This window comes from Acinonyx jubatus, chromosome B2, assembly GCF_027475565.1.
Source record: "Acinonyx jubatus isolate Ajub_Pintada_27869175 chromosome B2, VMU_Ajub_asm_v1.0, whole genome shotgun sequence".
Taxonomy (NCBI): Eukaryota; Metazoa; Chordata; class Mammalia; order Carnivora; family Felidae; genus Acinonyx; species Acinonyx jubatus.
Genome location: NC_069385.1, coordinates 16,559,174 through 16,631,262, shown reverse-complemented (window position 1 = coordinate 16,631,262; position 72,089 = coordinate 16,559,174). Strand labels below are relative to the sequence as shown.

Genomic DNA, 72,089 nt, shown 5'->3' with positions numbered 1-72,089 from the left:
AAGTTTGACAACAAATCTGTTGGAACCAACTCTGATGTGTCTGCTGTCCCGACAGCCTGACGTTCCTAACTCAAATCAAACTCTTGCACATTAAGGTATTTAAAAAAAAAAAAAAAAAAGGACCAAAGTGTTGGGGTATTTTTGTTAGCATCTTCTTGACCGGAACTCAAGAGCCCTGGGGCCTGCCATCGCCTTATTCCACAGACAGGAAGTCCTGATAATATCTTCCCTTTGTAAATATGTCTGCCAATTAGGAGCACTTTCTTTACGTACCTCGCTTGAGCTTCACCATCATCTATGAGACAGGAAGAAAGAACAGGTTTTTTGTTTGCTTGTTTGTTTTAATTTTTTTTAACGTTTATTCATTTTTTGAGAGACAGAGAGTGAGTGGGGGAGGGGCAGAGAGAGCGGCAGACACAGAATCCAAAGCAGGCTCCGGGCTCTGAGCTGTCAGCACAGAGCCCGATGCGGGGCTCGAACCCGCGGACCGTGAGATCATGACCCAAGCCGAAGTCCAGCGCTCAACCGGCTGAGCCACAGGCGTCCCGAAAGAACAGGTTTTATTGCCCTCATTTTATGGAGAAGAAAATAAGGATTGAAGAGGTTGAGTGACCTTCCTAGAATCGAACAGCGTAAGTGGCTGAGCAAGAATTTAATCTCGGGTTATCTGACTCTGGGACTGAGTTCTCCAGGAGAACTTTCAGGAGACCTAGTTAAGGTTTTAGGTTTACAGACTACGGGTGGTACAACCCTTGTAAGCCGCTCATCAACTTGAAAGTGAGGGGCTGGGGTGACCCGGGATCTCCAAGGTTCCGTGACTCTGTGGTGGTGGGAGGTGGTTCATCCACTTTTCTCTCCCACTGATCCCCGGTAAGTAATTGTCAGGCATGGAAATTAGGAATACAGGGTAATATTTTCCAGTGAGATTTCATTTTTTCCCTCTGTAAGTACAGATTTGCTGAAAAATCACCGGGGAATCAGCAAAATCCCTCAGTACCCCAAACCTCCTTAGGTAATTTGTGCTGCCTAAATCCGAAGTTAAGCTCTGAGCTGCCTGATTACACCAGGGCAGGAATCTCGCATATGTCTTGCGGAGCAACAGTGAAATTTACCTACAATTCTTCCTTAGGACAACAACCATTTCAGGGTATGAGCATCACGTGGGTGCTACAGTCTGAATTCTGAATTCTGGATGCTGTGGTTACTTTGGACTTCATGTCACCCCCTCTGAAGTCACCTCTACATTTCCTTCAGTTCCCTTCCTGCCAGTGTTGTTTCTGACCCTAAAAAACGAAACCTTTCTGGGGGCTTAGCAATTCAACTTCTTGAATAGTCCTGATATCTATGGTAACCAACCCCCTCCCCCCCACCTCCAGAAGGGAGAAACAAACAAAGAACTAAGTTCACGTTATAAGCTCCATCTCGAATCCCTGTGAGGAAAAGGATTTGTTTGGGTGAGGCAGCCACCACCAGCAGCTCCGGGGAGCCCTGGTCCTGCCTGTCTCCCGGGGCAGCTCTGCTTTTAGCATCTTGTTTTTACCGCACTGCAGTGGTAATTGATGTAAACGCTCTATTAAACAGATGGACGACCCAGCAGGAAGCATCTTAGGTAAAAGACAGCTCGATTCTATCGGGTTGTTGAAACGCTTTACCCTCTGATTTAATTTCATTCTACTGGGATCCGATGCATGAGGATGACTCCTGGTTCTCACTCTATTGTCATCCATGTGTGTATACTCTCTAGAAAAAAAAGACCTCTTTTCTGCCCTTCCCCCCACCCAGATTAACGGTGTGAAGTGAAGACACAAACACCATCCTTCGAGGGGGCTTCTCTTGTGACTTCTCTGCTGCCGACAGGCAAATGGGGTGGGTGGGCAGCCTCCCTGGTAGGTGACAAGAGAGAAGGGAAGAAATCATTACTGCTTGGTGAACCTTGAAATGGTGTGGAAGCTTGATCTGAGGCTGTGAATCCACACCTCTGAGTTTTCCAGGGTTCTCTCTGAAATACGATCTGAGTGTTGAACTTTTTTCCTTCTGTTTGGGCACTTGGATGTAGAATCATAGAAGTTGTATACCAAATAAAGTATGCAGACTGAAAAGAAGATGGAGATTGAGATTAGAACATTTTTTAAGAATAGTTTTTTTTAAGGGCATGAATAATAAAGGGGACAATCCAACAAAAAGATGTTAACAAGTATAAATATTTATGTACCCAACATAGAAGCACCCACACACATAAAACAGTTAATAACAAACATAAAGGAACTAATCAATAATAATAAAATAATAGTAGGGGACTTTAACACCCCACTTACATCAGTGGACAGATGATCTAAACAGAAAGTGAACAAGGAAACAATGGTTTTGAATGACACAGTAGACCAGATGGATTTAACAGATATATTCAGAACATTCCATTCTTTTCACGCGCATGTGGAACATTCTCCAGAATAGATCGCATATGAGACCACAAAACAAGTCTCAACAAATTCTGAAAGATTGAAGTCATATCATGCATCTTTTCAGAGCACATTGCTTTGAAACGAGAAGTCAACCATAAGAAAAAAATCTGGAAAGACCACAAATACATGGAGGTTTAAAAACATGCTACTAAACAATGAATGAGTCATCTAAGAAATGTAAAAGTACATGGAAACAAATGAAAATGAAAACACAACCGTTCAAAACCTTTGACATGCAGCACAAGTGGTCACCAGAGGGAAGTATATAGCTAGACAGGCTTACCTCAAGAAGCAAGAAAAATATCATATAAACAACCTAACCTTATACCTTATACCTAAAGGAGCTGGAAAAAGAACAACAAACAAAGCTTAAAGCCAACAGAAGAAAGGAAATAATAAAGATTAGAGCAGAGATAAATTATATAGAAATTAAAAAGTGATAGAACAGATCAATGAAACCAGGAACAGGTTCTTTGAAAAAATTAACAAAATTGATAAAACTCTAGCCAGACTTATCAAGAAAAAAGAGGAGGGGCTCAAATAAAATCACAAACGAGAGAGAAGAAATAACAACCAACACCACAGAAATACAATTATAAGAGAATATTATCAATACCTATATGCCAACAAATTGGACAACCTAGAAGAAAATGGATAAACTCCTAGTTTACATATAAACTACCAAAACTGAAACAGGAAGAAATAGAAAAGTTGAACAGACTTATAACCAGCAAAGAAATTGAATCAGTGATAAAAACCAAATCAAAACAAAACAAAACAAAACAAAACAAAACAAAACTCTAACAAACAAAGGTCCAGGACCAGATGGCTTCACAGGTGAATTCTATCAGACATTTAAAGAAGAGTTAACACCTATTTTTCTCAAACTATTCCAAAAAATAGTAAAGGGAAGAACACTCCCAAATTCCTTCCATGAGGCCAGCACTACCCTGATACCAAAACCAGATAAAGACCCCACTAAAAAAGAGAACTACAGGCCAATATCTTTGATGAACATAAATGCAAAAATCCTCAAGAAAATACTAGCACATCAAATCCAACAATACATTAAAAAAAATCATTCACCACAATCGAATGGGATTTATTCCTGGGTTGCGAGGGGGGGGTTCTATATTCACAAATCAATCAACATAAAAATCACATCGATAAGAGAAAAAATAAGACCCATATGATCATTTCATAGATGCAGAAAAAGCATTTGACAAAGTACATCATCCATTCATGGTAAAAACCTTCAACAAGTAGGTTTAGAGGGTTCATATCTCAACATAATAAAGGCCATATATGAAAAACCCATTGTAATATCCTCCTTAATGGGGAAAAACTGAGAGCTTTTCCTGTAAGGTCAGGAACAAGACAAGGATGTCCACTCTCACCGCTTGTATTCAACACAGTTCTGGAAGTCCTAGCCACAGCAATCAGACAACAAAAGGAAACAAAAAGCATTCAAATGGGTAAGGAAGATGGGGCGCCTGGGTGGCTCAGTCGGTTGAGCGTCCGACTTCGGCTCGGGTCATGATCTCGCGGGCTGTGGGTTCGAGCCCCGCATTGGGCTCTGTGCTGACCGCTCAGAGCCTGGAGCCTGTTTCAGATTCTGTGTCTCCCTCTTTCTCTGACCTTCCCCTGTTCATGCTCTCTCTCTCTCTGTCTCAAAAATAAATAAATGTTAAGAAATAAAATTAAAAAAAAAAAACCAAAAAAACCCACAAATGGGTAAGGAAGAAATAAAACTTTCACTATTTGCAGATGACATGATCCTATATATAGGAAACCTGAAAAACTCCACCAAAAAAAACTGCTAGAACTGTTAAACAAACTTAGTAACGTCACAGGATACAAAATATAATGTCCAGAAATATGTTGCATTTCTATATACCAATAATGAAGCAGCAGAAAGAGAAATTAAGAATAACAATCTCATTTACAATTGCACCAAAACCAGAAAAGATAACTAGGAAGAAACCTAACCAAAAAAGGTGAAAGACCTGTACTCTGAAACTACAAAACATTGATGAAAGAAATTGAAGATGACACAAAGAAGTGGCAAAACATTCCATGCTCACAGATTGGAAGAACAAACATTGTTAAAATGTCTGTATTACTCCGATCAGTCTACACATTCAATGCGATCCCTATCAAAACACCAACAGCATTTTTCACAGAGCTACAACAAGCAATCTTAAATTTGTATGGGGCCACAAAAGACCCTGAATAGCCAAAGCAATCTTGAAAAAGAAAAGCAAAGCTGGAGGCATCAGAATTCCAGACTTCAAGTTATATTACAAATTTGTAGTGATTAAGACAATATGGGGGCGCCTGGGTGGCTCAGTCGGTGAAGCGTCCGACTTCAGCTCAGGTCATGATCTCGTGGTTCACGAGTTCGAGCCCCGCGTCGGGCTCTGTGCTGACAGCTTGGAGCCTGGAGCCTGCTTCCGATTCTGTGTCTCCCTCTCTCTCTGACGCTCCCCCCATTCATGCTCTGTCTCTGTCTCAAAAATAAATAAACGTTAAAAAAAAATTTAAAAAATAATAAAAATAAATAAATAAATAAATAAATAAAACCCTATGTTAAAAAAAAAAAAAAGACAATATGGTATTGGCACAAAAATAGACACAAATCAATGGAACAGAACAGAAAACCCAGAGTTGAACCCACAACTATATGGTCAATCAGTCTTTGACAAAACAGAAAAGAATATCCAATGGGAAAAAAAAGGAGAGTCTCTTCAACAAATGGTGCTGGAAAAACTGGACAGAAACATGCAGAAGAATGAAACTGGGCCACTTTCTTACACCATACACAAAAATAAACTCAAAATGGATTAAAGACCTAATGATGAGACCTGAAACCATAAAAATCCGAGGAGAGAACACAAGCCGTAACCTCTTGTACATTGGCGATAGCAACTTCTTTCTTTCCTCAGATATGTCTCCTGAGGCAAGGGAAACAAAAGTAAAAATGAACTATAGTAACTACAGTAAAATAAAAAGCTTCTGCCCAGCGAAGGAAACAATCAACAAACCTAAAAGGCAACCTATGGATTGGGAGAAGATGTTCTCAAAAGACATATCTGATAAAGGGTCAGTATCCAAAATATACAAAGAACTTATAAAACTCAACACCCAAAAAACAAACAATCCGATTTAAAAATGGGCAGAAGACATGAACAGACATTTCTCCAGAGAAGACATACAGATGGCCAACGGCCCCCTGAAAAGATGCTCAACATCACTGATCGGGAGGGAAATGCAAATTAAAACCACAATGAGATATCACCTCACACCTGTCAGAATGGCTAAAATAAAGAACACAAGAAACTGTAAGTGTTGACAGGAATGTGGAGAAAAAGGAATCCTGGCGCACCATTGGTGGGATTGCAGACTGGTGCAGCCACCGTGGAAAACAGAAAGGAGTTTCTTCAAAAATTTAAAAATAGAGCCACCCATGATCTAGCAATCACACTACAAGGAATTTACCCAAAGAATAAGAAAACACTAATTCAAAGGGATATATGCACCCCTGTGTTTATGGCAACGTTATTTACAATTTAATTAAATTACTTAATTTAAATTACATTAAATTTAATGTAATGATCCTATATATAGGTAATTTAAAAAGATCCTCCTGCACCAGCGGAGACCTCAGCAGACTGCAGCTCCAGGCAAACATCTTAAAAGCATCTTCATGAGAGACCCTTCCCAGGACATAAGCACACAGCTAAGCCACTCCTAAATTCCAGCTCCAAAGAAAGTGTGTGAGATAACACATGTTTATTATTGCTTTAAACCGCTACAAAAAGAGAATGGTCTCTTATAAGTAACATGATAGGTCAGTGTGTCTCAAGCCATGGACTTCATAGGCCCTCAGTACGCGCTATGTAAATTGTGACTCTTGGGATGTATATTCCTTCCAAAAGGCATTGGTTGCTTCGCATGTAAGATGATGCCTAGTGTCTTAGTTTCCTAGGGCTGCCTTAGCAAAGTGCCGTCACTAATAACAACAGAATTGTGTTGTCTCACTGGAGGCTACCAGTCGGAGTCTAGGTGTTGGCAGGGCCATATTCCTTCAGAAGCTCGTAGGGAAGAGTCCTTCCTTGCCTCTTCTAGCTCCTGGTGCTTCCCAGCAATCCGTGGCCTTCCTTGGCCCGAAGACACATCGTTCAAGTCTCTGCCTCTGTCATCACATGGTTGTCTTCCTGTGTTTCTGTGTCTCTGTGTCTCTCCTCCTCTTCCGAGGACACCAGCCATATTGGATTTGAGGCCCATTCTACCCCAGATGATTTCGTCTTAATTTGCCGAATTACATCTGTAATGACCCTACTTAAAAATCAGGTCAGGTGCTGAGGTACTGGGATTAGGACTTCAGCATAGCTTTCTGGGGGATACAATTTAACCTAAAACAAGAGAGGATACAGGACCCAAGTTTCCCCCAGTGTATGTGTCCAGAGTACTTTTCATGGAAGAGAATGACCTGTGGAATGTATTTGTGAAACGTGCCCTTAGGCATCTGGAGTGCCCACTGATGGAGTTCTCCAGTTTTCCTTGAATGTTGCTGCCAACATCGCTTGCAGCCTCCGACACCCCTGTTCTTCCATTTCAGTTTCCTGGACAACCTTGGAAAACTGGCCACCATGAGAGGAGCTGCCCCTGCATTTTGAGTGAACCTGCTCAGTGGGTCTGGACTGAAACTGGGACCCTAAGTGCAGTTCTGCCATCTTGTGGTTGGGTCGGCCTTCCCCCAGCAGACTTTTTTCTTTCTTTTTAATTCCAAATAAAATACAGCATTTTGCTTACGCCGGGATTGATAACTACCTCAAAGCACAACCTACCGGAGGCAGCCGCTCACTCCAGCTGCTCTCCACCTTCTTGAGCAACCTCATCTTCTTCTGGCCTTCACTCTGGTCTTCATACCTCGAGGCCATGTGCTGTTTTCCCTGCTACTTCTTACAGGTGTCTCTGATCCCACTGACTACTCCAGGACATCACACTCCTTTGGTCCTTTGTCAACTCCTCTTCCTTCTGAAGTCATCTTTTCTGGTCTTGATTAACTGACACAGCCTGTAGGTATCAATCAATTAATCAATACACTGGAACAAACCTATTTTTAACCCCATTAAGTGTCATCAAATGGTATTTGCTCTTACTGAATGCTACTCACTCAATTTTCTGTTCTATCTTATTCTATTCAAATCTAGCCTAGGCCATGTCCTTTAAAAATGTTGTTCACAACCATTGAATTGATTGCCTTGCCCATTAATGGGCTGCAACTTGTATTTCGAGAAGCAGTGACCTGGATTAAAGCAGAAATCTCTTGAATAGCCTCCTTGCTTCTATTCTTACTTCTCTGCAATCTATTTTCCACCAAGCAGCAAGAATAATCTTTTAAAAACCTAAATTAGATCAGGTCTCTGGAGCACTTAAAACCCTCCCCGGTCTTTTCATTCAGCCAGAATGAAATCCACACTCCTTGTCAGGCCTGTAAGCTTCCACGTGGAAAGGCCCTTTCCAGCTCTGTGTTCCCCAGCTCACCTTGGATGGCTCCACTCCAGGGTCAGTGCCTTCTTTCTGCTTTGGAAACACCTGCTAATCCTGACCTTTGACTTCGCCAATGTTCTTTGTCTCAACCCAAAGTCAGAGACCTTCCCTGGTTCCCCTACCCCTATCCTATCCCAGCTTATCAATTTTCCCTATTTTATGTTCCTCTGAGTACTTATTTTCTTTGGAAACTATTGATTGGTTTGCTTGCTTGTTTGCATTCCAGATCTCCCACTAGGATGTAAGCTCTGTGGGAGGGGTGGGGGGGGATGTCATAGACTCTGAGGTGGAGATGTCCCTGCAGGCCTTTACTGGGGACTTCTTGGGATCAAGGTTGTGAAGGGGGAAGGGAGAGACATGACTGGGCAGAGGGAGGTATTGGGCGATGATACCATCTCAACAGGTGCCCTACAGGGAATCAAGATGGGATGACTATTTAGAATTATCCAGATTTGGACCGGAGGCCCAGGTCATTGGATCTCTACACAGCCAACAGTTGGATGTGGTCTGTGTGACATCGTGCAAGAGTCACCAGGGCTGACAGCTGGACTGAGTGCGGGCAGCACCCCTAGGACTCTCAAAGAAAAACCCATCATATCATGCCATCGGTTGTCCGTGACCACAGCCCCAGCATGGATGGCGGTACCCAGTACTGGTGCTCAATAGCTGTCTCTATTGACCTCTCCTCCCCCACTTCAGCTCCCTACTCAGATTCCCATTATCATCCTCAAGGTCATTTTTCTCTGATAACTTGGTTCTCTCCTAGATGTCAACATGTCCCCTTGAATGTGATCTTATTCACATACTGCTCACCAACTTTTGAAATCCAGAACAGACGCTCCTGCCACCTTCTTTGGGTCACATTCTAGGATTCCTTGCCCAGAACCCACGGCCATTCACAACAGTAAGGAGAGACCCTGGACAACCCAGTCCGTCCTTCCTTCCTTTCTTCCTTTCTTTCTTTCTTTCTTTCTTTCTTTCTTTCTTTCTTTCTTTCTTTCTTCTTTCTTTTTAAGGTTTATTTTTGAGAGAGAGACAGAGTGTGAGTGGGGGAGGGGCAGAGAGAGAGGGAGACACAGAATCCAAAGCAGGCTCCAGGCTCCAGGCCAGGCCATCAGCACAGAGCCCGCCGCGGGGCCCGAACTCACAAACCGTGAGATCATGACCTGAGCCAAAGTCGGATGCTTAACCGACTGAGTCACCCAGGTGCCCCTGGTCAGCACAGTCTTTGTGTAGGCAGCAGGTGGTGGTGTTGATATAAGGGCAAAAGGAATGCAGAACATTTTGATAAAAAGCAAAGTGGCTGACTGGGGATTTGCTTTCGTTAATATTTCATTGAATATATTGAATAATTACTATGTTATGGTAGGATGATGGTGATGATGATGGTGATGATGATGGTGGAGCTATGTTCGCAGACTGACCGCCCATGCCGGGAAGGTCACTTCTGATGTTTGCAACACTCAAGTATAAAAGTAAGAGGAACGGAAGCAGCTACCAACCCTTTATGAGAACATCACGATGGGCTCAGCACTGTTGTCGAGGTTTTTTTTTTTTTTTTTGCCTGGGGGGTGTGTAGAGGGTATTAAAGATGTAAAAGAACTAAGAGAAATGGGTCTTTCTTTCTTTCATGTTTATTTGTTTATTTTGAGAAAGAGAGCGAGACAGAGAGAGAGAATCCCAAGCAGGTTCCATGCTTAGCACGGAGCCCAATGCAGGGCTCGATCTCTCCACCCTGGGATCGTGACCTGAGCTGAAACCCAGAATCAGACACTCAACTCACTGAGCCACCCAGGGCCTTGCTTTCAAGGACCACGCAAGCTAACTGAGAACTCTTTCTTCTTTTCCTGTAAATAACACTAGCAGTCTTCCGTAGGGCATGCTCTATGCACTTCACATATATTAACTCGATTGATCTTCACGCAATCCCAGGTGGTGGGGACTACTGTTGCTCCCATTTTACAGAGGAGGAACCTGAGGCACAAAGAGGTTAAGTGACTTGCTCAAGGTCACACTGCCAGTAGGTGGCAAGTCCAGGACTGAGACTCTGGCAGTCTGGCCCAGAGTGTAGGCACTCAGCATCACATGACACTGCTTTTCTAAATAATTCTCGACTCCAGAACGTCACAAAAGAAATTCCTGTGTATTTGAGCTTTTATTTTAGAGACAATATAGCCTTTAGAATTTGTAGGAATGTTACATATTGATGGTTGAAAATACAGAAAATGTTGAAAAATATAGCTCAAGGGGCGCCTGGGTGGCTTGGTCGGTTAAGCGTCCGACTTCGGCTCAGGTCATGATCTCACAGTCCGTGAGTTCGAGCCCCACATTGGGCTTTGTGCTGACAGCTCGGAGCCTGGAGCCTGTTTCAGATTCTGTGTCTCCCTCTCTCTCTGCCCCTCCCCTGTTCATGCTCGGTCTCTCTCTGTCTCAAAAATAAATAAACGTTAAAAAAAATTAAAAAAAAAAAAAAGAAAAATATAGCTCAAGAACATTAAAAACCAGTACCACTCAGAGATTGTTGGTGTTCATATTCTGATGCATGCCCTGTATTTTTCTATGCATATTTCTAATATTAAAATATAGTATAACTTAAAATGTTATACTATGCTACAGCTTATATTTAAAATTATAAAATATTTTCACTTAATGCTCTTTTCAATTTAATGTTATTTTACTCATGTAGATTTTTCCATTCATTTCCCCATATTATTGAATAATCATAACACATAAGTTTAATTTTTTTAAGTCTATCACAACTTACTTAATCACTTGTATATCTCTGCTGTTTATTGTTTGTAACCTGTCATTATAAATAATAGTCAAATGCACATGTTGTGTAAACAGTTACTTCCGTGTTTCAGATTCTTTACGGTTGATTTCTACAAGAGAAATTTCTGGTTTAAAATTCCTCTTCTAAAGATATTCATGAATGTTGGAAATTTTCTTGTTATGAAAGCCATATAATTAACGTACTTCAGATGTGTCTGAGACGAGAAAGACTTTTTACCCTAGTCTGGCCAAGCTTGGGTATCATGTGGTTCAGACGAGGGAGCTAAGGTCTGGCTGGGTTGGTATCCTGATTCGGTAAATTAGACCTGGTGTTCTTTTGTTAATTTATGTGACTTTGCTATTGAGTTTGAACATTCTTTTTATTTATAGATAAATGTGTTTCTCTTGTGCTACTTTTCTGTTGTTGTTTTTGCCTATTTGAACTATTTGGATCTAGATGGTTTTCTTCTATCTATCTGTTCACACTTTCAGCACGTGAAGTACATCTTCTCTTGGTCGTGTCATTATAGTTGTGTTCCGATTTGGTCGCCTCTTAATTTTGTATATGCTATTTTGATATATAGATGTTTTAAATTTCTGTATAACCATTATTCCTCACCCCCCACCCTCAATATCTTCTAATCTGGCCTGCCTTCAGAAAAATCCTTTTGGGTCTAGCAAGAATCCCCCTAGCCTTGAGGTATCCTGTTAATAATTTTCTATCCACTGACCCGCCCTGCATCTTAGGTATCGATCCCCACTTGTCTTTGTTGTATTCAGAATGGAGCCCGGTCACTCCTTTAATGCAAAGCCCCCACTGAGGTGGTCCTTTGATAAAGTCTTCCTTACCATCTTTAACAAATGCTGGAATAATATTTTTCTTTGGCATTATAGTCTGCTAATAGGATTACAGGAAGCCTGTTGGGCATTATGTTGCAAAGCCGAACGTTTGCCAACCATGTGACCCAGCAGTTCCCTTATCTCAATGAACTTATTCTCAAAGGAAACAAGCTGAAGTATCTTTACTTCCATTTGCCCAGGTATTATGGGCCGAAATGAGTCCCCAAAAGAGATATGTTCATGTTGACCTGGAACCTGTGAATTGACCTCGTTTGGAAATAGGGTCTTTGTAGATATAATCAAGTTAAGAGGAGGTCATTAGGGTGGGCCTTCATCCAAAATGAGTGGTGTCCCTTTAAGAAGAGAAGAAACACAGAGACAAGACCTGTAGAGGAATGGTGATATAAAGACACACAGGGATACTCTATGTGTATCTGTTGGCAGAAACGAGAGTGAGGTATTTACAAACCAAGGAGGGTCAAGGATTACTGGCAGCCACCAAGAACAGAGAAAGCTCTGGAAAAGGTTCTCTTCTAGAACCTTCAGAAGAAGCACCATCCTGTGGACATCTTGATTTCAGACTTTTAGCCTCCCCAACGGTAAAACAGCAAATTTCTGTGGTTTTAAGCCACTCAGCTTGGGATATTTTGTTACAACAGCCCTGGAAACCGGTATACGAGGCATCACCTTAAAAGCCAAGCAACCAATGCCTTTATCAAGAGCCACCTTGTTTTGTCAAAATAATGCCTCATAATTTATTCTCAGAGGAGAAGATTGAGAAACAATGACTCGATCTGACTTTTTTTTTTTTTTTACTTTGCAGAAAAGTGATAATAAATCTCTATTGGGAAAGCAAATACAGTATTGGTAAGTGCTACACAATATTGCTCTGGAACATGCCATTTTCCCGTTAAAACAACATTTGCGACTAATATCATCCCAGAGTTTTTGTCATCTTGTCGAGAATAGATGTAATTTTGTTTGTGACTGAGTTCTTTCAGATAAAGACATTGCTCTGAAAAGAGAACATAATGCAATGGTTGGAGAATTCCCGTCATTTTTCTTTTGTGGACCCTAATCCGTGACCTGGTAGCATTGTGTGGTAGAATGTTGCTCGGGCGAGGAAAAGAAACACTTGGAAAATCCCCAACCTCAGAGGTCCTGTTTTGATAAAGGCAGAGACAGTCACACTCGAAGAGTCACATTCCGGCACAATCCCCAGCTTTGTGAGAGCCGTATTTTCTTTCAAGCTCTTTTCCTGAGAGCTCTTTCTAGTGAAGAGTCTCTTCCCCCAGGGAAATCATCACTGACTCCACTTCAGTGCTCACTGGGTTAAATACCACAGGAAACCTGTGGAAACCCCCCACTCTCTCCCCCAGGGAAAGTAGGGAGGGAAACAAAGCATGGCTTGGAGTATGTGATCTGCTGAAAGAAAGGGGGGTTGTAATTTTTGATTCCCATTCTCCAATCCCCATGTCCAGACCTTCTCACCTCCACCTCCTCCAGATCTTGTGCGGCCATTTGCTCTTCCCAGCCCCTCAACCCCCCCATGCCCCCCACCCCAACCCCCCACTCCCCCATTAGACTCCGTGAGCTCTCTTCTGAGAGGCTGCACTCACTCTTTAGTTGGCCTTTCTGGCCACGGTCTTTATCAGCACCTGGTTTTGTCGCCATATTCATCTTCCCTAATGAGGGTTTAAAAGCATCACTTCCATTCTTAAAACTTTGAATTTGTATTTACTGGGCGTTTAGTACGTGCAGGATCCTGTGCCTTACTGAGACACCATACAGGAAAAACTTTCAATAAACATTTGACGTTTACAACGCATTGCTCCTCCATACAGTGTAGAGAGCTTGAAGCCTACTTTAAGAAAAAAAAAAAAAAGTAATGAATAAAACATTTTCGAATTTTTCTTTTTGTCTTCCAACTTCACACTTGAACTGAGATAAGATTCTGGTGTAGACACAGGGATATCCTATTTTAAACCTTTGGCTCAAACACTTTCTATAACACTTGCTAAATGAGCATGTGATAGAAATGCTTGGTAACAGTTTGCTGAGTGAATCATTAGAACGGTGTTACCTCGCTCAATGCCCCGAGAAGTCGCTTTCCTGGAAAGTTCTCTTTCACCTCATTTGACTTCTGCAAATACGCTTGTGGGATTTAGGAACGAAATGGGGACGGAGTTAATCAGATTTAACATCAGCGCTGAAAATGAAAAATGTGTTTTCTAGAATACAGTTCTTCACAGTATGGCCTGTGGACTGGCCAGCCCGTTCATTCTTGGTTATGAGTCACAACATGAGATACGAGGCATATGCTGGGATGTAAATTCAGATAAACCAACCAAGTTACCACACACACTGTTTGGGCCAACTGATCTCCCCTCCGCCCCCCCCCCCCAACTTTTTTTGTAATAAGACTTTCTCAAGGAAGAGAACAACGTGTTGATTACGTCACTCTGGGCACAAGCTCCTTGAGTAGCACTGTCCCAGAAGAGTCTGTCAAAGCTCAGTGGAAGCCATGTTTTCTGTGGATCCTGTCCTCTCTCAGGCCGAATGAGGGCCCCTGAGAGCACATCTAATTATAGCACTCATCTGATGGTATTGTAATGGTCTTTTTAAGGTATCACAGAGTATGTATGTAGTATCGATTTAGTATCTATTTTTTAGTTATAAAAATAGCACATCTAAGCCATAAAAAGGAATGAAATTCTGATACATGTTAACCCAGGGATGGACCTTCAACTTTATGCTAAGTGAAAGACACGGGCACAAAGGGACAAATGTTGTCGATTCCACTTGTCTCAGGTATCTAGAGTAGTCACGATCACAGGGACGGGAAGCAGAGTAGCAGTTACCAGGGGCTGGGAAGGGGAAATTGGGAGGTTATTGCTTTATTCCTTCTGTTTGGGATGACGAAATCGTTTTGGAAATAGTAGTGATGGGTGGATGATATTAATAGTGTACTGGATGTTACTGAACGGTACACTTAAAAAAAGCTAAAATAGGGGCACCTGGGTGGTTCAGTGGGTTGAGGATCTGACTCTTGATTTTGGCTCAGGTCACGGTATCAAGGTTTCATGAGTTCAAGCCCCGCATCGGGCTCTGCATTAATGGCATGGAGCTTGCTCGGGATTCTCTCTCTCCCTCTCTCTCTCTGACCCTCCTTCACTCACGATCTCTCTGTCAGGATAAATAAATAAACTTAAAAGAGGCTAAAATAGTAAATTTTATGTTGTTATACTTTATCAAGTGCTGGTTGAAATAAATTCAAATATTGTACACATATGGAAGGCAAACAGTCAATGAGAGGCTGGAGAGAGGTATTTCCGCCCCCAGTCCCCCAAACCACAGGGGAATGTCCCAGGAGATTCTGGAACTACGCAAAAGGGCAGGTGATTTGTTGAGAATTGTGTTCTGGGCTTGGAAGAGAGAGGACAGAAGTAGGGAGACAGGGTGTTTCGTGTGGAGGCCGCTAGTACCATGCCTGTTGTCTGAGACTGTACCTTTTGGTGAAATCCAGTGAGAAAGGGGCCCACCTCAAGGCCCAGACACCTCTTCTCTCATATCAGGGCACACTGAGGGTACCCAGGGAAAGGGAGGGTAAAGACATTTCTAATTGTCTCCATTTTAAAATGGCAGAGGTTGAATTGTCCTGATAGCAAAATGAAGTTTTCTGCCACTCTGTGGAAATGAAGTAATGAAAGCAGACAATGAATCTGAAGTGAGTCATAAAAAATCATCACCATAGGGGCATCTGGGTGGCTCAGTCAGTTAAGCATCCGACTTCCACTCGGGTCATGATCTCACGGTTTGTGGGATCGAGCCCCGCGTCGGGCTCTGTGCTGACAGCTCAAAGCCTGGAGCCTGCTTTGGATTGTTTCTCCCTCTCTCTCTGCCTCTCTCTCAAAAATAAATAAACATTAATTTTTTTTTTAAATCATCATCATAAATCGTGGAAAGTGTCTCATAACATCCTGCACGGCATCTGCCTTCAGGACCCATTTCCAGCTCCTAACCTGATAAGGCAAAGCATTGAGACAACGATTATCCCAGGATGCTTTAGGACTACTCAAAGTAGAGAGGTGTATTGGGCCTCCCCCAAATCAGCAGTATAGCATCTCTGACTCCCAACACCACAGGCTTTGTTTCTCAAGTAAAACTGATTTGAAATCATGATATTATCAGAAGCCTTTACTATAAAGCCTGGTGGTAACTATGGAGAATTTTACTGTCCTGACTTTATTATGAGTGGGCATCCTGGTCGTGGGATTGTGTTGGTTGTAGAGAGCTGTGAGGACCCATTCAGCCTGGTTCAGGTAAGTACAGTAGGGATTGGGATTCACATGAAGTGAAAGGGGATAGTCACGAAGAAATCTAAGAACAAGAGCCTTAGGGAGGCCACCCTTCACTGAGACCAGAACCACAAGGTGCCTTGGGATAAAAGGTGGCTTGGGTCCTGAAGTTTGGGAGCTGTGTGCCTGCCTTCCGGACGTCACCTTTCACTGCCTCAGCTCCTCTGCACCGTTCCTCCTTCTCACCTTCTACCTGAAAACAACTGCTAAATTCCTTTATTCTGTGCTGGACATATTTTTAAACCTCTTGTCTGTGTTTCCCCCTAAGCTAAGCATAGTCCATGGGACGCCATCTTAGCTCAAGCTGCTATACCAAAAATACTGAGTGACTTAAACAATAAACATGTATTTCTCACAGTTCTGGGGGCTGACAAGCCTAAGATCAAGGAGCTAGTAGATTTGGTGGCTGGTGAGGACCTGCTCCCTGGTTCACAGGCAACCATGCTGTGTTCTCACACGGTGGAGAGAGAGCTAGCTAGCTCTGTGGTCTTTCCTTCTAAGAGCACTAATGTCATAATAAGGGCTCTATCTCATGACCTCATTGCTTCCTAAAGGCCCCATCTCCAAATACTATCACATTGGAATCAGGGTTTCAGCATGTGAATTTGAGGGGGATGCAAACATTCAGTTCATAAATCCCCACCTTCCCTTCCCCAGTCAAACCCGTTGGGCTCCAGTACGTGTTGAGGTAATGGTCCTAGCTTGCTATGGAAAAGTAAATGACATGGAGAGATTTTAGGCTAACACACAAGGGTTATTTCTAGCCCATTTATATAACACTGACCTTAGTTAGGTATATTACTTGATCTCCTTGTCCTTCATTTTCTTTGTGTAACGGGACCTATTGCACAGGTTATGGTGAAGCATATGTGAGTTAATATGTATAAAGAGCTAAGAGGACCTGATAAACACTCAGTAAGTGTCAGCTGTTACTCACCTGTCACCCCCTTCCCCATTCCATTTAGGGTAAAGAAAATAATCTAAGTGACCCACAGAACCCAGCATCATCTAGCGTCTTCTACCTAGCATGCTCTTGACATCAGCTGGCTCCCTGCATCCCCTGCCTTGCCTACACCTGCCCCTCTGCCTGGAAGGTTCTTTCCTCCTCTTGCTACTTAATCGATTCCCACTCAGGGTTCCAACCTCAGCTCAAATGTTCCTTCCTCTAGGAAATCTCCAGTCTCACTGAATTAGCCAAACCGTGCTCTATTCTTTTCCCTAATAGTTGTTATGGAAGTTGAAATGTGACATTAATTGGTGACGTTTGAACCTGTCTGTCTCCCCCTTAGCCCATGGCTCCACCATGGCATGTACTGTCTGTTCTGCCCACCATTTTATCGCCAGCACATAACGCAATACCTTTCACGTTGATCCTAAAAATATGTTGAATGAATGAGTGAGCAGATGGCTAAGGGAACAAATGATCACCCTACTTGTCTTCTCTGCCTTGAGCCAAGCAATTCAGGGTAAGGGTCTTCTTTTCCCACTGCAAGTTGCCAAACATGATAAAAAGCATCTATCCAGCATGGTTTGCCTTACATTTTTTTTTTTTTTTTATCCTTTAGGGTTATGGATTGTTTCAGAATTCTCCCAAAGACTTGTTTTCCTGGGCACATGATCTGAAACCAAGGAGACTTAAGTAACACCTTAATGAGCCAACCAGCCACTCAGTGTATATTATTTGTGACCGGTACTCCCTCCTGAGATGGGGGTGGGCGGGGACTGCCCATGCCCTGTACCTACCAGCGTGCTATAATAAATTCTTCCCCCTCCCCCCTCCCCATTTCCTTGGCTTCATCTTGGCCTGGCACTGATACGAGTTGGGCTCTGTGGTTACCGAAACAGCGGATCACTCCTCTTCTTTGAGGATAAGGAGCCATGTGGGCTGAAACAAAGCTAGACCTGGGACCTGCGGGGACTGACGCATTCGCCACCAACGGCCCCTCCCTCTGTCTTTCCACATGACCTGCAAGGTACATCTTACTTCCAGGTTTTGCCTCTCTCTGCATGTTTGACCTGCTCCGCTCTTGTTACTGAGTCGTTTATTTACTCTGTAACTTTTGGTGGGATGAAAAGATGAGTTGGGCCACAGCATGGGTTGCCATGCATCACGTGGACCAGCTGCCTTGGGTCAGGGGTGGAGTTGGATCAAACTGGACTACGCATGGCCACCTCTGATGTCCTTTCAGAGGAGCTCAGGAGGGGACTTCCCTTAAAAGAGCTGTGGGCATGGCGGCGGGACCACCCCAGCTACAGTGTCTCCTATGGAGTCCAGTTTTTCCATCGTCAATGTCCACAATCTTGCACAGTTCTCTGGAGTTAGAACCAATATCGTATACATTAAAAGAATAGTTGTCTACTGCAAAAAGAAACATTAAAATATATAATAAAATTAAAACATAGAAAGACTATTAAGATAGCATTTATTTAAATTTTTTGAATAGGTAATATGATCACAACAGTTAAAAATTCAAAAATTATGGAATAGTATACAGTAACAACTCTCTCTCCCACCCTTGTCCCTCGTCCATCCAATGCCACACCCCATCCACAAGAAGTAGCCACTGTTGTTTCTTAACCTTTTTTTTTTAAATAAATATAGACTCCAAAGAAATTGAAACACTAGTACAGAGAACTCCCAATATAACCACTGTTTTAGATTTATAGTATAAGTCTTCATAAAATGTTATGAATATACAAGCACATATAAATATGTAGTGTTTTCTGCTGTTTTTATTCCGATGGTTCATATTACACATAATTGCATATCTTGCTGCTCTAGACTGGGGGATGTGATGATATGAGGAGGTAGGGCCTTCGGGGGTGACTTAGGTTTCTGTGAAGCTGTGAGGTCATAAGGGTGGAGCCCTCCTGAGTAAGACTAGTGCCCTTACAAAAAGAGACATGAGAGAGAGAGTCTCACTTTTCTGCCATATGAGGACACAGTAAGAAAGCATCCACCTTCAAATCAGGAAGAGTACCCTCACCAGGAATCAAACTGGCCCCCACCTTGATCTTGGAGTTCCCAGCCTCCAAGAAGGTGAGAAAAGTCTTGGAGTTCCCAGCCTCCAAGAAGGTGGGGGGAAAAAAATTCTACTTAAGCCACCTCACCTGTGATATTTTTGTTATAGCGACCCAATCCAACATTTGCTAAACAAATGTTAAGACATTTGCTTAAAAACCAAAACAAACAAACAAACCCTACGTAAGTTACCTAATTAACCAAACTGTCATTTTAGGGTTTTTTTAGGTCACTTTTCCTGGATCAAAGTTTTTCTCCAATGCAAAATATGACCATTTTTCTGCTCTATCTGTTGCCTTTGTTAAAAAGTATATATCAAAACCTCGGGGCAGGGTTTCACAAATATGATGTTTTTAAAATGCAGACTATCGGGGCGCCTGGGTGGCTCCGTCGGTTGGGCGCCCGACTTCAGCCAGGTCACGATCTCGCGGTCCGTGAGTTCGAGCCCCGCGTCGGGCTCTGGGCTGATGGCTCAGAGCCTGGAGCCTGTTTCCGATTCTGTGTCTCCCTCTCTCTCTGCCCCTCCCCCGTTCATGCTCTGTCTCTCTCTGTCCCAAAAATAAATAAACGTTGAAAAAAAAAATGCAGGCTCTCAGGCCTTTTTCCTGGAAATTTTCTTTCACTAGATGTGAGTTGGTGCCTGGAAATCTCCCCTTTTAAAAACAAGTTCCCCAGGGGATTCCTAGCTTCTGGCAAGTTGAGGACACATTGCTCTCGGAGAAAAGTTAAACAGGAGGAAGATTAAACACCTTCTACCACTGTTAGCAACCCCTAGCGCATTCGAGTATTTACTCACATTCTGGAACTTATTGTCTACGCCTATATTTCTTGGGCACACGATTTTAAAAAGCGAATGCACCTGGGCATTACCAAACCCACAACACACCCCCAGTGCACACGCCGTGATCTTTGCTCCTTTGCAAAGTCCTCTGAGAGTCACAGAGTTCACCCTGTCCCTCCCACAGCTCCCTCTTCCTTCATTCCTCGTTCCTGTCTCTGTTTGTTTAAGGGCAGTGTGGGAAGTGTGTGCGCTGTTCAGAGTGAGAGTCAGTCTTACGACCATGTTTTTCCTGACTCCAGTCCTGGTAGCAGTTGTCTGCATTTTGATCGTGTGGATCTTTAAGAATGGTGATGGCAGCAGCAAGAGACGGAAGGGGGAGCCCAGAGCCAGGGCCGAGGTTCGTCCCTGGGTGGATGAGGACCTAAAAGACAATACTGATCTCCACCAAGGGGAAGAAGGTAAGGACCCTGGCCAGGCTACTGAGCTTCTCCCGTTTGCGTTTTTCTGATGAGCAGGGCTTCTGGGGAGGAGGAAACACGTGCGGGTCAGTTTCATCATCAGCTTCTACTATGTCATCAGAGACAGATCATTTCTCTCAGGGGACACCTGCTGGCACCAACCCACCCTTGATTTCTGGATCAAGAGTCAGTAAAGAGCTGTTGAGAGGCTGACATTTTCCCTAGCTCCATTCCTGCTCTGGCTGTTAAAATCTTGGCCAAGGGGCACATCACTGGCTGGTGGTGGCTATGGGGAAAGGGGTCGTGGTTTTGTTTTTTTTTTTTTAATGTTTATTTATTTTGAGAGGAGGGGAGTGCAGAAAGAGGGAGAGAGAGAATCCCAAGCAGGTTCCGCGCTATCAGCACAGAGCCCGATACGGGGCTCAGTCTCACGAACCACGAGATCACGACCTGAGCCAAAATCAGGAGTCAGATGCTGAACTGACTGAGCCACCCAAGTGCCCCCAGAGTGGCCAGGTTTTAATCAAGGACTTGGAAATGTAAAATGTGGCATCGATCTAGGGGCTCACTGCTCTTCCTTGTTCCAGTCGCCCTGTGTCCTCAAAGCTGGGTGTTCAACTTAGTGGACAAGGCAAGAAGTAGGCAACAATCAGGGAGTAATGAGGGGCTGAAGGGATCATCAGGGCCTTCAAAGAGGTGCGGGGAGCGTGGGGGTGCAACAGGGAAAGGACGAATCGGGCCTGGCCAATTAATAGGACCTGAAGAGCAATGGTTAGGAGGCACCTCAGATGAGAGGAGCAGAACGAGCGTAAGAGCAGGGATGGACCCTCTGAGAAAAATGTGGAGGAGATGGGAAGACCTCACTGGTAAAGGCGGTGGGGGGAAGGGGGGAAGTGAAATGGGGTGGTGACCATGGGCCCAGTCCTGGCTGATCTGAGGATGAAGAGGTGGTAAGGAAGCAGGCAGGGAGACGTTCTTGAGGAGCCTTGAGTGATCAGTGTTGGATGTGCCTCGGAGGTGGGTTCGTGGGATGGACTCGATTTGGAAGAGGCTCAGTGATTCTCAGCTGGACCGGTGATGCCCCCGCCTCGGAAGAGGCCACCTGGACATGTGTGTGGGTGTGTTCGTGTATGGGCACGTATGTGTGCACATGTTCTGAGTTGCCCTGATCTCAGGATTGGGGGTGGGGTATACAGCTGGCGCTCAGTGCGGGGAGCCAGCAATGCTGAATGCACTGCAGAAAATTCAAGCCCAGGCGGCCTCTTGGCAGGGCTCCCTCTCACTCTCTCACTGAAGGACATCCCCCCCCGAATGCCAATCCTGCCCAGTTGAGAAGCACTTTTCTTGAACAAGGGGACATCGGTTATGAAGCCGTGTGGTGGTTTGCCCTGGTAAGGATGGCCTGGATGATGGTGGCAGTGGGAACGCAGAGGAAGGAGTGAGTCAGGGCGGAGTTAAAGAAAGAACAACGGGGGTTGGTAATAAATTGAATCTGGGGAGAAGGAGAGGGTAAGCGCTGGAGGCTGGCAGAGGTGGAAGGACCCTATCATACATGGGGGAGGGGAGAAGAGCTATGCAAGAGAGGATGTTGAACATAGACGAAGACGTGTTGGATTTGAGAAGATGACACATCTAAGCAGAAAGGGAGAGGGGGTCCAGGCGAGGGATCCAGGTTGCAGACACGGATTGGATAGTCCCAGCACAGGGTGGTACTTGGAACTTATAAAACTGATGAGTTCTCTAACGGGATATTTGCTGGTGATAAGACTGAGCATAGAATGGGGGGCACCCGCAACTAAGAGGGTCTGTGGTGGGAAAAAGGGACCGCAGGAAAGACCACCTGGGGAAGGAACCCCAGGATATGGACAACAACAGGCTCTTAACAGAACACTGGCTGTGTCCACTTAGCATCGCGTTTTATGTATAGTAAACCACTCAATCTTCAAGTCAATAGAGCAACGTGGGCACTATTATTATCCCCATATTAAAGATAAGGAAACTGGGGCTCAATTCCGCTAAGTCACCTGCCCAAGTAGGTAGTGATAGAGCCAGGACCCAGGCACATAGCCAGCTGTTAGACTGCATTTCTCATAGGAGAATAAGCTAGAAGAGAGAGGGCAGGAGACGACCAGCGGGCCTAAAAATTCCCTGCGAGATCAGAGGTAGTGTGCCTTAAGGAAAGGCCACTCAATCTGCAGACTTTGGGGGTACAAGAGGGATTGATAAGGGTGGTGGGGAACCAGGGACCTGGGGCTGGACTGAACGTTGGGAACACAGAGCAAAGCTGTATGGCCCCTGTCTCGTTCTGCTTGTTCATTTTTGCAAAATCCTCTGCCTCTTTCTTTGTTCCTCACATGGAAGAATAAATTGCACCTTCAGTGGCCTCCTCAGCAGCCATGGGCACCTCTGCCCAGAATGTAGGGTTCAGTCCCTCGTCGGAATTTTTCTTGTTCACTTAAGTGACACCTACTGAGGTCTCAGAGGTGATGGGTGAGAAGCAACTTTTAAACCCAGGTTTCTCTGCCACCCAAGTCCCTGCGTCTAACCCCTGGATGGGTGGATATGGTCTAAGAGAGGATTCAGTGCTGGCACTGAAGGTTCAGAGGGGACCGGGTAGGGGTGTCGGCTGGAGAACCAAAAGGATTCCATCACTGAAGAAACATGGAGATGCTTTGGATGACGCCAAATGGATACCAGATTCAAACCATGTGGAAATTAATTGTAAGAGACAAAACAATAAAATAAGGATTATGGGCCATTCTAGTGCGAGTTAAGGAAAATATGGGTACCAACCCAACCTCCTCCAGCTTTGGCTCACAAAGAATTCTTACTCCACCGAATCAGCATGCGTGTGAGCTGCTTAGAGAATAAATTCAGCATAATTCAGAATAAATAGACATTCGGCACAGGCTTGCTTTAGGGAGCAGTCAAACATGTGTCTTGTTAATATTCTCTTGTTTAACTGTAGCAGAGGTCTAAGGAGGAGAAATGACAAAGAGGAAGGCTCGGATGGTCTCCCTAAAGTGAGCCATAAATCCTGTACAAACATGCTCTAGTCAGGCCCAGGTTCTTGGAAGCTCATGGAAATGGAGATAGGAAGAGAAGATATAGGGAACACATCTCATCAGGATGGGTTTGTTTTAATACTGATGGGGATATGTCTTCACTTAGCCTTACTGACCATCCAAAAACTACTGTCCTCATTGAAATTTGGTCCCGGATTGTCTAGTCACTACTAAGAAAGGCTAGTGTTAGGGGTGCCTGTGTGGCTCAGTTGGTTAAGCGTCGCACTTTGGCTCGGGTCATGATCTCACAGCTTATGAGTTCGAGCCCGCATGAGACTCTGTGCTGACAGCTCAGAGCCTGGAGCCTGCATCAGATTTTGTGTCTTCCCTCTCTCTCTGCCCCTCCCCTGCTTGCTCTCTCTCTCTCTCTCTCTCTCAAAAATAAACATTAAAAAAAAATTTTTTTTTAAAGGAAAGGCTTGTGTTAGCAATTTTATATGGTTCTACCTAACACACTGTGTAACTTCCAAGTGAGAAAAGATAAAATGGGGAAAACTCAGTCATACCAGTGGACAGCAGGAAAGGTAGTGGAGGAGAGAGGCTAGAAAAAACCATGTGTTAGAAAAGTGAGCTCAGTGATGAGGAGAGATATATGTACATAGATACGCATGTATGCATATGTATATAATTTTACAAATCTCACACACAAATTGATACATCTCTGTATGCATATGTATATGTATGGGATATATTTGTATGTAGCGAATGGTAATAAGCAATTTCAGGGTTTGTGGCTGGCCGTTAAAAAGAAAAAAAAAAAGGCCTGTGTTAAAATTATGGCCTGTGCGGGTAACACCTGAGAATTAAAATGTTCCCACAGACTTGGGGAAGGACAGTTTTTTTTATGTACCCATGATAATGAGCAGCCGTTGGAAGAGGTTTCAAACCTGTTCAACGAATAGAGGACAACTCACCTCAGTAAAAGCTTAGCAAACCCACCAATCAGTGGCAGCCTCTTACCTCTGAAAGCCAATCAGGGATGGATTCACTTCAGTACCAGCCCCTCTGGGCGCCAACCGATCAACAACGGTTTCAAACAAGTAACACTGTTCCTACAGATGATACCAATCTTTTTACACTCCAGGGAATCCACTAATTCCTGAACTCCAAGCTTCTCAACCAAGTGGTGGGCAAGAGCTAGACAATGGGAGGAGCAAGAACCAACTGTTAAATATTCAGGAACATGGTGAGCCGTTTTTCACTTATCAGCTTAACGTCAGGCCATGATGGGAGTATTTGCTCAATGGAAATTGGCAAGTACTGCAAATCAGGCCTCCTCACCCCTCTCCTGGGGCTGGTTTGCCAGCACACCGCTGCCAAAAATACCCAAAAATACTATAAAAGGTCAACACTCTACTGTGTTCACAGAGATTCTCCTTTGATATAGGAAGGAACAAGTCCGGCTTTGTCTTTGCATTTCATTATCCTTTGACACATACACCCATTAATATTTTTACATGGCTAATTTGAAAAGGTGAGTTTACCAAGATTCCTGTAAGACCTTAAGGTTTTAGGGCAAAGGGCAGGTAGATTGAGATGAGAGATTAGCAAAGGGAAAGGACTTGAATGGAGTCATTGTCTTTGAGATCGGAGTCCGGGGGAGCCCTAGGGGGGAGGGTGGACCAACACAGGGGGCACTGGGGATATCACAAGAGATGATGGGGCTCAGAAACAAGTTCTGTCAAGTTCATTCAGGATAGCACAAGGGAGGAAACATTTCTCTCTACCCGTCAAGATTCTTACATCTGATCTAAGAATTCAATTGCCATGAGACGGATTAACAGGAGGGAACAAACAATTACATGTGCCTACAGTTTCAATAATAAAATTGAGACCCAAAGAAATGATCAAGGCAGGCAGAGTTTACACATTTTAGACAGAGACAATAAACTTGTGAGGAATCAACAGGACAAAGAAATGTTTGGGAGCTTCAATTAGTAAGAAATTCTAAACAGAATTTGGGCTGAGGTAGTAGATTAGTAAAAAGTAGCAAGATTTGTTTCTAAAGTTTTCTTGGCTGTAAAGTTCATGTCTCTGGCGATGAAGATCTCTCTCTACTTTCTAGTACAGGGAGAGTACCTTTCATATGAGAGATTTACTCTCTGCTTTCAGGGAGACAGAGGAGGTCAGAGTGTCCTTCCTGTACTGGCTATTTCCTAAGTAGCTTCAGTTCAAAATAATCAGTATGCCCTTGTGGCACATTTTGGGGCAGCCTGCCCTGCCCTGAGTCCCTACAAAAGCATGGCTCTATTCAAGAACTTTCCACTAACCACCCCCCCTCCCCGATTCCTCAGGCCCCACACACCTCCGGAGCTGCTGGTGAAATATACTGCAGGGAGCTGGACAATTGACAGCCCTACGTGGAAACAGAGTGATGGCTAAGGCAGCTGGGAAGGAGGTGTTCTCAGGGCAGGTGTGGAGCCCTGACCTCACCTCATCCTCACCTTCAGCATTTGTCTCCTGCAAGAGCTGCCTCACCCTCAGCCGTGTTAATATTGCTTCTCAATGTTCCCCAAAATGCCAAGAAGGGGACAAGGATGATGTGACACAAATTGGCCTTCTAGCTTCATAGCTAGAAACTAGCTGGCTCATTTGCAAAGATTTTGAAGTAGAACTCCAAAAACACAAAAGCAATTTATGTGGAGATGCAGCCCCAAACGAACAAACACAAAAATACCTCTGTGTTAACCATAAGAGAATACACATGGCCTAGAGCTTCTTGGCTGTTGGACCTAATGGTGCAGTTTAGAGATCCTTGGCATTAAAGCAATGATGAAAGGTGAATTGTCCTGGGTGTCAATACCAAACCCCAAGTGTGGCAGTATAGGTTGCGATCAAAACGTAGACTATAATAGCATCCATTTGTTTTGAAATATGTGGGCTTTATGCTCGAATGAATCCTCTAGAGAGGCTTGGCTGGTGTAGCGTGGAGGCAGGATGACTAGAGTTTACAGAGGCTGTTCTCTCCTCTTGGAGTGAGGAGGTCAGGGGGAAGGGAAAAAGTGGTACCTTTTGTATTGGTTCACTGCCCTGCAGTTCCCTGGGTGCTTTCTCTCCAAGCCTTCCCCCTTCCTCCCCCCTGCCCCTCCACTGGCAAAATGTAGACCATCTGCCCTGGGAGAGGCTCCAGGAACAGCACGCCTTTCAGGACAATCCATTGACTGGCCATTCATCTACCCTGCTCGCTGATAACATCCGGGCAGCTGCTGCTTCATTCCGCTACAGTGGGAATGTTTACCTTGGACTTTACGAGCTGTGGAAACTGCCAAGTCATGAACCTGGGCTGCCTTTAGTTTATACAAATGCTGAATGGATATTAAGAGTTGGTAACTTGTCTCTCACACGGTTAGTGAGGCATTTCATGCATTGACTCATTTACCACTTGCTAAGGACAGAAGTCGTCAGACTTCATAACAAATGACGTGAAAGGATTCACGGGCGTTAAAAGTCTGTTTACACATTTGCTAAGTTCAGGGTTGGCATTGATGACATCTGGGTTGGGTTCAGAATCGATTGCTAGAAACCTGTAGGTGTTTGCTGCCCCTCCCCCGTCATACCCGCTTCATTTAACTGAGCAACTGTTGATGATCCTTCTCATTAAATGTGTGAACTGCCCTGGCTAGTAAACTTTATCCAGATAAAGAAGTTTCTCACTAACAGTGGTGAGGAAACCACAGTACTTGCTGGTATTGTCATTGGGGTTTTCAGCGTCTTTGAAGTCATTTCTTCTTGACTTTCCCTCCCGGGTCAGTCTTCCGAGAGCGAGGAGTGAAGTACAGAGCGAGGAGTGAAGTACAGTATGTGCGTGCGAGTGAAGGAGAAAGGTAATTCTCTACCTGAACTCCACCTGGAACGTCCCAGACCCTCAGGGCCAGGCACTGGCTCCCTCTTGCTCTTTTCTTCTGTTCCTGTTGTCATTCTCATCTTTATGTGAGGGTTCCCAAAGTGACATCCCACCTTCTGGACTCAGACTTTTGCTTTCACACTTGACATCTTTTTTTTTTTTAATATATATATTTTTAATGTTTATTCACTTCTTGAGAGACAGAGACAGAGTTTGAGCAGGGCAGGGGCAGAGAGAGAGGGAGACACAGAATCTAAAGCAGGCTCCAGGCTCTGAGCTGTCAGCACAGAGCCCGATGCGGGGCTCGAACCCACAAACCGCGAGATCATGACCTGAGCCGAAGTCGAATACGTAACCGACTGCGCCACCCAGGCGCCCCTCACGCTTGACATCTTTGCTTGAACAACTCACAGGCATCTCTAATGTGATAGACTGATGATTCATACCCCTACTTCCCCCACATGGCTCATTGCTCATCCTCTGTCTCAGTAGATGGTCCCACTCTCTCCTCAGGTGCTAAAGCCCACCCTCTGGGACTCATCTCTAGTCCCTCTCTCCCAACACTCCTGACCACACACCTCAGCAGGTCTTACCATTTGTATCTCCAAGATCTCCAAGAATTTGTCGTTCTTTTGTGGCCCACCTAGTCCGGGCCAGCATTCTGCCCTGGCTTCTCAGTGGTGTCTCGACCACTTCACTTTTGTCTCCCTCCAATATATATATCACTCTGCTTTGGTTTTTCTCACTCTTATGTTTTCTATCTATTGGTTTCTCCTTGCTCTAGATATTTCCTTCTGAGTTATCTTCCAGTTCGCTAAGTTTTTTCTTTAGGTATGTATAAATCCTAAATCCATCCTGCTTTTTTTTTTTTTCAACGTTTTTTATTTATTTTTGGGACAGAGAGAGACAGAGCATGAACGGGGGAGGGGCAGAGAGAGAGGGAGACACAGAATCGGAAACAGGCTCCAGGCTCTGAGCCATCAGCCCAGAGCCTGATGCGGGGCTCAAACTCACGGACCGCGAGATCGTGACCTGGCTGAAGTCGGACGCTTAACCGACTGCGCCACCCAGGTGCCCCAATCCATCCTGCTTTAAATCCATCCATTAAGTTCTTAATTCTGTTACTTTATTTTTCAGTTTTAGAAGTTTAGTTTCTCATATTTTCTTTGTCACTTTTTATCATTTCCTGTACCTGACAGATTTATGAGTTCTAAATATAGTAATCGTAGTTGTTTTATCTTTTGAGTCTGATAATTCCAATATTTGGAGACATTGGAAATCTGATTCTGTTTTTAAATATCAATTCTGTTGTCTCTTGCTCAAAATGTTTTGTTTCTTTTTATGTCTAATTGTATTTGGTGAATTGCTGGTAATTGTACTTAAAATTACTTATGTATTGACATTTGCTTTTGCTAGGCAATGGAGGTATTTTCAGGCAGGACCACCTAATTCCAAGTTCAAGTTACAGGCAGGACCCACCAAATGGTATTACCCCTTGGGGGCTGATTTATTTAGGATTCATTCTTTCTTTGAGGATGTTATCTTGGGGTCCCAGCTTATTAGCCTTCCCATGGTGTATAGGCCTGGGCTTTGATTCCTATCATCCTCAATCCCTGAAAATATGAAAATAAAAATTCAAATATGTAGAGATTGGCAAGTACTGTCAGAAGAAATGTGGCTTCTGTGCTTACCCACCTGCAGATTCGTATTTCCCTTCAGTTTTGGCTTGGGAATTTCTTACTACACTGTCAGCAATATACTGATTTTTTTTTAAAAGACTTTAAAAGTACTTTATTTCATGATTTTACTGGTTTTCAGCTCATGCGAGATTGTTTCAAACAAACTAGTTCACCATTGATAGAAATTTTCATTCCTCATCTTTGTGTAGGTAAAACTTTCTTTTTCTTGATTTATAACCAGTGGAATTTGGATAGTCAGTAGTCAAAACCAGAGTTCAGAATTCTGTAGACCAATTCTTTTCATTTTTTATTGACTCTTTTGAGCTGATAATATTGCAGACATTTTTGAGAACTTTATTTCTTTCTCCCCATTGGCCATCTTATGATTGTAGGAGAGGAGAAATAATATTCCCTCTATCTTTTAGGTTCTTGGCTGAGACCCCTCCCCCATCCCCCACCCCCACAATAAAAGATACATTAAGAGGAGAAAAAGAAATAGGAGCTTAATCACATGTATACCTACCGTATACATGGGACAGGCCCAGGAAACTTGAGTAAGTCCCTGAAATGGCCCAAGTCACTACTTAAATACAATTTTCAACTAAAGACAAAAGAAAGACGTTAGGGGAAGGGGATCCAGTTAGGGGAGGTTATCAAGAAAAGCACAGTGTTTTAAGCTGGGGTAAGGTGGTTGTACAGATTTAAGTCCCCCTTCTCCATTGATAAGACTTTCTTGCCAGGGTCATCCTTTCCTTCTTGGTACAGGGAAGGCTTATGGGTGGGGATTTCCTTCACAAAAGTACACGTCTCTTACAAAAAAGTAACTTCTACTCTGGTTTTCAACACTTTTCTTGTGTCTTTTGTTTCTTAAAAATTATCGGCTCAAAATAATCCTTATGCCAAAGAGGCATACCACGGGGTGACATATTCTGCTCTCCTTCGTGACCAAGAAGTGCAATTTAGTTTGTTGCCTTTTTGTTCTTATTTGTAGCTGCCAATGACTGGCAAGAGTCAGAGGAAGACGTCGAACATATTCCATTCTCCCACACCCGGTATCCTGAGAAGGAAATGGTGAAGAGGTCCCAGGAATTTTATGCACTTCTCAGTAAAAGACGGTCTGTGAGATTCATAAGTAATGAGCAAGTCCCCATGGAAGTCATTGATAATGTCATCAAAACAGCAGGTCTGTAACTGTACGTTGTGCTTTTGAGAATGTCCGCTGCAAGTCACAATATTAGAGCACTGCTGAAGTTCAAACACACTGAATAAAGCCTAGAGTGATTGTTTATTTATAAAATCTTACCCTGGTGTTGACTGACTGCCAGAAACATGATTTCTGCTTTCTACAAACTTTTGACTATTACAAACTACCTGAGACCAGATGTGACAACAGTTTAAGACTTCTGAAATTATTGAATGTTAGGATCTTTTATTAAGAATAAAAATTTCTGAACATACTATTATGCATTGGAAGAGAAACATCCCCTTAGTTTACCCCCCTCTTAAAATACACGCACACACACACACATACACGCGCATGCACACACACACAGAGGCTCACTCACATTTGTGCATTTCTCTTTTTGGAACCAAATTTTTTAGATTACATGCTCTAGTACTGTTTTCTAATAAACTGGCAAAATGTACCTACATGAATTTGCAAAGTAAACCACAGCAAGACAAACCCATTTTCTTTTTTTTTTTTAACGTTTATTTATTTTTGAGACAGAGAGAGACAGAGCATGAATGGGGGAGGGTCAGAGAAAGGGGGAGACACAGAATCTGAAACAGGCTCCAGGCTCTGAGCGGTCAGCACAGAGCCCGACGCGGGGCTCGAACTCACGACCGTGAGATCATGACCTGAGCTGAAGTCGGACGCTTAACGGACTGAGCCACCCAGGCGCCCCAAGACAAACCCATTTTCAACATGAATTGATATTTCCACAGAGGAAAATAAAAGAATTATAGAAAAAAGGGGGGAAGGAGATGTCAGAGAAATCCCCTATTTGCGAGTCTCCTCTGATTGGAGTATTACTCCTATATAAATCACATTTAACTTCATTTGCAAAGATTATTGCATGGCCATTGTGAATGGGCTTTACGTTTAGCTCTTGACTTGCATTTCACAATCCAATCATGCTGTCTTGACTGTAGGGAGTGTGGGTGACAACAAGAGCCCCATCAAGCAGGCAGTCCTGACCCCCCTGGTGTAGAGCTTCTGACATTAAATTGCTCACCAGGAAGAATGGAATAGTTGCTTCTGAAATAACCTATTCGTGGGTCCTTGTGGTCTCTGGCTGGGAACGGCGGGCCATCTCTAAGACAGCAGGGTGACACCTAGATCAGAAGCTGGGCCTGGTTGGAGTCTGAACGGGGATTCTAGTTCCTTGGGCACTGAGATACACTACTAAGCTCTGTACCAGGATCCTGGGGCTGATCCAAGTGTGGGCTGAGGCTTCCCATAGCCCATGAGAGCTGGGAGACAGGCTCTCGTGTACTGAGCACCCAGGGCCAAGAGTTCTCATGTGTCTCCAGTGGGACCACAAACCCCACAGTGCTGCCTTCAGCGTCCTGATACAGGTACCAAACAATGTATAGTTGAGTTACTTCTCATGAGTGGTGTTTTCCTTTTATTTAAAGTTTGTTTATTTATTTTGAGAGAGAGAGAAAGAGAGAGAGTGAGCCAGCCAGGGAGGGGCAGAGAGAAAGGGAGAGAACCCCAAGCAGGCTGCACCAGCCCAGAGCTCACCACCGTGCTCGAACCCCTGAACCTCGAGATCATGACCCCAGCCAAAGTCAAGAGTCAGGCACCCAACTGACTGATCCACCCAGGCGTCCCTTTCATGGGTGTTTTAAAAGCTATTTGACCATTTCAATGTTACCATTTTCAACGAGCCTCATGACTCTATCCTTTTCTAAGAATATCAAGGGGCACTTGGGTGGCTCAGTCGGTTAAGTGCTCAACTCCTGGTATCGGTGCAAGTCATGATCTCACAGTTTGTGACTTGGAGCCCCACATCGATTCTCTCTCTCCCCCTCTCTCTCTGCCCCTCTCCCTACCATGCTTTCTCTCCAAATAAATCAACTTAGAAAAATAATATCAAAACAAACAACATTTTGGAGCATTTGGGCTGTTAGAATTTCCCTTCTGGGTTCCCTTAGTTCCCTTACATAGGAATGTTTTCCCCCCCACATACTTAGAGAAGTGGTGATAAATCCCCATAGCCCTGGAACCACTGGCCTCGACCTCAGTTAGTTGGTTTGTAGCCCCTAAAGTGATGCAGAATGAAACAGAGAGGACAGCCACATACCAGAATCTGTGACCAAGCACTTTGCTCACCAGGTGATTGAACTTCGTTTTCAGCGAGTGTGAGTTACTATACCCATTCTTAATGACCATTCTCACATTTTCGTGTTTCCATTTCTGCTTTTAATGTTATGGATGATAGGAACTGCCCCAAGTGGGGCCCACACGGAGCCCTGGACCTTTGTGGTTGTGAAGGACCCGGACGTGAAACATAAGATTCGGGAGATCATCGAGGAGGAGGAAGAAATAAACTACTTGAAAAGGATGGGACGCCAATGGGTTACAGACCTGAAGAAACTAAGGTACAAGAGTTGATGGGATGATTAACCTCTTCTGTGCCTTAGTTTCCTCATCTGGAAAACGGGACTACCTAGGATTTACTTCGTTATGAAAATTGAATGTGCAAGCCTGCTTGTAAGCACATAGAATGGTGATGACAAGTAGGAAGTGGCATCATTGGTAAACAAACAGGCTTCCACCCAAGTAGTCGTAAACACACCTTTGAGGACTCACTTCGCTTTTCTCCCATCTAGAGTGTAAGATCGTGGCATAAAGATGTCTCGGGACCTTGACTGAAGTAAATTACATTTGCTAAAGTGATAACATCTTCCAAGGAATCTTAGCACATGGTTAGCAAGAGCAAACAATCCGTGCAGATATGGCATCTCTTAGGCATCAGTAACCGTGTGGGCTTCCTTATCTCTAGGAAAGAAGTGTGGGGGAACTCACTGTAACTAGGTTTAAGCCTGAGCCCTTGCGCCCTGGGGGAGGCCCTGCAGGTGTCCATTTTCTCTCATAGCTGCCCCTGCCAGCCACGCGTGGAGCCTGTTTGCCCATTGAGGGGCAGTCATCCCTCATAATGTCTCAGATGCATTCCATAACTTCTCTGTCACTTTTGTCATCACGGCCCGTCACTTTCCATTGTTTAGACTCTGCTTTGTCATTTACGGAGTCCTCTTTATAAGCACGGCCCTCCCCACAAAGGCCACTTCCTTTCCCCTCCAGCGCGCTCTGAGGCTGAGTGTGAGAAGGGACAGTGGGCAGAGATGTTGGTTTTTCTTTCTGAGAAGGGAAGCTTGCTCTAGTCTTTGGCATTTGGAGTGCAAGGGCGCTCACACCGCTGGTTCCAGCCACAGGCCTTCGGTGGCCAGTCCTGGGGTGTTATGGGGTGTTATCCGACACCCCAGTGTGACACAAGCTTGTGATAAGAGAAAAGCAAGAAAAGGCGACCAGATTGCAGCCCTGGGGGCAAGGGAGGACTATTCAGGGCTGGGTGATGGGAAGAGGGTCTCTTGGCTCTGTTCCTGTTTCATTTATTTGGCCCCAGAGATCATTTTCTTTCCTAAGATGTTTAAACCCTAATTAAACAGACGCCCTTATGGAAGTGTAACTTATTACCATGCTCTGGAACTAGCATAGACTATTAATAATAAATATAAAAATCTCACTGCATATTCATGGGAAAAAGGGGATGGATAAAAGTTGAGTTCCTACCCTTAGAGAGATGTCCTGCTCTATGCGTGTACAGTGCTTACAAAACGCTGCTGGCCCCTGACGTTTTGCCCAATGAAGGCAGAATTAGTCGCTCTCTTGTCTCTGTGCTCAAAGCCCCTAATAGGTACCTCCTGTGCATCTAAAATGGCCATTTCATCACATAGCATTTTGCTTATTGGCTTGCTTTTCTTCTCATTGCATAGGCGATATTTTAGAAGCCTTATGGACTTCCTTTGCGGGCAATACGTACACGCGCATATATACGTAAAAGGCTAGGGGTCCAGGTCTAAAAATGTCTTACACCATCGAGCGTAGTGCGGTTGCAGAGTAGGCAGTTGAAAAAATGTTAAATTGAGTTGCAAATGAACATATATCCTGACATCCTAGGCAGAAGGTGCTAGTTGTCCCTTTATTAATAAGTCTCACTGCCGTGTTTTTATCCACGGTCATGTGATGTCATAATAAATTCTTGTGAACCTGAGCAAGCCAGAAATATTAGATACCAGTGTGCATTTAGACCAAAAAAAAAAAATAAGTACAAAAATCATTAAAAAGTATTAATCTGCGTTTGAACAAAGGCACACTGCTTCATCTCTGTCTTACATTAATTTCTTTTGAATTATTCACTGCAAGATAATATCGGTGACCATAATAATGCTCACACACACACAGCAATGTGTACTGGGTGCTTTTCTAAGCCCTTAATATATTTGACTGATATCACCCTCACGATCGCTGTATGAGGTGACAGCACGTTTTACATATGCGGGAACTGAGCCACGGGAGGTCAAGCATGTTGCCCAGCATGACAAAACCCGTGGGCTCCCGGAGTTTATCTTCTTTCTGAACAACAAGCATTCTTCCTCTTCCGCGAGGACAAAGAATTGGTAACAGCCCAATGTGAGGAAACTGGCTGAAGCGTGAGAAGGCAGCTTGGAAAATGTGACCTGTAGAAGTTAATAGCATAAGAGGAACCATAGAAAACCGCACAAGTGAGTTTAGTATGTTTGAAAATAGTGACGCACAGCTAGGCTTAAGGTGAAATCACCTCTTGTTTATTAATGACATAATGTGTCCCAAGAAAAATTCTAATGCATATCATTGCACGAGTAGCACTTTGAGTATCTGAGCTAGAATAAAGCTTTCGCCAAATGTATGGATTAGGGTAACGGGATAGAGAAAGATATGCTCCTTAGCTGGCAAGCAAAACTCTCAACTTCGAATTTATACCTCACGTGAATTATCTCCCACTCTCACAAAGTTCACTTCCTTTTCTCCATCACTGGGCTGGCAGCGTCACCATCTTTGCACCTGTCATTTTGGTTAAACTTCACCATCACCTTCTTCTTCTCCTTTGCTTCTGTACCAGACCTGTCAGCTCCAGCTTCTACGCCTTCCCGAATTCCCTTGGCCCATTGCTATTGTCTACCTTCTGGTCCCCCTTGAGCTTGCCCCTTGCCCACACCAATCTACCTCTTCCTAAAACAGATCTGATCATGTGATGCTTCTGCTCAGAAGCTTATAGTCCCTCTCCATCACCTCCCACACGAAGTCCAGGACTCTGCAAAATCCGTGCGTAACCTGCCAGCCCACCCGTGCTCCACCTCGCACCCCATCCTCCAGCCTATCGGGCTTCTGGAAACTCCCCGACCTGCCAAGCGTCCTCCGTCCTGACTCTGCCTTTACTCGTTGACTCACTAAGATGTCCTCCCCAGTGCCCCTCTCCATCCAGTCTCCAGCACCCCACCTCGAGGGAAACTTTGGAAACGCTCTTCTACTATTCTTATTCAAAATTACCAACACTTCATTTGGAGAGTTCCTAATGCAATTGACTTATATTTCTTTAATATCACCTACCGGGTTTTAGCTTGCTAAATTTTACACACTGCCTTCTGGGTTATAGGCTCCTTGTTTGTGCCTTTCTGCATTTCATGTGCCTTGCTACACTAGGCCCTCGTTAACACATGCTTATTGAATTGAATGACCTTGGACAGAACACTATAGCGAAGACACAAATAAACAACCGAAAGTCCTTTTTTTCCATTTAAACATAAAGGACAGGAAAGTGCTTTTATTTTAGATGTAAATAAGATAAGGTTGTAAAGGGAAAAAAAAGACCGAAATTCATTAAGAGCAAAGAGTCTCTGGATTATCTTTCTTTCCCTTCAGAACCAATTGGGTTAAGGAGTACTTGGACGCAGCACCTGTTTTGATTCTGATTTTCAAACAAGTACATGGCGTTGCTGCAAATGGCAAAAGAAAGGTCCACTACTACAATGAGATCAGTGTTTCCATTGCTTGTGGCCTCCTCCTGGCTGCTCTTCAGGTATGTTACCCCCACCCCCCATCCCTCCCCAAAGAGAGGAGCGATCCTGGAAAGCCAAACAGTGGCCTCATTCACAAATTTCAGCGGAGTTTCTATTTGAGAGACACTTGGAAGCTGTTCATCTAAAGTTGAACGCCTAAGACACGTAGCTTGGTGTGAAAAATGCCCCTGGAAACCTGGACTGGTCGGTACGCTGCTGCAACGCGCTGGAATCCTCTTCTGGAAACATCACTTGAGGCTCAGAAAAATGCCCGCTGCGTTTGCCTTCGTCTGTAACAACATGAAGCTCCAAGGGTTTCGGCAGGCATGCTGCCTTGCTGGGCTCGCTGTCGTCCGAGCCGGTGGCATGATTAAAAAGCTATAAAGAGAAGGCTCTCCTAGAGCTCCTTTCCTGGAAAGTCGAGCTTACGTGGCCTTGCACTGGAAAGACATCCATGTGCTTTAAACAATTCCATCTCTGCGGTATGTGGGGTCATTGGAGCCATGCTAAGCATGAAACAGAGCAGATTGAGGTACACCTTTTACAGGATTCAGTTCATTCACTCAACTCCTTCTGTGTGGCAGGTCCGAGGGGAGGGGGGAGGGCACCAGGGAGGTCTTGCCTCATGAACTGTGTGTGCATTCTGGCAGGAACTGGGGTCCTGGAGTAGAGAGAGACAGTGGGCACATAAAAGAAATGAGGCAAACAAGATGGCAAGTGCGAGTGATCATACTTCCAAGCGACAATCGAGTCCAAAAAACTACACGCTTCTTCACTAACTCGAAGCAAACTTTATATGGCGAAAATACCTTGCAAAATACAGTCGTGGCTAACACAGAAGAGGAATAGGCTTTTAGATTACTTGAAAAGTTTACCTAGAGAAAGTGGCATCTCACTTCCTCCCTAATGCTGTGAACATGCAGATAAAGGAAGTGATGTGCAACGTCGGACCACGCGGACGCACGGTTCATTCATTCATCTGCCAGACGAAGCAAACGGTGCAGAGATTTTTGAGCTCTGAATCGGCAGCCTTGTCACGTTAGTGTTGAGTTTGCTGCCCTCTAGCGTCGCCTCAGGCATGATTCTGAGCGTAGGTCCTATTTGCGAGGGAGGAAAGAGGAATCTTCCTGATGATGCTCCCCATCTGCACAGATCGCATAGCGACCGGACCAAAGAGCCTGTCCTGTAGGACTCTCAAAGGCAGTTCTAGAACTTCTGTCTGGCTCAGGCTTAGCGGTGACCCTCTGATTGGGAAATTAGAGGGGAGGGAGGTAGCTTGGGAAGCATCTTGAAGCTGCATGTGATTTTTATTAGGTGTTTATTATCCGGAGGGGCTTGTAGACAGGTTGAGGGAGTAATGCCAGGCTACTGAGCCTCTGTCACTGGACGTAGGTATTTTCGGCTGGGGTGGTCCTCCGCCTGCATTGCTGGTTATATAAGCATAGGAACTCCCTGTTGTTTGAGGGTATACCCCTTCCTTGGGTATATTTGGACCCCCCAAATTTCCTTCCATGAAATAACCATTCCTGTGTCTTAACCATCAATGATGAATAGGACGAGTATTTTTCTTCTTCAAGAAGCTTCTTACTGTTTGGTTCAAAGAATGTGGTGACTATGGAGGTTGAGGAGAACAGGTGAGGTTTAAGGTCCACCTGCCCAAGCTGGCGGGCTCTTTGCTGCCCAGCTGCAGGGAAATGATGGGACAAGGAGGCCTAATGGGGACCGGAATGTCCCCAGGCCACAAGCAAAGTCGTGACTTCCATTGAGTTGACACTGTATCCTCTCCCCTTTTGTCGTAGAATGTGGGACTGGTGACTGTCACCACCACACCTCTCAACTGTGGTCCCCGTCTGAGGGTGCTCCTGGGCCGCCCCACAAACGAAAAGCTGCTGATGCTCCTCCCTGTGGGATACGCCAGCAAAGAGGCCACGGTGCCCAACCTAACGCGGAAGCCTGTGGATCACATCAGGGTGACCGTGTAGGCGGGAGCCCATCTGGGATGCGGGCAGACGACGGCCTGGTCCTCTCTTGTCCCTCTTGGGTCTGCGGGCTGCCCTTCCCACGGGTGTTAGGTCTCCCCAGCACCTCCCTCCGCTCAAGAAACCTTTCCACAGGAGTCTGAGAAGCTCCTAGCGTGACGAGGTGAACATATTATAGTAAGAGGACGACAGGTGCTTGTCTTCCATTTCCCATCTGCTTTGGGGATGCATGCAAATTTTACTAAGAACAATTTCAAGATTTTAAAATTGTTCCAGAAAAATCCCTGGTGATTCCTTTTCTCTCTTACACCCTAAAAGCTCGTATACAGCAAAGATTCATCAGAGAGTTTAATGTGGCCCCAAGAACTCAGCTACGTGATCGTTCTTGAATTTACATTTAGACTAATCAGATACTGGCCTCTGCCCTCTGATTTCTGGCGGCTCTTAGGCCACGGATGGGCTTTTGAGATCCACTCTTTTACTGGACTTCATGGTCATCTTGCCAGTTTTTAGCAAGCAACTAGCAAACTAATGAAAGCGTCCCAGGCCCGGAACAGACGAGTGCACGCCGAGCAGGTGAACCTGAACTGGCAACCATGCAAACACGTAAGGGGACAGTCGTGTCATCCGGCGGTGTGTTGGAGCTGGCTCGCCCCAGCCTGCGGAAGCAGATTGTTCAATATTCAGGAATTTGGTGAGCCAGCTGTTAAACCATTTGCTGCTTGGAATCTCCCGTGGTGGGAGTATTTGTACCACCGCAGTTGGCTGATACTACAATTTTTCTCGAAGAGCACTGTTTTCCATACCCAGCACTGAACCGTGTCTCTCTTCTTTTCTGCTCCAGACCACAGAAGACACATCCCTTTTGTGCAGATGGCACTCAAGCAGTTTGGGACTGGTGGGGTGCGAGGTGTTAGGCTGGGAACGCCAGACCCCATCTTTCACCGATCGCTCTGTCTTCCCTTCCCGGGACTCTGCACACACAGGCACATGTAGCTCAGATCCGTTTTTGTCAAGAAGTCCTACACAGCTCTTTCTCCCCTCCACCACCCTTCTCCTCTTCTTTTTCCTCAGTTTCCTCAAGAAAAATCTCTTCGGCCTCTTTTCATTCCACGTGTGAGTACACAATTTAGGAAAAGCCCTTGGTATTTTTGACAAGAGTTAGAGCTGGAGACAAACCTGTATCAAAGGAGGACTTCCCCCCCCCCCTTAAAATATAATTAGATGTTACAAGAACCTGTGACCCTCGACCTCCCAAGTCCTTCGAAGGATCTAGAAGTCTCCTTTGGAATCTCCAAAGTCTTCCATCTGTGTTTTCATTGTTCTCTAAACATGCTTTTCCCCAAGGCTACAGATTTTGCTAAATGAAAATTTTCTTACATCTGTTTCCAGCTTTTTAATTAGTGTTGTGACAGGTGTTTGTCCTGTACTCTTTATTGTAAATGAGCATTGTTTTAACTAACTATGGCCTTATTAGTCTTACACGGGCTGTGAGCCTATGGGACCCTAACCACCGTATTTCAGATTTTTTTAAATAGGGAAAAGATACTCTGAATTCCAAGTATCAGATTAATAAACAGACTTTGGCGTTTCAATGCAAAGAAATTGGGGGGCGCCTGGGTGGCTCCGTCAGTTAAGCAGCCGACTTCAGCTCAGGTCATGATCTCACGGTTTGTGAGTTCGAGCCCCGCGTCGGGCTCTGTGCTGACAGCTTGGAGCCTGGAGCCTGCTTCGGATTCCTTGTCTCCCTCTCCCTCTGCCCCCAAGCCCCTCCTTGTGAGCACGCTCTCTCTTTCTCTCAAAAGATAAACATTAAAAAAATAATAAAAAATAATGTTTTAAAAACAACAAAAAGAACAATGCAAAGAAGTTGAAGTTATATTTATAAACTTCCGTTTCTCATGTGTTGAAACTGTTCAAGCCCAGAGAGCTATGTGCTGGTTTTCGTTCCGCTGAGGAGGGCTGAGGTGTATAAGGGAACCTTGCCTCTGGAGTGTGGGGTGAGAGGGAATCAGGTCAGTGGTGGGAGTCTGGGTACAAGTTCAGTGGTGGGAGTCTGGGTACAAGTTCAAGTACAGAGCCACTTGAGAGGAAAGAGAAAGCCCAGCCACATCAGTCAGGAGCCCTCAGGCAACAGACTCCAAAGGCCCAGTCACCTTCCAGATCACTGTGCTCAGAAACACAGCCCTGGTTTTCATAGACGCTGAGCAAATGTGCAAAGGCACATAGTCTGGAAGCACTATAGCCATTCCCTTCGGGTTCGGGGAGGAGGATGGACTTACAGTCAACCTTTGAACAACACGGATTTTTTAGATAAATACACCAGTACTATAAATGTATTTTCTCCTCCTTATGATGTTTTTAGTTTTTAAATGATTAAGAAATTTTTTTTAATGTTTATTTTATTTTTGAGAGAGAGAGAGAGAGAGAGAGCGTGAGTCGGGGAGGGGCAGAGAGAGAGAGGGAGACACAGAATCCGAAGCAGGCTCCAGGCTCTGAGCTGTCAGCACAGAGCCCCATGAGGGGCTCGAACACATGAACCGTGAGATCATGATCTGAGCTGATCCCAGGAGTTGGAACTTAACTGACTGAGCCACCCAGGTGTCCCCTCCTCATAATTATCTGAATAACATTTTCTTTTCTCTAGCTTGCTTTACTGTAAGAATACAGTATATAAAACATATACCACACCAGATATGTGCTATTTATGCTATCGGTAAGGCTTCCTGTCAACAGGATATCTGTAGCAAAGGTTTGGGGAGCCCAAAGCTAGATGTGGACTTTGGGCTGTGTGATGGCGGGGGGTGGTGCGTGGTCAGTGTCCCTAACCGCTGTGCCATTCGTGAGTCAACTGTAACAGTGGTTCTTAGTCTAGACAGCATAGCATAGATGACCTGGTTTCTCTTCTACTCACCGGCTGGGTGGCCATGAAAAACTGGCTCTTTTCAGGCCTCATTTGCTTCATTTGCAAAATGACAGCAAAGGTGGCATTGGCCTTGGGATATCGGGCGATTGTGTGTGATGAGTCACTTAGTTCCTAGCACCCGGGAGGGAACACTTGGTGCTTAGCTTTGATCGTTGGCTCCTGATAGCAGCAGAAGCAGTGGCAGCAGGTGGTAGGAGAAGGTATTCTTACAATTATTAATACTAGGTGCTGCGAGTGTTCAGCAAAAACATAAACGACACCCCTTAAGAATCTCGTCATTAATGCACTCAATAGTCTTACACTGCGGAAGAAACGTATCTGCTATCTTGGCTTGAGTTAGGCGGTGTTAAGCATTTCGGCTTGACTTGGGCTGTGTCTGATTGGGTTCTGGGAAACTCGACAGGGGTCCATTTAACGAGTCATAAAAAGACTCATTTTCAGGGAGGAGGGCCGAGGACGTAAAGTAAGATCCCATGACGACAATCAATATCAGAAAAAAAGAGGCAAAAAAAAAAAAAAAATTAAAAAAAGAAAAAAAAGAGGCCAAGCGCAATGTGGTCTGGAGTCTGCCCCCCCAGGTCCCAGTCCATAGAGCCTTGCTTACGTTCCTGGCCAGCTTCCGGAGCTGCTCCTGAAGATGCCTGTGTGATGAGTACACAGCCCGGCCATGAGTACACAGCGCGGGGCTGTGTTCAAAGAAACATCAGACGGGCGTCGGTGGTAGAGCGGTGAGCATAGCTGCCTTCCAAAGAAACGTCCGATGGTTCTTGCGTAGCCAATAATACCTGACAAGCAATTAATATCTTTATTGCCTTCGCTTGACGACACAGCAAAGGAAGTTCCAGAACTTAAAGGCCTCCTTCCCATCTTCCTGTCTCTAAATACGTACCTCTAAATATGTAAATCCGGGTCTAACCAACAAAGTGGGGCAGCTGCTCCCAAAGTCCGTATCTTCGCCATTCGTTAATCGTCTCAAACGCTTTGCACACATTCTCTCTACACGGGCCCTCGTATACCCCTTGTTCCTTCCCGCTTTCTGTGTCTGTTTTTCTCTCTCACCTTTCAGCATTGTACACCCAGCTGGCCCTTCCAGCCCTTCGGGCTTTCCCCCACCTCCGGCACACATCATTCTGATCCTGGTGTGAAAGGCCTAATAATAGCAGGTGAGGGGAGGCTTTCCTCAGCCGGTCAGGGAGAGGAGAGGAGCTGGTGCAGCCTTGGATAGCAGTATGACCTTCAAGGTCACGTCTAGGAAACAAGGGTGGCGGTGGGCGTAGCAGTTAAGCACGTGAGCTTAGGGGCCACACGGCCTGGGTTGATAATCCCCGTCCTACCAGAGATCCCAAGAGAACAGTCTTATTTCTTCGCTCACCTGGGTCCCATGTTAATGGAGGCTCTTATCTGCTCTACAAAATGGCGGCAGTCATACTTACCTTGCAGAGTTCAGCACAGTCCCTGGTACCCAGCATTCCTACACAGGAGGTGTCTTTATTGTGCGGGTGGTGGTAGATACCACCGTCATCGTAAGGCAGCCCTGCTCTGGGATCCGGGTAAGCGAAGGTAAGAAGCGTGGGTGAGAGACACCCCCCTGTTCAGGGGAGAAGCCTGACTATGGCAGCTGCATCAGCCCCCAACAACCCCCCCCCCCAACCGCCTCACCCCCTGTCCCCTCCCAGAGCTCCTCAGTGGGGACCACCGCTGGGAATTCTCTTTTCCCTCTGTGTGGTTAATGTTGCCAACTTGATACGCAATGAGGTTGTCTGTTTGCATGCGTTTTTAACCTTAACATTTTTTTTTTACTTCAAACTTCCAGCGGGAAGGTGGGGCTGTCACCTTGACCCAGTGACAAACTCTTAGGACACACCACCAGTAGAAGGAAAACGGACATGAAGTGCCTCCCTTAGGGATACGACATGAAGGGTTCAGCCTCGCATTTTGGGTGAAAACGTCCAAAGGGAAACTAATGAAACCTGTAGAGCTAACTCCCAGTTTACAATATGGGATACCTCAGAGATATTGCGGGTTTGGGTCTAGGCCACTGCAATAAAGCAAATATTGCAATAAGCAAGTCAAATGAATTTTTTTTTATTTCCCAGGGCACATGAAAGGTGTTTATGCTATAGTGAAGTCTATTAAGTGTGCAATAATATTATGTCTAAAAAAAACCAATGTACATTCCTTAATCTAAAATACTTTAGGGGCACACCTGGGTGGCTCAGTCAGTTAAACATCTGACTTTGGCTCAGGTCATGATCTCGAGGTTCATGAGTTTGAACCCTGCACTGAGTTCCTTGCACTCATAGTGCAGGGCCCGCTTGGGATTCTCTCTCTTCCTCTCTCTGCTTCTCTCTCTCTTTCTCTCTCTTAACATAAATGAATAAATATTAAAAAAATAAAAATAATTTCTTATTTATTTTTGAGAGAGACACAGAATGTGAGTGGGGAAGGGGCAGAGAGAGAGGGAGACACAGAATCCGAAGCAGGCTCCAGGCTCCGAGTGGTCAGCACAGAGCCCGACGCGGGGCTCGAACTCACGGACCGCGAGATCGTGACCTGAGCTGAAGTCGGACGCTTAACCGACGGAGCCACCCAGGCGCCCCAGAAGGGTCATTTTTCTATCCTTGCCACTCAAAGCGTGTCCCCACATCTCCCACGGCGGCATTGTGATGCAGGCTGGCATTTGAGGACCACTGGTCTGCCCCATCCTGGCCAACGCAGCTCTTGATTACAGAGCCTGACAAAGTGGGAGTCTTCTCCCACAAAGACTCTCTCTTCCTCCTGACAAAGTGGGAGTCTTTTAAGTGAGTCCTATCAAAAGGTGTCCGTGGATGGATGCCAAATTGGTACAATGAGGGACATCTTATTTGGCCACCTTGCTGATGTCACTCCTTCCTTATACTTTTATTTTAACTCCTCTGTGTGTTTGGAGTTTTCGAAAGCAAAAAGATGACAAAAACACTTAGAATTAGATCTGAATGGAAGTGCTCCATGTAAATAGGCATTTTTTTTCACTGATAGAAAGGATTTGTCTAAAATTGCCAAGTTCATTGTTAGGTTTAGAGATTTGCTGAAGGCACCGGAGCTCATGTTTGTTTCATTGGCTTATCTTGGAGTGTCCCCAAGGAGATGCATTTCGGGTGGGAAGACAGGAATCATAGAAGAAATAAGGCCAGAGGTTTCACTTGCTTGCAGGGAGTCTATTGGATAGCGAAGGAAGGGAGAGGAACTTGGGGGAAAAATGGAAAAACACATTTCATCCTGCCGGCTCCCGGGCTGGGGAGGCTTCCAGGGAAACCGGTTATATCTGGCATTCCTCCTGCCCCAGCCACACCTCACACTAATTTCTGCTGCTGCATCATAATCTCAGCAGATCAGCCCAGCCCCCAGCCAGTGGCTGTGCCTGGAAAAATAAAGATAATTTCCTTTCTTCTCTCGGTAGCCTCAAGCTTTTTTCTACTTTCTTTTATGTGTTCATTAAACACAGTCCTGTAACGACGGCGTTCAAAGTAGAAAGAGTGATCTGGAAGGCTTATAGATCCTCTTGTGGTTTTGAGGCCCTAAGACCGGGGGGCAATCATTGGATTATTTCATCACCGTGAGAAAGAATAATTAATGAAGAAGCTCAGAAAATGATTTGTGTCCTTTTGCTAGGACTCGCTTAAAGGACTCCCACTTTGCCAGGGGGGAGTTTGTAATTGAGAGCCACGTTAGCCAGGATGGGCCAGACCCGTGGTCCTCAAATGCCAGCCCACATCACGGCCACCTGGAGGGATTGTTCAGATGCAGACCCTGAGTCCCACCTGCAGGGGGTCTGATTTGGTAGGACTGGGTGGTGCCCAAGGTTGCATTGCTCACAGGTTCCCAGCACATGTCCTGTGCTGCTTAGGGGCCACACTTTGAGAACCAGGGGGCTGTGGCAATGAACAACTCCAACACTTCAGTGACTAAATAGGATAAAATTGTATTTCTTGGGCGGGCAAAGTCCCCTGCAGGTCCGGGCAACCCTCCAAGACCATCATTCTCCATCAGGTGACTCAGCTATGCTGTGGCTGCACGACCCACAGCACTTTGCCTTCTTACTCAGGGACGTGCTTGCCCCAGCAGTCATACACCGGGGTCCAGGAGTGACTTCCTCACTCTCACAGCCCATTGGCTGGGACGAGTCCCATGGCCTGACCAGCCGGTGGGGAAATGTCATCCTGTGTCCAAGAAGGGGAGGAGACCCAGATGTGGATAAGCAGTAGAAGCCTCTTCCCCCAAGAACAAGGAACTTTGAACTCAGGGAACAAAATTGAACATAACAAAAGAAGGGTGGGAATGGAAAGTTGAAGAAATTGGTGAAAGGCACGGAGGTTCTCTCCTGAACGATTAACATTAAATTGGTTGCTATTCGTCATATGCAGTTTTCAAATGCAGTATCCATTTGGGCCAAGAAAATCAATACAGGTAGGTAAGAAAGGAATTACAATTCGCTTCTTCCTAAATGTTCCTGCCTCTGCCCACAGAGTGGAAGCTTCTGTCTCAGAAGTGCTGAGGCCAAGGCCTCATTTTCACTTCTTATTTGCTCAACCCTGTGAAAGGCAAAGGGTCTTCTCTGGTCCGTGCAATTGGGGGGAAAATGGCATGGGTTCAGAACCCACCGAAGAACACTCCACTTTAAGTCAAATGTACAAATTAGGGGTGACTGTTCACCTTAGGAGGATGATTTACCAATGGATTTCTGTAAATATTACAGTTTTCAAAAGCGTAGCCAAGCTGATACGATATTTAAAAACAAGTTTTTGTAAAGATCTTTCAGAAATGTTTATAACCTGGAAAAAAAATATTCAACGAATATTTTGCCCGAGAGTCTTGAGAAATGTAACTTATCAGCAGAGGGCTCCAGTGTAATTTGGTGCAATGGGAAGAGTCGTGATGTTGCAATCCACACGTATCTACAAGCAATAAAAGGTCTAAAACAGACGTTACTCCAGCTTTGCTGCTGTGGTGCCCACAGTTTCACACACAAAAAAGGCTGGACACTCAAAAAGGAAGTACTTCTCTGCCTTTTACAGAGAGGTAAGTAAAGAGGATGGGAGGCAGGAATGCTAAGTGGAGATAATGGGTCAGTGCATCTGAGGTTGAGATCGGAGCAGCGTCCCCTGTGGGTGGCCTAGGCTAACTTACAGGATGGTCAGCAGTGGACTCCAGGGAGAACAGACCTTGAAGCAGAGATCCTGTCCAGTTAAATGCAGTAGTTCTGATGAAATGTGAGATGTTATCATCTCAGTTTGGGAATTCCTAAAAGGGCACAAGGAAAGGGGATGGTTTGTGTTATTATCCTGACTTTAAAGTCACGGCACAGAGCCAGCGTTCAGGATTAAACTCCACAGCATTAAAATGCCCTCAGAGCAACACGAAGATACACCAGCAGTGTCTATAGAGGGCCAAGTAAACGTAGGAGCCAATGAAGTAACAAAGGAAGTTCGCTAACTTGGGTGGGGGTGAAGGGGCAGACTTCTTTCTTCTCTAATGATTAAAAATAGAGAATAACTAAGAGGTAACGGGCATGAAGGTTCTAAATTCAACCCCCTCCAAAGGGGGTCCACTGTCGTCATGGTGACCACAAAAAGGGTCATGGTGCTCATTTTCCTTCTGACTCTAGCTCCTTAGCAACCTCAGCTTCTCTGAGATGTCCACCATATTGCTGTCATGAGTTTTTAACCCGCAGAACTTTGACTCCCTTGAGGTAGAAAATCTGTGGTTTTGTTGACTAAGTGATTTTTGATGTCTGGGAATGTTTATAATTATATCTGGAGATGATGAAATAAATCCAACCCATAATATTGATAACGTTCATGTTAAGTTTAGGAATGATCTTGTGTATGTTTCTTATTTAAGTGACTGAAATGTTTTACACAATTTATGATGCCAGTTTAAAATGTGAAATTGATTTTAGGCTTGTGCTTTTAAGTTGAAAGGTGTAAGAAAGTTTGACTTTACTCACTAACAGTATTAGGACAGATTCACTATAACATAGTAGGGGGTTCCCTCAAAAAACTAAAAATGGAATTACCGTATGATGCAATAATTCCACTCCTGGGTATTTATCCAAAGAAAACAAAAACACTACTTGAAAAATATCCCTTTTGTTTATTGCAACATTATTTATAACAGCCAAAATATGGAAGAAAGCTAAGTGTCTATCAATAGATGAATAGATAAAGAAGATGTGGCATGTAGATATAGATATAGATATAGATAGATATAGATATAGTGGAATATTATTCAGCCATAAAAGGAATGAAATCTTGCCATTTGCAACAACAGGGATGGACCCTGAGGGTATAATGCTAAGTGAAACAAATCATTTAGCGAAAGACGCATTCCACATGATTTCACTCATATGTGGAATTTAAGAAACAAAACAAACAAGCAAAGAAAAAAAGAGACACACAAAAAAACCAGACTCTTGACTATAGAGAATAAACTGGTGGTTGCCAGAAGGGAGGTGGGTGGGGGGAAGGATGAAATAGGTGAAGGGGATTAAGAGTATACTTATCATGAGGAGCACCGAGAAATGCATAGAATTCCTGAATCATTATATTGTACACCTGAAACTAATGTAACACGGTATGTCAATTATACTTTAATAAAAATATTTTTTAAATGATCTATACATTAAAAAAAGAACAGATTCACTATATTTATCAGTGTACCACATTGAGAAAAGATGCTTAAAGATATGAGAACATTTGGCTTAATTGGTTGTCAACTTGCCAGGTCAGTTATTTGAAGTGCTAAAACAGAAAAGCAAGTATGATCGGTCTATCCAAGGAATTTAAAATGTCGAAGAGATTTTAACAAACGATCTTCACAAAGGAGACTGATGGTTTACATTCGAACTATTCAAATGCCAATCAAAGCCTCTCTTCCCCAAAGTGATTAGTTTTATTTTATTTAAACTGTGTATTGACTTAGAGTGTTCTGGACAGAAAGTGACAAACAAAAACCGCCAACCATAGTGGCTTGAATAAATAGGGGTTACCTTTCCCCCGTCATGACCAGTGTGGATTGAATTTCATCAGTTCAGTGAAATCTCAGTGGTTCTCCAGGCCTCTCTTCATGACTGCGGAATGTGTTTTAATTTTACCCATCACAACCCAGTGCCGTGCTTGAAACATAATAGGCACTCAGTCGGTATTGGGTGAAACAGAATTTCTGCAATACATATCATAAATGTTTATCATTTATGTACGATAGAAAATATGTATCATAAAATTTTAGAATGTAAGATCTGAACAGGACCTGGGAAATCTGTGATTGTAATAAGTTCGCCAGGTGATTCTGCTGACCAGGTGAGTCTGGTAAACATGAACAGCGTTCTCTCATGGACCCTTCCATCTCACGGCTGTGAGTACTTGCCATCGGCCAGTGCCTCCTAGCCTCCATCTCCAGCCATGATGTTTCCTCTAAATGCTTACACCCACTGGTTTCTATGCCTCTCTACGCAGGTGTCTCTTAGGCATCTCAACATTTACACGCTCCAAGTAGTATTTACGTATCCTTGTTACCCCTTGCATGGGCCTTCAATTTATCTCCTTTGGGTGGAGTCCCAAATCTAGAAAGCATCTTAAATTCCCATCATTCTCTTATCCCCTACATCCAAAGCCATCAGCAAGACTTACAGACTCTACCTCTGAACAGTGCCCACGGGAAGGGGGCAGGGAGAACCAACGGAGCTCGCACTGCCTACTGCCATGAATAATAAAATCTGGGGTCTGACCCAGATGTCTCGTGTCTTCAGCCAGCACCCACAAGACTGGCAGGCCACCTTGTTAGTAAGGAAAGCACTAACTCGGATTTGGTGTCATTCATTCCCCATATTTAAAACTATACTTTTGCCACTTAAAGATATATAATATAATTTTGCATATTTTAACTTCGCATAGATGGCATCATAATTGGCATATTTTTCTACAACATGCTTTTTTTTTTAAAAAATTTTTCCCCTAATGTTTATTTATTTTTTACAGAGAGAGAGAGAAACAGAGCATGAGTAGGGGAGGGGCAGAGAGAGAGGGAGACACAGAATTCGAAGCAGGCTCCAGGCTCGGAGCTGTCAGCACGGAGCCAGACGTGGGACTCGAACTCACAGACCACGAGGAGCTCACGGACTGCGAGATCATGACCCGAGCCAAAGTTGGACGCTCAACTGACTGAGCCACCCAGGCGCCCCTGCAACATGCTTCTTTAAGCCAAGGTTGTTTGTGAGATAGCCACACTGTCCGTTTTCACTGCAATACGTGACTGTGTATATATTACAGGTTATTCATTCTCTGGTGAGTCGGCTTTTAAATTCTTTCAAGTTCATTCTTTCTCCTTGTGCAAATGTTTAAGAATTTCCCTAAGGTATACACCTAGGCATAGAATTGCCGAGTCAAAGGGCATTCATATTTCAACTAGATATTATAAATTGTTCTCCTAAGGGTTTCCACCTGTCCCCTGGTGTTTTAAGCTCATTTATTGACTATCTCCGTGACCAGACTGTACATTCTAAGTCATCTTATAAATCATTTCCACCCCTATATCCTCAGTGCCTAGAAGAGAGGCTGCTACATGGCTATTTGTTGAATGGCTAAAGAAATGGGGGCCGAGAGATGTGCAGTGACCTTCCCAGGGTTACAAAACTATCTTAGTGAGAAAACTGGGATTTGAGCCCAGGCTGCTGACTCAGTAAAGCCTGACTAAGAGGAAGCAGTTATTGTTAACACAATCCCCTGACCAGTGGTCCAAAGGTCCTGCCCCGAGGAAGACAGGAAGAAAGTCTGGAATGAGCTCACCCTCATTAACCCATGGGACTTCCCATGGTGCCTGGGCTGCTGTGGGCCAGACACAGGCTCCCAGTGCAGGTGGAAGTTATAGTTTCTGAAGAGTCTTCCAAAAGTGAGGCTCTGGGCCCAAGTGTGCAGGAACAGAGCCGCTAGGAAGTGGGGAGGCTTCAGTGGTAGAGGGACCCCTGAAGAGGAGAGGGAGCAGCGGGGAGCAGGCCATTCCTATGGCAGAGGGAATGCTGACCCAGCAGAGGCTCCCTGGTCAAGCCCTGAGATCACACCAATCTGAAAATGGTAAAGAGGGAATGCAACGAGGTCCCTGCACGTCCTTGGTGAGGACAGTTCATGGGAGCACAGCGGGCAGGCCAGATGGACGCACAGCCTTGGAAGCTGTGAGTTTGAGGTCATTAAGTTTGTGTTTATTCTGGCCTTTCTTTCTAGCTGATTTGCATTTGGTTTTCATCCCACACTGTTTTGGATCCAGCCTGGAATGTATCAATCACGTAGTAAGCAAGCAAACAGCGGGGCCACCAAAGGGATGGAAAAGAAAACCCCCAAAGTGGGGTTGAGAAAGGGCAATTGGAGAAAGGGGAGAGGGAGAAGAATAGAGGGGGCATGGGGGGGGGGGTTGCAGAGAGGAGCTGGGGGTGTGAGTCACTGAAGCAGTGAGTGTCTCCTAGTTCCCGAAGACCAGCTGTGCCAGACTCGATACTTGGAGGGGGAGAGAGAGACAGAGACAGAGAGACAGAGCATGCTAGACTAAGCATGTGGACAGAGCATGAGTGAAAGAGAGCAAGCCCAAGAATCCAGCACCAGGGTGTCTGACTCTCACTCAGGTGGTCCCGCTCATGCGTCCCAACCCCTCATGGTTGGGTTTAGTCAACCCCTCATGGTTGCCCTTCCTGTCCAGACACAGAATACCTTTCTATACTTCTCCGGCTTTACCCTCTCAACTTCCTGTCACTTTGATGAGGAAGTCTCCTCAGATTCCCCAGTCAGACTTCACTAGGGAAGACCAAGGCTGGGCCCGTAGCTTTCCTTTGAGCGTCCGAAGCATCCCTTCCGGTGGCACTCACCATCCTCTTCCTTGGGTCAAGCCCTCTACTAGACTCTCAGCTTCCGGAGTCCTCTCCACATCTAGCCCCCAGCCTGGCCCATGATAGGTGTACTGGCTGATAGTACTTACAGAGTACTACAGAGAATCCCTGCAATTTGATGCTATCACCGGGTGTTTGGATGGCTGCACCAAAGTCTTTTCTCCATCTTTGGTGACAAATCTAGGAAAAAACGAAGAGCCCAAGTCTCTCAGATTTGGTGGCTAGATAAACGAGCTATAACAAAACCCACACAATTGTGGGCAGAGCGAGGGCATGAGTTTGGAGGGTGGGATGGTGAGATGGGATTAAACTAAGCACAATCTCTTCACTCTTTGGCACTCTGAGTTCATAGTTTAATTTCTGGTCACAAGCCACGAGCATTGGGCTGACTAAACAACATTTTCTATAAATTTTTAGACTAAAAAAAGGAATCGAAAACCTCTTTCTAAGGCCACCCTCTGCCCTTGGAAGGGATGGATGGCACCCAGGTTACCGCATGAGACAAGATATTTTTCTAAGAAAGGCATTACAGGGTGTATTGGACAAGCCCAGCCAGGCAAATAGATACCATTCTAGGTATTTCTATAAAGGGGATAAAATAAGAAATTGGTTGCACAGGTAATGGGAATACTGGAAAACCAAAGGAGATGGTAAGGCAATGGTTGATGAGCATTACCTTCCCCTACCCGCCCCCCACCTTGGGTGCTTGAGGGGTGGGAGGTGGGGGACTCAGCAGGGGACCACCTGGAGGAAGCTGGGAACAGGACATCAGGCCAGGTATCAGCTGGTGCCACGAGGCAACACGGCCACAAGGAGGTGCTCTGACTACACCCCTCCCACTCTCCAGATTCTCACCAGTGCTTCCAACTGGCTGTGCCTTTCTTTCTCCCTCCCTCCCTTCTGCTTCCCTTCTTCCTTCCTTCCCTATTTTTGTGACCAAAAAGAAACTTAAGAACAGGGAAAACTTTGCTGGAGCTCTCTAGATACATCTAAAAAAAGAAAGTAGCGCATTTAAAATATAAAAGTAGGGGCACCTGCCAGGCTCAGTCGGTTGAGCGTCCAACTTCGGCTCAGGTCATGATCTTGTGATTTGTTGAGTTTTGAGTCCTGTATCGAACTGGTAGAGCAGATCCTGCTTGGGATCCTCTCTCTCTCTCTCTCTCTCTCAAAATAAATAAACTCAAAAAATTAAATTAAATTAAATTAAATTAAAAAATAAAATAAATAAAATAAAATAAATAAAATAAAATAAATTAAATTAAATTAGATAAATAAAATAAAATAAATAAAATAAAATAAATAAAATAAAATAAGTAGAATAAAATAAATAAAATAAAATAAAATAAAATAAATAAAATTAAATAAATTAAATTAAATAAATAAAATAAAATAAATTAAATTAAATTAATTAAATTAAATAAATAAAATAAAATAAATAGAATAAAAGAAATAAAATAAAATAAAATAAAATGGAAGACAAACAACTATATTGCCCCCATAGCCCTGATGGCACTGAAGAGCTGACTCAAAGCACGCATATACACTGCAGGGGAACATTCTGGTCTCACTTGAGAGGCAGAGGCCCGGGGGCAGAAGCATGGGCCCTGGGGGCGGGCAACGTAGTCCACGTTCAAGGTCCACTCCCTGACCGGGTGCCCCTGGGGAAGAGTTGACCTGGTCATGGAGTGCTCCATCTGTTGCTCCCTGGGAGTCCTTACTCACAGGGTTATTGTAAGGATTATGGAGCTACCCCACTTAAGGGCCTTAGGACAGTGACTGGCAAGCAACACAGGAGCTCTTATCCCCCAGAAGATTCCTCAGTGGTCCTGTGGTCCTCCACTGTCTCCTGGCGCACTCCAGAAAACAGAAAGCCTGCCACGGCAATCCTTTTCCTGTGGAAATGTTGGGATTCGGAGATCAGATATCACCCATTTTCAGCCCTTAATCAAACACACACTATTTCCACCAGTGGGAGGCGAGTGCTGTCTTGGCAGCCTGCCAGATGTCAAGTGGTGAGGACCCAATTAAACCGGCAGCAGGAAGGAGGAGAGACAAAATAAACCCCTCTTTTGTCTCACGATGGCATTTCAAAGCCTGCCAGGCTCGGCTGCCAGCCCGGCGCAAATCAGGGTTAATGTGCTGCACCTGTGGAATTAGGGCCCCAGGCATCAGCATGCAATGGATCCCCACCCCCCGAGCGCCAGGCCAGAGGGCTGAGAGGCCCAAAGCAGCCCTGCAGGGGCGAGAGCACTGTTACCATGTGCCCCCTCTCCAGGTGGGCAGGTGGGGCCTGTTCATCCAAAGCCTGTTTCTGTACGATCTTGCTTCTTGGTATTTAAAAGTTACAGTATTATGAGAATAAACTGAGGGTTGATGGGGGGGGGGGCGGAGAGGGGGAAGTGGGTGATGGGCATTGAGGAGGACACCTGATGGGATGAGCACTGGGTGTTGTATGGAAACCAATTTGACAATAAATCTCATATTAAGAAAAAAGTAAAGTTACAGTATTAATTCCTGAAACATAAGAAGTGGGCTAGAGATCCCAGAGGCTTATCCTCAACATATTAACCACTGGGGAAAAAAAAGAACTATATCAAATACATGAGACCTCCCAAGTATCGACGATCCAGTTCATTGGAATGGAGACTTGTGAAACTTTTATCACAAACTGTTTGTGTCCCTACAAGTTAGTGGACTTCTGGTTTTCAATTAGGTGTTTAAATGTAATTAAATTAACACTTCGGCAAGTCCCTTAATTGAGGTCTAAGGAAATGACGTGATTTAACCGAGGCCAGTTTCCATCCAAGCATGAATTTTTTCCATGTTGAATGTAAAACTCAGAATTTCCTAGCTGAGAGGCAGAAACTAAACCAGAGCCGGGGTGAACTCTGTCAGTGACCTGTAAGGGGAAAATGGTGGGGGAGAAGTTGGAGAGAAAATAAAGCTTAAAAGAGGCAGATGTCCACTCATTGAGACTAACACGGGACATGAAAATCGAAGCTAATAGACGATAGCTTTAACCCTTTAAGACTTCACATCCAAAGCCTGGTTTTCACGGCCAAGTCTACACTCGATAACAATAGGAATCTTTGCTAAATTCGTGAAGCCCTCCTACTTACTGCTTCATGACGTCTACTTTCAATGAAGCTTTAAAGCAACTGCTAACACTATGGAAACTTATTCTGCAAACAAATACACCCAGAAAAAAATAGAAAAGTTAAAGACAATAAGAAAGACAGCTTCTAATGAGATATTTTTTTCTAGCATTCTTAGGTGCAAATACGTAGAATTGAAGGGGATGACATTGTGTTGTTGTCTCAACATAAGAACCCCTGAAAATAGTCTGAATGCGGAAAGCCTCTTCTAAAGAATACTTCAGGGTTTGCCCTTCATCACGAAAAACTGGAGTCTTAGTCAATTTCAATCTGCCACGTGACATATCAGTCATAGAAAAAGCTATAGATCAGAGCCATTGAGATAAATGGCCCACTTAAAATGATGAATTATAGTGAAGTATTAAAACAACCCCAAGCCTTACATACAAATAGATATGATTTAAAATGCCATTTTCCTTTTTATGAGCTATATTTCTATGATTGATCATAAAAAGCAAAGTGGAATATGTGCCAGCCAATTACCAGAAGATCTATCCTTTTCAAAGCCAAGGTTAGAAAGGAGAGATTCTGACAGCTCACTGACGTTCTTCTAGATAACAAACCATGTGTGGGGTTCACTATTCCTTATTTGTAATTATTAATTTATAACAGGAAGCGTCATGGCAAGGATTCTTTATCACAACGGACAATTAAGAAGCAAATATATGTATATATATATACATATATACACATATACATATATACATGTATACATGTATATATACACATATACATGTATATATGTATATATACATATATACATATGTACATATGTATGTATACATATATACATGTATATATGTATATGTACATATGTATATATACATATATACATATATATACACATATATATGTATATATACATGTACATATGTATATATACATATGTATATATGTACACATACATATATACATATATGTCTATATACACATATACATATATATACATACATACACATATACAGATATACATATACATGTATACGCACATGTATATATACACTTATACATATATACATGTATGTACACATACATACATATACATATATATGTCTATATACATATATACATATATATACATATATACATATATAAATATATATATAAACTGTAGAGCCAACATGGGTCAGCCAGGATCCTTTGATTACAGAAAATCTGCTATCTCAAGGACACATGTTGTCAGCTACTCTGAAGGGTCAAAAGCCTCCTATACCAAGAGGCAGGAAACAACCCCTGGGTTCTTCCTCTTTGGGTGAATAACAAGAACCACGCCTACTCCTTTTCATGGTAAGACTCAAATGCAATCCTTTATATTTTGAAACTATAAAGCACCACTTATATATTGGATGTGATAGTCACAGTAGGGACAGAAATATTGGAGATTCAATGCAAACTATTCTTACTCCAAAAAATGACCCAAAGTATGTTCCTGTGAAATGGAATCAATGTATCATTGCCCTCTGCTGTGAAGGAAGCAAGTGAATGAGTCAAAATAATCCCATCAAGTCTGAAAATCAAAAGACAGCTTTTTCTAATAACTTGCAGCTTCAAAACACAATAGATCCAACCATTGGCTCCTTGGGGGAAAATATAAACAACCATCCAACATACATCTTAAACACTCAACAACTGCATAGTTATATATTTAATAACATGTTAATTCCCTAATTAGTTAATATATTAAAAGAGTACTTCTCAAAAATCAATGTATTATGTCTTGGTCCAAATTGACTTGATCACCAGACACCAAATTGCTAAGTGAATTTGCTCCAAATAAATCGCTGGATTAAAAATTCAGAAGACTGACTTTAATCCTCCAATAAAGTCTGGAAATAGAAAAAAGTGTTAATATCTTCCCAACTGGTTTTGATTTGTAAGGAACTACTTTTCAGCAGCAAGCAGATAATTTCTTCACACACTGTCAAAAGGTAAAAATGAGAAGTATGTAGAGTTTATATCAAATATGGAAATGACTTATTTGACAAATGCTTGGAATTTACAAAAACCTCGACCCTCTGGTTCATAAGTTCTAACCTATAAGCGATCAATTTTCCCCCTAACGGCCTTAAACAGCTGTCACAAAACCCATTCTAAAGATCCAGAAGAATCCAAGGCATAGGTCTTCGGATCTTTACTCAAAGTCTATTTATTTTACAAACATGTCAAAAAAGCAGAGTTATTCGATTTCCCAACATACAGTAAATTAAATAGCAACTTGGAAGGTGAGAGAAGAAGCAAAGTCAAGAAAGACACGATGGTCTACTAGACAACAGGCACAAAGCTGTCGGCCTCGATGCACTTGATTGCAGTTGGGGGTCAGTTAATTATCTAGAGTACTTGCAATTTTAATAGCGTTTCAGGGTAACACTGTGTTAGAACACTTGACTTCTAGATCGGTGCTATAACATCGGAAGACAAAGGAGGATATAGCAAAAGAAATTTTTATTTTTTCTTTGGAAAATTTGGAACATATATGAAGAGTCTGAAAAAAATCCCTCATGATATTATAACAGAAATACTCATTGTCAACCATTTGTTTATTTCCTTTTGGTTGTGAGCATGGGCGATGTGTCAATGCACAGCTTTTTATTTTTTCCTTGACTATGGCTGAACGTAGCTAAACGGTGGGATTTTAGCAAGAGGCAGGAGGGGTCTCGCATTTTGACAAGTGGTCCTATCAGCTAAGCTCTAAGCTGGCATTTGAAAGAGAGATTCAGTTCATTTCGATTCAACAGACACATATTGAGTGACTAATAATTATAAAAACAATGAGAGTCCCATCAGAGAGGCAGACAAGTGAACAGGTATTTTAACTGCATCATGGTGCTGCACGAGAGAATAAATACTACGTGGGAGGGAGCACTTTTTGTAGGGGTCATAACAATGAACTGGTCAAAGACCAAGAAAAATGCCTTTCTGATATACAAATGACATAAAGCTGATCTGGAAACAGATTCATAAGTCCAAAAGATTCTAATAAGCTGGAATTATAGACTAAAATGTAAAAGATGAGATTTAATAGGGATAGATACAAAGTCCCACAAACTGTCAAAACCAACTACCCAAGGGGCACCTGGGTGGCTCAGTCGGTTAAGCATCTGACTCTTGATTTTGGCTGAGGTCATGATCTCATGGTCCATGGGTTCAAGCCCCACGTCGGGCTCTGCACTGACAGTGTGGAGCCTCCTTGGGATTCTCTCTCTCTCTCTCTCTCTCTCTCTCTCTCTGCCTCTCCCCTGCTTGTGCTCTCTTCCTATCTCAAAAATAAATAAATAAACATTAAAACAAACCAACTGCCCAAGAACACTGGGGTAACAGCAGGTCATTGACAACAGGAACTTTAGCTGATCAGTGCAGGCACAGTTTGAGCCAGTATATGACATAGTTGAAAAAATCGATATAGTCTTAGACTACATTATTAGAGGAAGCCTAGTGTTACAGCCCAAAAATGCTCTCATTCTATTCCCCACTGCCCCGAGCACATTTTGCTCACATTTGAGCAATACATGTTTAGAAGGATATTGACACACTTTACTGAAGGAGGTGGTAAAGGAATGGGATCCATGAATCTATAGAAAAGGTAAAGGTCTACAGATAGCTTAGTGGGGATATATACCGAGGGCGGGGACATGGCAGTTGGCTTGACATAGTTTAAGAATTTAAAAAAAAAATTTTTCACAAGGTTTCGCACTTTACAAGAAGCTGTAAGACAACCGATTTTAAACGTAAGGAAGACCATTGCAGAAATTATAAATAAAATGGTAAGCCTTGTGAAGAAAACAGTTCCCCGTCATTGGATGGATTGAATGAAATAAACTCTCAGGTACATTGTGGCGAGCTTTCTTGCATCCGGCGGAGAAATCTCCTGGTGGCAGTTGTGACCCTGAGACTCTCTGCTTCTGTAAGCTCCCTGGAAGCAGAATGTGCGTGTAGCAAGCCGTGCGATCATTCTCCTCTGGGTTAGGTAAGGTCAAAGCACACACTTGACCTTAACCCGTTGAGATCTTTTCTATGCCCAAACATCATCCGTGGTTTTCCAGTCTATATTTGCCTCAATACCTGCTCTTAAAAGCCAGGGACTACTTCACACCCACTCTGATGGCTATAATCATATAATAATAACAACAACAAGAATATTTTTAAAAAAGAAAATAACAGGTGTTGGAGAGAACATAGAGACATTAGACCGGTCACCCATTGCTGGCGGGAATGTAAACGTATGGCCACTGTGCAAAACAGCTTGGTAGTTCTTCAAAGAGTCAAGTATATAAGTACCATGTGCCCCATCACTTCCGCTCCTAGATGTAGACCCAGAGACATTGAAGACATACATTCGTATGAAAACTTGCACATTAACGTTCATAGCGGGACCATTCATTATGGTCAAAAAGTAGAAACGACCCAAGTTCCCAACAACTACTGAGCGTATGGGTAAAGTGCAATATGTCTGCACCCTGGAATATCATAGCCATAAAAAGGAATAAAGTAGCGTAAATGCTACGAGATAGATGAACTTGGAAAACATGCTCAGAGAGGGAAGACCGGCACCAAAGGCCACATACTGCGTGACACCATTTATACGAAGTAGCTAGGACAGGCAAATCCATAGGGAAACAAAGCAGATTATTGGTTGCCAGAGGCTGGAGTGGGGAGAGGGCGTAAGAAGTGACCGCCAGGGAAAAGGGGGTGATGAAGATATTCTAAAATTAGTTTCAGGCAATGATTGCGCAACGTTGCAAATGACCTAAAAAGCATTGAACTGTACACTTTAAAATGGTGAATTTTATGCCATGCGAATAGTATCTCAATAAAACAATACCAATAGGGAATAAGAGCAACTGTTTGGAATGTTCTGGCTTCCAACGGAGAGTATGTTTTTACGATTCTGACACACTTGGATTCTCCCAACTTTTCCAAAGGATCCAGAGGTTTTGCCCCAGCTTGGCTCCCTGCCTGGCTCAGCTAGTTTCTGTACCTTTCTATGTTTTTGTAGATCTACGTGAAATGCCCAGTCATTTCAAAGCAACTTAGAAAATAAACTATGAACACTGTTTTCTAATTTTTCCTCCCCGAGTTTCTTCTGACTTTCTCCCTGTGGTCAGCACTGATCCCAGCGCCATGCTCAAAGCGTAGATGGCTGAGCAGAGAAAGGCACACGTGGGGAAATATGAGGGCTGGGGACAACCCAAGGCGAGTACTGATGGCTTTCAGAACAGGACAGGAGGGGGGACTCCAGGTAAAGTAAGAGAGCCAAAGGCTGGTGTGGCGAGGCATCCCATTTAAAGCTGAAATTAGCAAAGATTATCAAATTTCAGAGCAGAAACTCTGGGAGGTCAAGGTTGCTGCTTCCTAAAGAACATCAGCCTTCGGTTTTTGAAGGCTGTCCACGGGGTTTGGGCATTCTTCATCTGTATCTTTATTGCTATTGATCCTATTGTGACCTCTCAGCCCCTTATAAACAGAAGAAAAGAGAAGTCTGGAACTCCTCTCCTCCACGTTTATGCTTCTGGAGGGCAGTGACTGCATCTACAGAGCCGGTCGATGTTTTTAATACACAGCCATTGATACACATTTTGGCACTGAGTGGATGCTCTTCTTACGTGATGGAATCAGTGGCGTGAAATCAGGCATTCGGGTGAAGTGCATGAGCTTTCACTCCATTGCCTTCTGTAGTTTGGCAATAGCTAGATGCGGATGCCATGGAAATACTCCTTGAACCCCTTTTTCTTGTAGCCGGTGAGAAATTCAAAGCACATTTCTGAACCGGATGAAATTCCCTCTGGAGGCCGTTGCTGCACGGCCACGAGATGGCGCCGTGTTGCCAGACGCGATGAGGACGCCCCAGAGATCAGAATGAATCTCACTAGACTGCGTCATCACATATTTGAGGAGCTGTAGTTTACTTCCCTTTTTCCCTCCTAGAATTTTCCTCTGTGTTCCAGATCGTGTAAATGCAGACGTGCTAGAGCCAGTCATTCAAATCAACTGTTCGGTGACTAAAGCTGGGCTGTATAACTGATCATTTCCCTTTGTTTTCAGTTCAAGCATTTTGACGACTCTTTTGCCACACATTCCTTTATTTTTCATACGGTTACCTCAGTGCACGGACCGCTGATCTTGTGCACACATAATGATGGAGAGGGAAACCGCTGCCTTGAATGTCCTGGAAATTCTTGTCCGGGACATCAATCTCCCAGCCCTCTTCAAGATGTCGCTCATCTGATTTTGCACTGTGGTGGGGAGTTCCGGCTTTTGGAACGAGAAAAAAAATGGCCCAAGACACAAAGTAAACAATTGCTTTCTTTACCCAGCTTTATTTGTTGTTGTCTTTGGGAAAACGAAGCCAAATTAGAGGAAACGTTTGATTCACAGTCAGAAGCCGAACCAGCGAGATCAGGCACGTTGGTGGGACTGTGTCCTGTGATCACTTGAGACGAGCCACCTCCCACTCTACCCCTGACCCCAGCCAGCACCCCCTCCAAAGCCAGACACACTCAGGCCCCCAGAGGAAACCTAAGTAGGGCATCATTTGGAGCAAGTCCAGAGCCAACAATGGAAGCTAATGCAAGAGGCTCAGGGGCAAGAAGAGAGAAATGAGAATTATTTAGCCTGAGGTCACAGTGCCACAAACATGGCCAGCACGAGGCACCTTGGGGGAATTGCAAAGCCAGAACAACCCAAAGGCTTGAAGCTGGAGGCTGGGAGTTCTACCTCTTGGCTGGGTCCCTGGTGCTGTCTCAAAAAATGCCGGCATGTGGGACCTCACGGAATCTGGAGTGGGTGGTGTTAGGGAAAGGGCAGCAGAGCCGACCCAAGAAAGTGGAAGGTGTAGGGGGTAAGAATAGACACGTTAGCATGCCTTCCCTCAATTTTCTTTTGGTGCTCATTTTCCACAAGGGGGAAAGTAAAAAATAATAGAGTCTAAACTACAAAACAAGGGTGTGATCTAGAAAAGGACTAAGAAACATCCCTCAATTGTGTTGACAAGGTTTTAGGATCTATTTATAAGTATGTTACTGAGCTCTCCAGAGATGACCTTTATTTCTAGAAGTGTATGTGGAAGTTTTATTTATTTATTTATTTATTTTTTACTGGCTTTGTCCCTGGGATAGAAAAAGAACCTTGTGGCACTTTGATATTTATTAAGAAGTAGAGTCCTTTCAATTTTTGAATACGCTGGATCAATTTTTATATAGTATGGCGTTTTTTATAATCCTTATTTCCTTTTTTTTTAACCCCACCTTTCTGTTCTTTTGATCTAGATGTCACGTAATAAGTTATGGCATTATACGTTTGTGCCTGGGAACCATGTTCTAGGGCCTCGGTGCTCTTGTTACATAAAAATTGGTATGTCCTAGGAGAAAACACAAATATTAAAGAAAGTAGATGTGGATTCAGCTTTGGAATAACCAAATTACATTCAGGGATGGCAAAGATTGACCTGCGATTTATATTTGGCATCAGCCATGACAAGAAATGCTGGATGCAGTAAGAAAACCCTGAACGTTTCAGTGGCTTTAATGCAATAAATGTTTATCTCTCATTCTCGTCCCAGTTGGGCAGGTGTCTCTCAGGACATTCATACCTTCATTCAAGCCATTCCACTAATGCTAACCCAGTCAGGCATGTGCAAAATCCAGCTTTGGGAAAGAGACCCCAAGAGGGGGACAAGGTCTGTTTTGGAGCATGGAACATGCTGGGCAGTGAGGGACACACCTTTCAGTTCGAAGTCAGTTCAGGGCAGTTCAGTAACTTGTTGACTAAGTTCCAAGTTGGTAAATTGTGCCCTTAAGTCTTACTGTCCTACGGATTCTTTTTTTTTTTTTTTAACATTTATTTATTTTTTGAGAGAGAGACAGAACGCAGGGGAGGGGCAGAAAGAGGGAGGCAGAGGCTCCGAATCTGCACTGCGAGCACGGAGCCCCACGTGGGGTTCGAACTCACAAACCATGAGATCATGACCTGAGCTGAAACCAAGAGTCGGCCACTTAACTGACTGAGCCACCCAGGCACCCCCAGCCTGTGGATTCTCAATGGTCATAATAACAATGGTAATGACAGTGTGGTACTCACCATATGTCAGATCCTATCCTGACTCATTCGCGTGTATTCGCTCACTTTATTCTCACAACAAACCCACGGTAGGAACTGTCATGCTATCGTCAGGCTATTTGTCATGCTATTTGACCGATGAGAGCAAAGAAAGGTGAAGTAACCTCCTCAAGGTCACCCAGCTAGGAAGTGGTAAAGCTGGGACCCCAAGCCCAAGAAGCTGATTACATTTATGATTTACCTGATTACGGTCTATGCATTTAACCTGGGCTGTGTACCTTTCCAGGCTACTGAAATGACAAAGTTGGGTTTGTCCTCTATCTGCTGGTCTACTAACCCCCTGTTATGGCTGAACTGTGTCTCTCCAAACTTCATGTGCTGAAGTGCTGACTCCCAGCATCTCAGAACGAGGCGGTATTTGGAGACAGGGCCTTTAAAGAGGTGATTACGTCACCACGAAGCCGTGAGAGTGGGACCTAATCTAATCTGACTGATGTCCTTAGGAGAGAAACACTGGATACACAAAGAGACATCAGGGACACATGCGCACAGAGGAAAGACCATGTAAGGACACAAGAAGGTGGCCATCTGCAAGCCAAGAAGAGAGGCCTTAAAAGGAACCAGACCACACCGCACCGCACCTTGATCTTGGACTTTCAGGCTCCAAAACTGTGCAAAAATAAGTGTCTATTGTTGAAGCCCCCGAGTCTGTGGTATTCTGCAATATCAGCCATAGGCAACTGACCGCCCCCCTCCCCCTCTGCCCTCCTCTCTCCTGGCCACACTTTCTCGTGTCCTGCCCTCCGCATCAATGCACACTCCACCCCTGCCCTCTGTTGCTCAGCTCACTTGTGTTGATGCCTGTCTGCCAGCTGTTTATGCCCACATGGTGGCCATGTTCCTTGCCAGCGCTATATGGGTTCGAGACTATTGTTTCTCCTAATGTTTCTGTTATGGACTGAATGTGTCTCCCCCATCCCCACATTCATATCTTGAAGTCTTACCTCCCCAATTTTGATAGTATTAGGATGTGGGCCTTTGGGAAGCAATTTGGTTTAGATGAGGTCCTGGGGACGGGGACCTTTTAAGAGTCACGAGAGAGCTGGCCTCCCCCTCTCTGCCCTCTGCCACGTGACGATACCATGAGAAGCCTACCACCTGAGAGAGGGATCTCACTAGAACTTGACTACAATGGATCCCTGATCTTGGTCCTCCAGCCTCCAGACTATGGGAAATAAAGTTCTGTTCTTTATAAAGCCACCCAGTTTGTGGTATTTTATTATAGCAGCCCCAACTGACTAAGACATGCCCCAACTTTGATGGAGCCCGACTCAGTCTTCAGGGACAACCAAGAGTCTGTGTCCAAGCAGCGCAACAAGGTCGTCTCGCGGCAACGTGTGGAAGAATCTCCCAGGCGCTGGTTGAAAATGCAGCTCCCCAGACTCCACGGGAATTCTGAGCTGTAGGCCTGAGGTGAGGCTGGAGATTCTGAGGTGGATGGACATCCCTGGCCCTTGGAAGAACCTCAGAGCAGAGAAGCACCCTCCCTTTCACATGCCCCACCTGCGGAGGGTCTGCTCTCCTTCCCAGATCGCTCACGTGTTCCAAGTACTTCTCACGCTTTCCATAATGACCGCTTCCTTCTCTCCGGGGCAGGTAGCCGCCTGGCCCGCAGTGTATTCTCACACCCTCGCTCCCTTCCGGGGGTCTGTTTGCCTCGGGGCCCAGACGAATCAGGGGAGAAGGCTCAGACAACACCCAGCTCCGCTCAGTGCCACTCCAAGCCTGGGCTCTGATTCAGCTGGCTGCACCAGCCAGGGCCTGGAGCCCCGGGAACAGGGAGACACCAGCCCGGCCCCGAGGGACTCAGTTGTTAGCACGAAGTCAGACCCAGAAGCAGATCATTTCGATATCCTATGGAAGGAGCTGAAAAAGAAGGATGAACTGGGTTCCGCGGGAGCCCAGGCGAAGGGCCTTTTTCCCCGACATGCCCAGCGTTCAGAGAAGTTTCCTGACGAAGGCCACATCTGGCGTGGCGGTGAACAGCTAGTATTAGTCTATGTCGGGAACTGGCAAACTACATCCCGTGGGCCAAATCCAGGCAGTTGGAGGTTTTTATACAAGCCAAGGGCAGGAATGCTAGGCCAAGGCTAGTCTATAAATCAAATTTCATTAGAACCCAGCCACTTTCATTTGTTTATGTATTGTCTGTGGTTGCTTTCACAACCTGAACAGTTGCCACAGAAATTGTGTGGCCTGCAAAGCCTCAGATATTTACTATCTGGCCCTTGACAGATAGCACAAGGGGGGGCAACCTTCCATCCAGGTGGAAACTTCTCTGAGCCACCTGCTGTAAGCAGTGTTATCAGAGCAAGGAGGGTGAGGTGGGGAAAGGCAGGGAGATGGGGCCGAGGGAACAGCATCAAGCTGGCCATGGTCCTCGCGTGGAGGTTGCCCTGTGTATAATGGCGAGCTTTGGGAAACAGGGAAAGGTAGCAGTGAGAGCCTAACGCTTAGGTCAAGTTGGGGACAGGTAGCCAGTCAGCCACTGATCAGTCTGAGCGGCCGGAGGCCCAAAGGTAGAAGAAAAGTACAAAAAACACACAAAAGGAGCAAAGAATGATGGAGGAAACCCTGCTCATCAGGCAATTTTGCAAGAACAACTGCCCAGGCGTTAGCAGCCAGCAGTGGCTGCTCTTACAGACGCTTAGCGTGTATAAATAGAGGTCTCGGCTTCATTATTTCTCTCCCAAGTCTCTAATGAGTGGCTCCAATGCGAAGGTGCTCTTTCGCACTTTCTCAGATCAGGGACCTGAAGATACGATCATGTACGTCAAGGCACTTAATACCTAGGAGACCGCCCTGTAAACGCCAGCTGCTCTCGGTCAACTGAGCCCAAATCAGGGCCAGGTCACTGCGGGACGGTTTAAATGGCTAAATGTTGTCTTTTCTTCATTCGGTATTTACCACCCTTCGCAATTGATCCTAGAGGCGCCTCCTCTCAGCTCGTTCCGGGTCGCTCTTTGAGGGACTTTTAGCACGTGGTCGTGCTCCCGGGCTGCTGATTTGGCAAACAGGTTACTCTCGCCAGTCCTTTCCGTTCAGCGAGGAAGGGCACCAGCCCCCGCGCACGTGATGAGCTCTCTGGATAGTTACACCCCATATTTTAGGGGCGGGGCGGGGGGGAAGAGACTAGAGATCCATGACTAATCCAGCTCGTATGTGGTAATTAATCATTGAGCCCGTTCTTCCAGTAAGAGAGGTGAAGGTCAGGGAGTGCGGGAGGAGAGCGAGGAAGGATGGAGCACTTCAGAGAATCTTTAACCTCAAGTATACGCAAGGAGCATTGTGTCCGGGCAGACAAACAAGCGCGATGATTTGGAAGCCGTATGACATGCTCTCTCAGCGCTATTTTGCCTTCGTTTACGTTTTTATTTTGGAGGGGGGGGGGGGGCGGGGGAGGGGATGAAGTCAGACTTATTTTTAAATAAGAAAGATGATAAAAATAAAACCCGCAACCCATTAAAAGGCACCAATTAAATATTCATAAACACAGTCTCACATCCTTAATGGGCCGTCTTCCACAAGGAGGTGGCCGGCTCCCTTTTCTCAGCAGAGGAACCTCAATCGTACTGGTGGAGGCTGACCCTGGGCCCGCGTCCACACCCCCATCTCGGGCCGACTGGCTCTGCGAGCCACAGCGCTGCCTCCCGTGTTCGTAGTTCCTCACTTTGTCAATTTCCTTTCCATACTATTACCACAAACGCAAACTGGAGTTGGCCGAACTGGCCATTTCTCCCAAATTCTCACCGTTTTACATCTGGGAGGAGGGAAACCGCAGAAGAGCAGGCTTTGGGCCGTGTACAAAACCCTAAGGGTGTGTGTTTCCAATTGATTAGGGAGTATGGTATGTCCACTGACCATGAAAACCAGTGACATCACAGCAACCCCCACGACCCTTCCCACCACAATTAAAAGGCGTAGGGGGAAAAAAAAACAAAAAAACTCAGTCTACTGTCCTAGAGGGTTTCAGGGACTGAAGTAGATGCCAAGGGTGCGTGTGAATTAACCAGCAATTGGACAGGGAACAAAAGATACCGAAGTAATATTTAGCACCTCTCTCTTCTAGCATGATCTGGAAGCAAAGACCATCCACATAATTTGTGGGGTCCAGGACAAAATGAAAATGCAGGGCCCCCTGTTCAAAATTATTAAGAATTCTAAGAGCAGAGCCTTAAACCAGGAGAAGGCTCTTCAGAGTGCAGGCCCTGGGCAACTGTACAGGTCACACACGCATGGAAGTTTAAGGCAGCTTTTGAGATGTGTCCAATTTACTCAAAGAGAGTTGATTTACCCACTAAGAGTTTGTCTTTGAGAGCAAGATTAAAATGTCCTGAAATAATTTTTCTTTCAGCTTGCAGAGGAACGAATCTGCCTCAGGCTTTTGTCAGTGATATTCTCCTGCTGGGGAAAGTCATCAAGACCCACTCGAGTACCACATGTGACTGCAAATATCCCCCTGTGAGCAGGACTTAACATGCTTTGGAACTGTAGTACTTTTTCATAAAAAACAAACAGAAAACCCCACTGATACACGGGATCTGGGACATACATTCAGATATTTAGGAATCCCATCTCCTCAGCTGCTTTTTCCTTTCATAAGTTCTTTTTTTTTTTTTTTTTTTTTTTTGCTACTATCTGCTATTTCACTCAAAAGTTTTGTCTATTCACGTGCTTTATTGGAAGTTATTTGACAAGTCAGTATGAGGACAAGTCACTAATCACAAATTAGTGTGATTTTTGCTACAAAGCGGAGGGTCAGTAGATGACACAAATCTTTCAGGTCTTGAAAGCTAACACAGATGTGGGATCAGGTTAAAGAAGGTGGGAGCGGCCCTGGACGTGGGGGAGGAGCCCGCAGAGGAGAAATCCCCCAAGAGACGGGAAAACTCCAGGAAGTCCTGCCTTTGGAGGCAGTAGAGACAGAGGAGGGGGCGCCCAGGACAGCTACCCAGGGGACACCCAGGACGGCTACCCAGGGAGCACCCAGGACAACTACCCAGGGGGCACCCAGGACGGCTACCCAGGGGGCACCCAGATGGCCAAACAGGGGGCACCCAGGACGACTACCCAGGGAGCCCCCAGGATGACTACCCAGGGGGCACCCAAGACAGCTACCCAGGGGGCACCCAGATGGCTACCCAGGGAGTACCCAGGACGGCTACCCAGGGAACACCCAGGACGGCTACCCAGGGAGCACCCAGGACGGCTACCCAAGGAGCACCCAGGACAACTACCCAGGGGGCACCCAGGACGGCTACCCAGGGGGCACCCAGGACGGTTACCCAGGGGGCACCCAGATGGCCAACCAGGGGGCACCCAGGACAACTACCCAGGGGGCACCCAGGACGGCTACCCAGGGGGCACCCAGGACGGCTACCCAGGGAGCACCCAGAACAACTACCCAGGGGGCACCCAGGATAGCCACCCAGGGGGCACCCAGGACGGTTACCCAGGGGGCACCCAGATGGCCAACCAGGGGGCACCCAGGATGACTACCCAGGGAGCCCCCAGGACGACTACCCAGGGGGCACCCAAGAAGGCTACCCAGGGAGCACCCAGATGGCTACCCAGGGAGTACCCAGGACGGCTACCCAGGGGGCACCCAGGACAACTACCCAGGGGGCACCCAGGACGACTACCCAGGGGGCACCCAGGACGACTACCCAGGGGGCACCCAGGACGGCTACCCAGGGGGCACCCAGGACGGCTACCCAGGGAGCACCCAGAACAACTACCCAGGGGGCACCCAGGACGGCTACCCAGGGGGCACCCAGGACGGCTACCCAGGGGGCACCCAGGACGACTACCCAGGGGGCACCCAGGACGGCTACCCAGGGGGCACCCAGGACGGCTACCCAGGGGGCACCCAGATGGCTACCCAGGGGGCACCCAGGATGGCTACCCAGGGAGCACCCAGATGGCTATCCAGGGAGAACCCAGGACAACTACCCAGGGGGCACCCAGGATGGCTACCCAGGGGGCACCCAGGACGGCTACCCAGGGGGCACCCAGGATGGCTACCCAGGGATTGAGCTCAGGTACCAGTTGGCAAGCAGGCGAGTCATCCTCTGTATTCCCACGCCTCCCTGCACCCAAGGCAGGTAACTGAGGCAGGAGGCGAGCATGGGACCAAGAGAAAGGGCAGACTTAAGACCAGCAAGAGGATGCATCAAACCCCAGAGTTAAGGGAAGCCTCTGGTCAGGCTACCTGTTAACATTTCACTGGCCGAAATAATTCACATGGCCCTACCCGATGCCAGCCAGCTAGTCCACTATGTGGTCACGTGGCAAGAGGAACAAAGAATCTAGAATAATCCAGATTGATGACAGGGTGAGTGAGGGCTTCCCACCCGGGCTTCTGCCTCCCTCCCCAGCTCATTTTCACACACCCTGACCCATGGAGAAAGTTCCGGAAGGCCTTGGGCCGTGGTGCACATCTGTCCCCAGGGACTGCTGTAAATAAGCTGGCAGGGTGGTTCTGAGGGGTGCTCACCTCCAGACACAGCTGTTCTGGTTTATACCTAAAAGACCTGTTCTGCTGGGAATAGCAAAGGGCAAAAGCAGGGACCCATCCCTGGCATCCCTGGTGCTGGGGGCACCGCAGGGAGGAGCAGGAGCCGCCGATGGGCCAACGTTGAGCCAGGCGGCCATGCTGAGTGAACGCGTCTGGGCACCCCAGGGAGCTTCCCAAAGGCTGGAGTGTGAGGCATCATCATTTGTCCATTCCCAGGCCCGTGAAGCTGGAACCAGAGGGGAATCAGGCCTGTGGAGAAAGGCAGGTTTTGCTGATCAGGGCGGAGGCGGCAGGTGGATTCTAGGGCGAGTTTGGCAACAGAGGACACATGTCGGTTGGAGAGACGGGGCCTGGATATGTCTTGGTCGGAAGGTCCTTTTGGAAGCTCTGTGCGGGGCCCAGGAGTGTGGAGGCAGCTGCCGAGGGCACCCAGCCCCCTGGGACAATCACCCCATTTACCAATGGGAATCACAGGGCTTGTGAAGAATCAATCAAAGGGCACCTTCTGTAATGCCGTTAGGATTGTACAATCCACTTATTTGGATTATTTTTTAATTGGATGACCAGTCGAGCCCTTAATCAATAATGTTCAGAGCTCCCAATCAATAAAGGGCTTCTGCCATGTGAATTGGGCATCAGGATCCGGGGTTCTAGAATTTTTTCCGGTGAGCAAATAACCAATTTATATGTGCACAGTACCTTTAAATTTTTGCATTAGGCTGTACAGATTAGTGGGAATTCCTTCAGGCCATGACCTCCCGGACTGTCTTGCAGGAAGACGCCGCAGTTATAACAATGGCAAGAACTGCGGCTGCTCCAGCCTTGCCCTGCTGGCCCACTGCTGAGCCAGCTGCCAGGGGTGCAGGGCGGGGGCGGGGGGCTGCTGAGGGCGCTGAGCCGGTGTGCACTGGGCGGTGGTTCGTGCACTTAGGCCCTCTGGTCCTGGGGTCGGTATTAACATGCAAAGGACAGGGGGCTCCCTCACCTCCTATTGGCCACACTCCCTTCTGAGCACTCGAGGGCAAAAGGCTCCTTCTCTGCATCCCAGATTTTTTTCTTTTTCATAGTAAAGATGCAGAAAGAGAAGCAGGAGGGAACTGTGCGTAGAGGCCATGAGTGTTCCTTGCAATATGTGATCTAGTTCACAATTTAAAATATATTTACAAAACAGGGGCGCCTGGGTGAATCAGTTGGTAAAGCATCTGACTCTGGATTTTGGCTCAGGTCACGATCTCACGGTTGTGAGCTCGAGCCCCACTTAGGGCTCTCTGCTGTCAGCACAGAGCCCTCTTCGGATCCTCTGTCCCCCTGTCTCTCTTTGTCCCTCCACCTGTCTCTCTCTCTCTCTCTCTCAAAAATAAACATTAAAAAAAATAAACATTTTAAAAACAATGTTTACAAAGGGAAAGATGAAAGTCATGGCAGTTTTATATGAGACTCTTCCGGGCAGGTGTCTCGTTCTCCTCCCCGAGGGGCTGCCCTCTGGGGAGGGCTGGGCCAGGCTCAGAGCTTCCTGATCTAGCCTCCATTTGTCACTGTGGAATGAGGGGGGTCAGCTGAATGATAGCTGAGGAAGCTCACCTCCCTAGCTCTAGCCTTCTCTGATTCTGCATTCTTGGCCCCCCTTCCATAATGGATACTCCTTTTTTTTTTCCAATCTATTCCTGAATAATGCTTAGGTTTATTCGAATAGGGTCAAAGGCTCAAAAATGAGAAGAGTGTCTCATTTTTCTTTACTTGCCTGTTTTCATTTTTAAAAAGTGTGAGGCAGGTGAATTTGGGGGGCATGGACCCCCTACGGTGGTCGTTCCTGTCCCTCTACCCCTGCTCATCTTACTAGGGATCTCAGCCTTATCCACGGGATAAACAACACTTCCCAAACTCCTGACTTGCCTGGGAACATTTGCAGGGGCTTTAAGACTCTTCATTCTTCTTCTGAAGTCTAATGCACAATGAGCATTTTCCCTCTCAAAGAGGATAAAATCTGTAGACTCACTTTATGTTTAGACATTGCATTGCACTCAAATTTCTACTTCAAACCGAATTGAGAAAAGACAGTATTTAAATTCACTTAAGATGAAATCTCATCTGTTTACAACAATAGTTTAAAAGAACCCAGCCCCATTTTACCTTGGGCCCTGTGACAGTGAACATGACGTGGCCAGGAAGGGTGATGGACAAAAACTTTATGAAGAGAGAGCCGTATAAAGCCCCTTTTGAGTAAACTCAAAAGCCCCGTTTACTATTTAATTTGGACCCAGTCTGGAAGATACCCACCAAAAAGAAAAGAGTTTCAGCGTGTCTTATTCTGTGCTGCAGGACAGACAAGAAAAGAGGAACCTGGTTCAAGAAAACAGCTGCTTAGATCAGAGGAAGCAATTGAAGGACTGTTCCCTAGGAAGAGATATCTCCAGGCAGTAACTTCTGCTGGCTTTCCAGAAACATTTCTTGAAAGAATAATCCATACTTGATATTTCCAGTTCTTCCTCTCTCATTCTCTTCTCAAACTATTCCAATCAGGTTTTCGCCTGCCCCTCAGGCAGACTTCTGCTCAGGTCATGATCTTGCCATTTGTGAGTTCAAGCCCCACGTTGGGCTCTGTGCCAACGGCTCAGAGCCTAGAGCCTGCTTTGGATTCTGGGTCTCCCCCTCTCTCTCTGCTCCCCCCCCCAACTCATACTCTGTCTCTCTCCCTCCCAAAAATAAACACCAAAAACATTTTTTTGAAATAAAATTAAATAAAATTGCACCAAAGACGAGAGGTCATACATTGAGAGATCAATTCATGTCACTTCTAAATAAGCCTAAGAAATAAAATGGACAATACCAATGTAAGAGAGATACTCTCTTTTTGCTTTTACATTCTTCAATTATTTGCATCTTGGGTGTCGTCTTCCTTTAGGAGACGATCCTTTTAAATAACCTCAAACAGATCTTAATACTAAAAATTTTGGTGGTGATAGGTCAGGAATGGGGCAGAGAAATTAATAACGAAGAAGTGGCCTGAAGTCATTAAGGCACTAAGTTGTTTATTTACCTCTAAATAAACCTCTCATTGCATGCTCTTTAGAGCTACAGGTTCCTTCGTGAGATACAACAAAGAGCTGGTGGCCGTGAGTCAGGCTCTGTTGACAGCATGCACGGGAGAAAGTCAACTGCTGTCTTCACTCAGCTGACTAGAGATCGATGAGAATCAGAGCAGGATTGGATATGATGAGGAACAGCCAGGGACAAAGCATGGGCAGAAGTTTCTACGGGGCCACTTCACATAGCCGGCATCTCTAATCTCTCCTTCTATACTTCAGTACATAATAAGCGTGTGCACGTGTACGTATACATACTCTTATACTCGTATAACTAGTATGAATGCACACACATACACACACACACATATACACATACACACACAGTTTTATACTTCAGAAGCACTACAGACTAGGGTTTTTGAGGATACTCTGGGACCAAATCATCATTTAGTTCAAGGAGTGCCACACATACAGGAGATAACTCAATATAGTGTGAACTACCTGCCTTATTTAAGCATTT

General features: G+C 45.1%; 1 protein-coding gene across 1 annotated transcript; it reads left to right on the top strand.

The window, feature by feature from the left end:
* Window positions 1-19,976: 19,976 nt before the first annotated feature.
* IYD (iodotyrosine deiodinase) lies at window positions 19,977-38,073 on the top strand. Its single transcript, XM_015073693.3, has 5 exons — window positions 19,977-20,249; window positions 29,829-30,020; window positions 32,287-32,446; window positions 35,808-35,964; window positions 37,744-38,073. Exons 1-5 carry the CDS (start codon window positions 20,072-20,074, stop codon window positions 37,924-37,926), a joined length of 870 nt encoding a protein of 289 aa, XP_014929179.2. The 5' UTR covers window positions 19,977-20,071; the 3' UTR covers window positions 37,927-38,073.
* Window positions 38,074-72,089: the final 34,016 nt, after the last annotated feature.

What these genes read in the sequence shown, in the direction of transcription:
- IYD (XM_015073693.3), top strand. Translation starts at nt 20,072, where the DNA reads ATGTTTTTCCTGACTCCAGTCCTGGTAGCAGTTGTCTGCATTTTGATC. An exon ending in TAATGTCATCAAAACAGCAG is followed by an intron (nt 30,021 to 32,286) that starts GTCTGTAACTGT and finishes TATGGATGATAG; the next exon opens with GAACTGCCCCAAGTGGGGCC. An exon ending in ACAGACCTGAAGAAACTAAG is followed by an intron (nt 32,447 to 35,807) that starts GTACAAGAGTTG and finishes CTTTCCCTTCAG; the next exon opens with AACCAATTGGGTTAAGGAGT.